The sequence below is a fragment of the Manis javanica genome, chromosome 5 (assembly GCF_040802235.1).
Source record: "Manis javanica isolate MJ-LG chromosome 5, MJ_LKY, whole genome shotgun sequence".
Classification (NCBI taxonomy): domain Eukaryota; kingdom Metazoa; phylum Chordata; class Mammalia; order Pholidota; family Manidae; genus Manis; species Manis javanica.
In genome coordinates, this window is record NC_133160.1 from 81,656,922 (window position 1) to 81,729,010 (window position 72,089).

The 72,089-nt window shown below is 42.2% G+C and overlaps 1 protein-coding gene and 1 long non-coding RNA gene across 5 annotated transcripts; both read left to right on the plus strand.

Annotated features, from left to right (window-relative positions):
• Window positions 1-5,856: 5,856 nt before the first annotated feature.
• On the plus strand, window positions 5,857-25,495 carry PITX2 (paired like homeodomain 2). 4 transcript variants are annotated; one of them, XM_037001191.2, is made up of 5 exons: window positions 5,857-6,177; window positions 9,965-10,019; window positions 10,504-10,641; window positions 21,625-21,830; window positions 24,246-25,495. In XM_037001191.2, exons 2-5 carry the CDS (start codon window positions 9,974-9,976, stop codon window positions 24,807-24,809), a joined length of 954 nt encoding a protein of 317 aa, XP_036857086.1. In that variant the 5' UTR covers window positions 5,857-6,177; window positions 9,965-9,973; the 3' UTR covers window positions 24,810-25,495. The 4 variants fall into 4 exon arrangements, with proteins under 4 accessions (XP_036857086.1, XP_036857087.1, XP_017533113.1 ...); XM_037001192.2 differs by having other exon boundaries at window positions 5,859-6,177; window positions 10,543-10,641; XM_017677624.3 differs by lacking the exon at window positions 10,504-10,641 and having other exon boundaries at window positions 5,865-6,177.
• A 1,511-nt stretch (window positions 25,496-27,006) lies between these two features.
• Window positions 27,007-37,281, plus strand: LOC118968867 (uncharacterized). Its single transcript, XR_005056713.2, has 2 exons — window positions 27,007-27,528; window positions 37,087-37,281. It is a non-coding gene; the product is annotated as an uncharacterized lncRNA (long non-coding RNA).
• Window positions 37,282-72,089: the final 34,808 nt, after the last annotated feature.

Sequence of the window (72,089 nt, forward strand, 5' to 3'; positions counted from 1 at the left end):
TGTCAGTCTGATAAGACTGATACTTGAAAACCCTCACAGATTGTCCAAAAAGACCTTACAAAAACAATATTATACTCCCTAACTTACAGGGGTTTACCCAGTTCAGGGTAATTCTAAATTAAAGCTTTACTTTCTAAAGCAGCTATCAGAAGTTAAAAGAAATTCTGTGTAGCTACTTTAAATGGAAACTCAGATTGACTGAAGTACTTAAAATAAATAAAACAGTTTGTATCTTATTAATTCCCCTATTATAAACGAGGTTAGACCACTGCAAGTTGTAGACTTGGGGGTCTTCTTTTCACTGGAGAGCTCAAGTTATTTCTCCACTCTAATACCAATAACCATGCTGACATATGTTTTCCTAATTATGCATGTACTAAAACAATGTGGTTACAAGCAAACCCAAAAACATAATTTGCATTCTAATGAAATAATCCTGAAATTATTGTGCTTTTTACTGTGACTTTTACTGTTGTCCCACAATACAGGTTTCTGTGGGCCTCTTGCTTGGAATGACTCGGTATAGATGATAGCTACAGTTGACTGAGGAATCCTGAAATTAAGGGTTCTGATTCCTGATGCAATCTATATACCAGTCTATTGTGTTAGTTTCTTCCTCTTTATCTATAGTTTGGTAAAGAATGCAGGTGGAGATGTTGTGGGCACATTTGTTTGTTCAAACAACTTTAAAAAAGGAATAGGCAAGAGAAAGTGGTGACCAAGTTAAAATCACGCAGGCATTTCGGATTCCAAGAGACAACTGAAAAGGGAACATCTGTTAGATCCCCTGGTTTTGAGGGCAGTCTGTGTAAGTCTTCCTATCTCTTACTGTGTGCACATAGTGGAGAAGGTACAGCTCTCCATGCTCAATTCTAAAAAGATTGAGAGATTTCGGAAGGCCCAGATGTGCCAAAGGTCAGAAGGATCGATATACAGACCCTACCACGGGAAAGGGTGTGGGGGGCGGGGATTCGAATAGAAAACCCCTGCAAAAGAGAAGCCAATGAGAGATAAGCAAGTTTCTGAATAATTAAAAAGTTAAGAATAAGCGAACTCCGTTGCCATGGGGGAAGGAGGTGGTTTGGGGGATAAAAGAGCAGTTGATGTGGTAATTAAGAATTTGGTGAGAGCCTGGGCAGGTCACCTAGTTTCTTAGATCAGAGCCCCATCAGAAATTCTTTCAAGTGTCCTTCTGCGTCGCCAAAGATGACAACAGCAAATCAATAAGTGCTTGAAATGAAAGGGGATGTTGGCGAGCCCCCAGGCTACAGATTTCCCGCCGCCAGCCTTTTCTGAACTCCTAGCGTGCCTTTGCACCGCCTCTCTTAAGAAGAGCTACCCTTTATTCCTTTTCTCAGGACGAAGGTAAGTGCTCAGTTAGCATATCTATTAAATGTCGGCTCTAGTTCCAGCTCTCCGACCGCGCGGAGAGAACGCTGCTGCCGCGGAGCAGCCGGCCTGGCGAGGCAGGAGGGGAGGAAGGCCGGCCAGGCCGCCAGCGGGCCACACATTTGGGCACTGGCCCAGCTTCTCCCAGGATTTAGCGCTTCTGGGTTACAGCTGTAAAGTCCCCGCCAGAGCAAAGGGCCTTGAGCGACCTCCGCCACCGGAGCGCTCCTTCCACTTCATTTATTACAAATAAGCACAAAGTCATTAATAACAGAGAACGACCAGTGCTCCAAAATTAAAGCTCGCCATCACTGGAAACTCTGTTCTGAGTTTCAGACAACGGTCTGTTACCCTTCCAGTATCCATCCCGTCCCTAACATGTCTAGATTTAACAGTCTTCCAGAGTCCAACATCCCCCGGACGTTTTAATTAGGTAATTCATTAGTGAGTCAATACAGACATTTATATATTCTTTTAGCTCAAGTGGTTAAGTACTAATTTCGAAATCATTATAAAACACCGGAATAGGCAACGCACAATAATTTTAATTTATATGCAAATCAGTTGGTTCATCTTAAATGCCTTTTTTAAATAAACAATTATTGTATTGTAGCATCGGAAGTATGGATCAAACCGCCTGAAGAGACAGTTCGGAAACAAGACCTGGGCTGGGGAGAAAATTTAGAACAGCAAACAAATCGATAATGTTTGAAGCAGTTAAACATCTCTAGCCATTGGTATTTACATACTCGCTTGTTGTCAGATAAGGAGCTGGGGAAATTGCTTGCCAGGGTTGAGACCATAATCCAAAAAGAAGAAAGTAAATGGTAGCACGCAGCCATCACAGCGGGCTCTAACATAATACTGTACCTTTCCCAAATCCGGGCACCTGGGCGAGAGTGAACTGGCAGAGGTCACCCCACATTTGTCCTCGGTTTTGCCCCACTTTGATCACAAAATTTTATGTCCTCCTTGAGTTTCACGATTCGATTCTTGTTCTAGCACTTGTCACCTGCTTCAAAATATTAGAGGGAAGGGTGTGTAATTCAGAATCTCACTAAAAATTTTCTGAACCCATTTAGCCAGCACCGCTCTCCCTATGCTGATTTTTGTTCGATTGATTGATTTTTGGCTATGTTTAATTCCGTGTCTTCCACACATTAGATCAGATAACCGAAAAGACAGAAGGAATGGCTGGGGAAAATGGTCCAGGGCCCGAATTTACTGGAAGGTTATTATCTTTTGACATAGTTAAGAATTTTGGAAAAGTAAAAAAGATGTATACTTCCGAGGGAAATTTTTAAAGATATTCTAGAACAGTGAGTCTCACCAGGGATTACCAGGAGATCCACACCGGAGTTGTTTATGTAAAAGTGTAACATCCTTGAAATTCACAGATACAGAGGGTCAGTGTCTCCCCACCCCGGCTCCCGGCCCTGGCGTCCTGGCCCTTGAGGAGCTGGTACCTTTGATGCTACAATCTTGTTTACATCTGCAGGGCAGGGAATTGCTTGCTTCGCTTGGAAGCTCCCTCCACCCTCTTCTAATTTGAAGTAATCGAAATCTAAATACAATCGCCACGGCCCACTCTTCCATTTCGGCTTTGACAAGGGAAAAACCTGAAATCCACGTCTTAAATCAGCTCGGTGGTTTGTAGCCCCCCAGCACCCTGCCTCTCCGCGGCATGCCTAATGTATTCCCTGGTGGTTCTGGGCATTAATTAGTTGTTTAATAGGAGTATGACTAAAAATGTAAAAGAAGGATTAGGAGCGTGAAACGTATGTCCAGCTCCTTCCACACACTCGAGGAGGGAATGAGAATCACTCTGTATCTTCTATTTCTCCAGGAGCCATTAGCATTTCCCACCAGCTGCTCACTTCAGCTGCACTGGCGCTGGGCAGGGCGAGCACCCAAAAGCTCTGCACGGAACTTGCGGCGGCCAGGACTGGGGTTAACCAGCCCCTGGCAGGCGAGACTCCAGACAGAAGGGGGGCGAGCGGAACGTGAGCTTCGCGGAGCCCCTTGTCCCAACCCTGGTTTGCAAACCTCTGAATCCTGAAAGGGGGAGGCGGCTGCTCTCGCAGATCTGCGCGTCGCTCCAGCGCAGCCCCTTTCTCTGTCCCTCGTCTCTCCGCTCGTCTCTGAATCTTCCTGTCTCTGATTTTCTCACTCATTTTCCGCTTCTCCGTGAGATTCCCCATCCTTACCACCAGATGAAGGCGAGGCTACGAGCGCCCCTTAATCTCTATAAAATTAAAAGAAAAAATGGGGGGAAGGACATTAAATTACTCAGGGCAGTAAGGGACAGACGGCAAAAATCGTTGAGGCTCAGATATGAAAATGTCTTTCTCGGACTACATTTTCTGGTGTGCTGTGACTTTAGATTTCAGCTGTGGGACTTGCTGGAAGATTTGATTTCCTTTCTTCAGCAAGATTTCAGACACCAGAATTAAAAATTCTCAGAGGCAGACGGAAATAAAATAAAAATAGCACGTGGACATTTTCCCCTCATTTCTCTCCCATTAAATAAAATTGTCTTGCATTTCCACTGGGTAAAGAGGGAAAGTCTGAGTTTTCAAGGATGTTAGAAATGGCTTAAAAGCGTAGATCTCTCGTCAGTTTTCTTCATGGCTGAAGAGGCTAACCCTTTCCATAAAATGAGTCCATCTGTCGACTGTTAGTTGTTTCAAAGTGAAGGGATTTAGCACTCAAAACAAATTGAGCAAGTTTGTTTGCCTGTTTTTACTGCTAACTCAGATGAATTCAAAACACGGAGTAATTCAAGAAAACTCATAACATGTTCCAGACAGCCTTCAACTCTCGGGAAAGCCCAGCACCTACCCAGTGACCTGGGCATTTTAAATGCCAGGCTTTTTTCAGGTATATATGTCACACTATTCTCCCAATGTAAGTCATTATATTTTCCTAAAATTGTGAGAATTGGTATACTGACTTAAGAGCAGAACAACTTTTAGAGGGAACTTTATTCTCTATTGAAATCAAAGGGGAAGGCTCTTCAATGGTGGGCCTGACTGCTCCTATGCAGGAATTAGTATCAGTGGGAAAACCAAAGCAGGAACTGTGACCTCTTTCCCACACTTTCCAAAAATGTACATTAACAAGATGCTCTGGAGATTCAAAGAACTTTGTCCAATATGCTGGTAGAATGCTTCACACCTGGTCTGCCAGGAATCATATTTACAGTCCTTTCACCCAAAGACAGGGCTGAACAAAAATATCCTGCATGCTGCCAACATACACATCCTTGCTCCAGACAAGAAATCGAAAACTCAGGGTTTAGCGGTAAGGCATATTTTCAGGTGAAAATGACCCCTCTAACTTTACATGTTCTTCAATTTTTTAGGAGCAAATGTGAATTTGAAGGTAACTTCGCTTCCCACCCCCACCACCATCCCGTGCAATTTAATACCATGCTCGTCAGGGACCTTAACCTCGTCATTTTAAAAAATGAGATATCCGTGACCCTGGGTGAACTTGTTGAGTGTAGGTACAGCAAAGGAAATTCTAGACTCTATGAGCGCCCGAGCCTTGTCCGGCGCAATCCCCTCCTGAACACTGGTCAGTGCGCTGCCTGCCATGCCCACCTGCGCGCGGACAGCGGGTGCAGCGTGCCTGGTCCAGCCGCCTTGACCTCCCGCGCGGCGTCCCGGCCTGAGGCGCTGAGCCAAGCATCCCGGCCTTCCCCCGCAGGCTAGTCTCCCTCCCAGGCTGTCGGCCTCCTCCCACCCTCTCCACTGCTCACCCTAATTTTCCAGATTTCTCTTCAGTCATCCTCACTCACCTCCCCCCCACCCCCTTGCCTACCTTCACTCCAGCCTTCGGTCCATCTCTCACACCCCCTCCCGCCCACCCACTTGCAATCTCTCGTTTCTGTGACCTCTTGCCTCAACTCTGCAGGCCTGAAAGAAAGTCACACAGGCACGGTCCACTCCGACCCCACACGCCTCGCCCCAAACAAACCCATGCACACTGTCCTTTGTTCCATTTCTTGGACCCGCTGTCCCTGTCCCTTCCTCCCTATCAGTCCTGAATTGCTCCCAGGAGTAGGTTTCTGTCTCCCCCGATGCCCTGGTCCTGTCCCTCCTATTTATTAGAGCCCCCTGTTTGGCGCATGTTCCTTTTTCTTCTCCTCCACCCCATCCTCCCTTCTCGCCCTCCTTCCCACAGTGGGAGTGCGTGCGCCTGCTTCTCTGTCTGCTCCTGTCTGCGCGCCCCCGCCCGGCTCCCTCTCCTTGCTTCGCTCTCCGGGGCGCTTTCTCCGACTCCCAACTCTTCGGCCAGCCGGCCTCCGCCTCCCTCCCCTGCCCCGCTTCTGGCCTCCCCTGCGCGCCCCCCCTCCCCCGCGCTAGCCCAAACGCTGTGCTCGCTCCTGGAGCGCCCGCCGCGCCGCCAGGCTCGGCTGCCCGCCCTGCCGCCCGCCACTGTGCAGTGGAGTTTGGTGGAATCTCTGCTGACGTCACGTCACTCCCCGCTCGTAGTCGGAGCTGAGGGAAGAGAGAGGGATGAAAACGAGGGAGGGGAGAGAGAGGGCGAGACCGAGCGAGAAAGCTAGAGAGGAGCAGAAAGAAACTGCCAGGCACGACTAGATCCCGGAGGCCGCCGCGCACCCGTGGACTCCCTCGGAACGTGGCACCCTCGGGAGCCCCGCAGTCCTGTCGGGCTCGGCTTTCCGGTGCTTGCGGTACAGCCCGCGCCTCGCCTCGCCTCGCTGGGAATCTCCCCGGAAAGCGGTGGGACGCGGAGACAGCAGCTTTCTCCCGGTAGCCGGTAAGTGGAGGCCCACTCTTCCGCAAGGATGTGAGACAATGCGAGTTTGGAAATTTGTTCCACTTTGGAGAATCTTCACCGTAGGTGATTTGTGGTTCTTGGGGCTGCTTTCCCCCGAGGTAACGCAGTTGGCAAACAGACTTTGCAAAGCCCCTTTCCTTTCGACCCCAGTCACAGACATTAACTATCTATGGGGTGCTGAAGTTGAGTGGGAAGTGAGACCATGGCTGGCATTTAAAACGAGGTATCTTCCCTTAAATCTCGGTGCCAACACTGCAGGGACAAATCCTCAGGCTGAGGATTAGCATTCTCAAGATAAAGGGCCGGGTACAAAGTTTCAGCTACTGGAAGATTAGCCCCTTTCCCATTGTTACCAATTAGAAAAAAGATTCCATCTTAACTGGCAGTTAGTGACCTCTCAGGCCCAAGCGAATTACCTGGGAGCCAGGCCTGGATACCAAGCTCACACAATTACCCCGGATTATAAATCCTTTAAATTGATCAGCAGTCAACTCCAATCTTGCACGTCAGGAGATACATTTTAAATGGGTGCAGAGGAGAGGACTATTTTCCAACTGTGAAGTAAGAACAAAATTACTACATATCTGAGAACACATTCCTATTTTTATTACAATTTAATGACTACTTTCCTAAACAATTTAGAAATAAAACAACCATAAGGTAGTGTGATTTTTACTTCTTTTTGTGCAAATATTATGTCTCAGTAAACTCAGTAAGTGAAAAAAACTTACAATGATTAAAATAATAGTAATTCATACATTCTAAAATATTTTTATGAAAAATTTATCTGATTTAGAGGGATTTCCATGCATTGTTTTTAGGCCAGTAATAAGAATTGAAGATGGTTTTAATAATATAATTTTGGAGGAAATTCATCCACAATTCAAATACCACTTATGTCAAGGAAACAAAGCACTCAGGCAAAATAAATCGAGGATACTATTGATGTAACATAAAATAAGCATACAAGGTTTCAAGAATCAAACTTTCCCTAAAAATTAAATAGCTACTTCATTTACGGAATGGTTCACTTTACCTCAGCAAAACTGCACTTAAATTATTCAGGAGCTTTGTTCCTCAAGTTGAGCATGTTTGTCTGAATTCAAGTGTTCCTAAACCATCAATATTAATTGGTTTAAAAGAAGGCTTATACTGGTAAAATACAGAACTGTGTTACGCAGCATTTTAATTTCCTTAAATGACTACCCACTGCAAATTAATTTACTGACCAATCTCACCGATGTAGCTCATTTAAAACATATGTTCTTGTGTTGTTTATTTTTAAACTTTCCATCAAAGATTTTGTTATGAAGTAACAAAGTGCATGGAAAGGAGGAAAATGTGAAAGGATTTGGAATTATTAGAACTACATTTTTCCTGCAATTTCATTTTATGGCAATCATCGGGGATTATTTTTAAGCAAACTGTTTTATTACTTAGGGCTTGCCTGTCTGCCTTGGCCAGTGTGTTCAGTGCACCCCCATTAGCTGTGTGCTGCTTACTAGCATGCTCACAATAGAAAACTCAAGTTAGGCAAAACACCATTGCCTGGCATATACATTCCAATCAGGATGTGAATTTGGGGGGTGAGGACAGCTTCCCATCTTGAAAAATTGCGCATCTTAATTTGTGAGACCAACCAAGAAGCCAGTCCCCTAAATCCCACAGCCAAATTTGTCTTGTAAGACTTGCCTTTACAGGGCAAGTTTAAGAATCAGTATGCTGGAATTGGAGGTCTCTCTCTTTTTTTTTTTTTTTAATTATCTTTCCTAGTTATTTAGACTCAGTTCATCTAGTAGGCCTGGTCATTATATGAAGCAAAAAAAATGCAGATCTCAGGGTCCATTTCGACTGCAAAATAAAGCCCCAAGTCTGAAGGACATGTAGGAGTGAGCTAAAGAACACGCCTTGACCTTCTTTTCAATCTTTAGACTGGAGTTCTTGAAGATTTGTTTTGAACTTCTTTGTTTGGTCTTTGGCACTGAAGCTTGGGAGTAGAGGGTCAATGTGTAATAATCGACTGACTTTACAATGAGCGACCCCATATTTTTCTTTTGTATATTTCATTCTTTAAAAAAACAAAATAAAAACTATTTGTAGTTACCATCTGCAATGCTCCGACTATTGGCTAATAATGCAGCCAGTTCAGGCGTTAAAAAAAAGAAAAGATTATCGAATTGATGATGACATGCAAATTTCCCCTGAAATTATCATAAGTAAACATTTGAAGTCTGGACTAATAAAATCCCATCTGTGTTACTTCATATCGAGTTAGTAGAAAGCTGTGATAATGAATTTTGTAATATCTCACGAACAGACATCTCAATCAGGGACTAATCCTGTGATTTTACTGCAGAATCACTAAATCTGGAGCCGCCAAACTGCTACTTCTGGGCCCCCGGGCCCGCAAGGATCGGCAAAGCACCCGCCCCCGTCCCGGCTAGCTGGTGGGGGAACCGCCTGGCCGTCCCCACCCTTGGATTCCCGAGCCTTGGAGCCGGGCAAGCCCTCCTCTAGGCAGCGACCTTGGCCAGAGGTCCCCGGGGCCCGGCTCCTTCCAGGAGAGACCGAGGAGCAGGGAAATTGGCTACTCAGGCCCGAGCCAGATCCTCAACTACCGTCTCTGTCTCTGTCTCTGTCTCTGCTTCTCTGCCCACCGGGCAACGTCCGCCCGCACCCTAATCCCTGGATCCGAGTGAAATGGGCCCCACTGCCCCAAGCGTACCCAGGGCAACGTGGAGGGGGCAGGCGCCGAAGTCCAAGAGGTCTGCGGGGCCTGGGACGGCTCTTTCTTTTCCTTTGCCTTTAAAGCAAACGAGGCTCTTCTATCCACCCGGACTGAGCCCCTCGTCACCCACCTCTCCCGGTTTGCCTGTGGCAGAGAACAGGGCGCGAGTTAAACCGGGGGCTCTCTGGCTGCAGTTGGAAATTTGAAAAAGCTTTGGCTTGCCAGGGAGTAGGATGAGAACTAGGGAAGCCGTTCTCTCCGAGCTGTTTCTCTGTTCTCCGCAAGTAGAAACCCCCCCGGGGAAGTGTGCTCCTCTCTCCTCCGTCTCATTCAGTCCAGCCCTTTCCTCCCCCAGTGTGATCTTAAATCATACCTTAGGGGTAATTAAATGACGGGTGAGTATCTCCAGGGAAAGGTGTAGCTAAATATGGAAAAGTGGCTCCTGAGAGATGACAAGCCCAGAGCAGCACTCTCCCGGAGCACCCTAACTGAGAACTGGGGTCCTGCTCATTTCGGAATTGCAGAAAATCGAGGGAAACTACTATCTAGGGCAGGAACAAGTTGACTGACGTTCCACAAATGTTTACTAAGCTCCAACTAACAGACAAGAACTGTTTTGAATTGTGGCCTTAGCACACAACTACCCAAAGAGAAAAGTCCTCTCCACCCACCCCCAAATTTTGTGCCTCCTAAGGTAGCCCTCGTGGTCAGACGAACTCTCCCCTGACACAGACACCTTGCCAGTAGTTTCACAGCCTAAGCTCCCCAAACCTGGCTTCCTCGGCCAAGGACCCCGGGCCCATTCGCCCGGGGAGATACCCTTCTTGGCAACCACTCAGATGTCCTGGACCAGGGGCTAGGGTGAGAATGAGCCCCGGCGGCCAAAGGCTGCCAGGTCCGAGAAATAGGCCAGAAACCTAGCACGGAGAAGGCGCGTAACAGCGAGTGCTGAAGTTCTCCGCCCTACAGGCAGCTGCCTTTAAGCCCTGCACGCTCGCGGACTGCCGCTTCTCACATACCTCCTTTTCTGCTTTGCAGATACGGGGAATGGAGACTAACTGCCGCAAACTAGTGTCGGCGTGTGTGCAATTAGGTAAGACTCCTTCTCCTGCCTGCGTCACCCCTACGGGAGCCCGCGCCACACCAAGACTGCGAGAGGGCACTGGCCCTTCAGCCAGGCAGCGGCAAGTGCCGCTTTCCGGAGGGGCCGGCCAAGGCGGGAAGGAAAGCAGAACCCGGCTACTCGGGGTGGGGGCGAGGAATGGGGGTAGTGGGAGTGTGCAAGAGTCGGAGCCTCTCGCCGCTTCGCGAAGCCCAGGGCCTCCTACTCCTTCCATCGGGAGCTGCTGGCAGCCAGAGAGGCGTTGTGAGAGTACGCCGCCCGGTGCCGGGTTGCCAATGGGTCCGGGAAATGGCAGTGCCTTCTGCCCTTTCCTCTAACTGGGTCTTTGCTCTCTGTCCCTCTTTCTCCTTCGTCCTGCCTTCGTCCCCATACCACAACCCCACACCCCCGCTCCTATCCTCGGCCGTCTGGGGCGTCTCTCTCCCGGCACGTGGGGTCGGCGCGCGCTGCCCAGGCGTGCAGCCGGCTGCGGTTGAATGCCTCTTCTCCAAAGACTCCGAAATCAAAAAGGTCGAGTTCACGGACTCTCCCGAGAGCCGGAAAGAGGCGGCCAGCAGCAAGCTCTTCCCTCGGCAGCATCCCAGCGCCAATGGTAAGGCCGGGAGCAACGCGCAGGCTGCCCACTGGACACCCGCCTCCGGGCCTCTGGGCCTCGACTGCGGAGCACGCAGGCGAGGTAACCAGACCAGGCGCGCCTGCTCCTTAACTTAGAGACTTGGCCTCTGGGTGGGACGGGAAGCAGCCGTCCCAGGGACGTTAATTCCTTCCCCCAAATTATACTGCACTCCTGAGACCCAACACCTCTCCTCCCTCCTGCTCTTTCTTGCTCTTTCCCTGTGGCCTGATCACACCCCACCAACCTCAGTTGCTTCTATGTGGCGTGGAAAAGTGGTCCAACAGCGACCTCTGTCGCTCGCCGCGTCCCACTGCGTGCAGCGCCACTGGGCGCACTCCGCCCCCGGCGGCGCTCAGCAGTGCCGTGCCCAAGCTTGTGGGTGCAGGGTTTACCGCGGAAAGCTAGCACGCGAGGCTTGTGTTGGCGAAAATTCGCCTGGCGAGGGAGGCGGAGGAGCTGACTACAGCCCGGCAGAACCTGAGGGCCGCGCCTGTGAACAGAGGCCAGGGGTGGAATGGAGAGTTTGCCCCTGTCAATGCGAACCTACCTGTTGTGCTGGTTGCAGGGCCTTGGGTTTTGGCAATGTCGTTGCTTGATTGGCCGGTTCCAGTATGGACGAGTCAGGGGATATTGCTACTCAAAGTCTGCAGGCTTGTGTGAAAGTTAAAACGTCTCTAAGCGACTACATAGGTCTTTGCCGAACTGAAACTGGTCCTTCAGCTGTGTGTATTGTTGGATGGGGGTGGAGGGGAGTGATGAAGGAACAAGCTTTGACTTGGAATACATGAAAATCTCAAATTTACTGTTCCTGTATTCTCCGGGTTTACCAATCTCCTTAATAAATATGTGCGTAGCCTTAGGAGTTTGTTGACCTTTGATAGTGTAAGGAGATAAAGCCCCCCGCAGCCCTTGGCCCCTAACCCCCTCTTTCCGCATTAAAGTGTAAGGATACAAATGTAGTGTGCTGGAAGGGGACGAATTGGCGGCCCCGCCAAGTATACAAACCGTATTATTAAGAAGAAAACAAAGGCCGTGCATTCGAGTTTCCCAGTGAATCTGAGAAAAGCATCATTTGTTGAAATAAAACGTCTAAAGTGGTTTGAAGCAGAACGGCCTCAACACTGCACAATAACGCTCGAGTCCTCCTGCTGGGCCAGTTAAACGCTCACTTGTCCGGGATTAACCCCATGGGGTTAAATGGGGCCATGCAGAGATAACGTCGGGGTGATTTCTGTCATTAAGATTGTGTTAAATTCTTCTTCTGTTTGATAATCGGTCGTAAAAATAAATTATTAGACCGGAGTATGTTTGGGTTATGGTTAAAAATCAAGAGCAGCGATGACTCCAGAGGAAAATGCTTTGTGTGGGTTCAGCCCTGGCTCCGGCCAGACTAGGGGAGCTCCCCAATCTCGCTTCGCAAGGGGCGGGCTGCCCGCGGCTGAGCCGTGCTGACGTTTCTGGCTGCGCTGTGAGCTGTAAAGATACAAAATATACACTCCTACCCGACCCCTCAGGGTTCCTTGACCCCAGGAATAGTTTCTGAGGACAGGTGACCTCCCCTCAAGCTAGGAAGGCAGGGCCCCTCAGGAGAAATCTGAAGAGGAATGGGGGGCCTTCTGAGTGGACTAGAAGATGCAGGTAGCCAGAGAGTCCTGTACCTGTGCGCTGTCACAGTCCCGGCGGGTGCTCCAGAACCTTTGCTTTTGATAATTTGCAAATAAAGAAACCAGAAATAATAAATCATAGTTTTCTTAACCATTCCTTTCAAGACCTGAATTTTTAGTGCACGTGAAAGGTTCTTCCTCTACACTGCTGGTAGTCTGTTTTCTACCTTTTGGACAGAAGAGGAAAATAGCTGCCCAAACATGTTCAATGCCATTAATTAAGAAGAGGCAGGTGATAGAAGAAATGCTGAACATCTTGGACTTTTCTTTTCTTTTTAGCTTTTAGAGATCTGGCAGACAGAAAAATGTCTCACATGGGTGGGCAAAGCTATAGTACTGCTGAAGTAAGGTTGCCAGAGTCCCCTTTACGGAATATAAGTAAATTTAACTTACGTAATATGCAGGCTCCTGGCCACAGCCTGCTTTTAAAAGGAAAGATTTTTCTCACTAAACGTTTGTATAGTTTTTATCTGCTTTTAAAAGGAAGAAATGTTTGCAATGGCGGTGATTTTTTCAAAAAGGGCCATGATATTCTATTATTGGCACTACCCTCACCTCACCCCCAAAATTACTTTGTCCTTGTAGAAGACAAAATGTGCTCTTAGTAGGCAAGGTTGACCTCCAGGAGTCCCGGGCTCTGCGTCCATGCCCAAGCGAGTCCCTGCCCCCCTTATTCCCATTGGACTGACCCACAGCCTGGCTCAAAACCCGAAAATGGAGGGACCTGAGGTCGGCTGCAGACCCCTAAGGCCTGGGGTTTGAAAGAGGGTGGAGAGAGGAATGGCTAGGCATGGCAAGTGGAGGCAAGAGCTGGCAAGTTAAACAGTACCCCTCAGAAAGAAGGGGCAGAGTGCCGCTGACAACGTGACCGTGGAACAGAGATCGTCCGCTCCCTAGCTTTGAGTGTCCCGGAAAGGAGCCTCCTTGAGGAACTCAAAAAAAGTACTCTTGACTTTCAGGAAGGGGATGACTGAACCTCCCTTGTCAGTAATCTTAAAGTTTCGGAGCTGTGGCTCTGGATTCCGGGCTGAAATCAGATGAGCTTCCTCCCCAACAGTCCCAGCTCCTGTCTTCTTAAACAGACACGGGGCAGACACCTCCGCCGTGCTCCCCCCCGCGGCGCCATTAATTTTAAAATAGCTTTGGCGACGTGGATGTGCTGAAAGTTCTGCCCAGGTCTCCGGTGGGCGCAGACTCGCTTTCCTTGAAGGGGACTTTTTTTTTGTCGTGTGGCGTCCCCAGCCGCGACACGCACCCGCTCCCGCTGCTGGCAGGTGCTGGGTCCCAGCCTTCCGAGGACCCGGGGTAACCGGGCCGCAGACCGCCCCTCCCCCATTCACTCAATCAGCGAATGTTCGCAGAGCACATACTACTGCGTAGATTCCTAATGTATCCCTGAAAGCCAGTAATCGGGTTTCCCTTGGCCTTTGTGAAGCGACCTTAGGGCTACCAACTAAACCAGCGAGAGCAGCCCAGACCGCGAACTGCAAAAAGCGAAATGGTGGTGCTTGGGGCGGCGCATGGGGCCTGGAGTTGTCAGAAAGAAGGGGGATGTTTAGAAGGGCAGAGGGCTCTTAGTGAGGCGCGATAGCAAGGGACAAGGGCATGAGGTGTAAGGAAAAAGAAACTCAAGAAGGGAACCGAGTAGCCAGAGATTTCCGTTTTCTTTTCTATACATCCCCTCCCCGCCCCCGCCCCCCACAAGCCAACTTTTCAGTTTATTGGCAGAGGCTGCCTCTCTGTTTTGTGGGTTGTTTTGTTTTGTTTTGTTGCCATTAGGGGAAAATGTACCAGTTGTGCAAAGGTAGTTAGGTCCTGCGGATGCCGGCCCTCACAGGTAGTCTTTACAGGTCTCGTTCCTAGCTGCTGACACCTTGCACGCTCAGTTTCCTAAGGCTGGTTGGGCTTTTATTCTGCACCGCCCGCTGTTAATATATGCAGCAGTTGTTAGAGAGACTCAGGGGGGAAGGGGAAATGTATAACGAAAGCTTATTCGTGAGCAGGAATATACTAATGGAACAATCTGATGTCTTCTTAATCCTATGTAAAAAGCTTTGTCGTTCTTCCTAATATTGACTGAATGGGTAATTAATGGCTCTTCATCTAGGCGAATACCCTGTAATCCAAAGATAGGCAAAAGACAACAAGCCTAAGGTAGAAGACAAAAGCCCAACTGTGGCTGCCACCCGCGTCCCCAGCCAGGGTCTCCAAATGAAAAAGTTTACTCTCAGGAAAAAAAAGGCAGCAGTGGGAGAATAAAGGTTTCTTGGGCTTGACTTATCTACAGAAAACCTTACCGCCCAGCTCAGTTCTCCACTCCTGGCTCTTTCTCCCACCAGTCCTTCTCTCTCTGTTTCTTTCGTCTCAATTCCTCTAGGAAGAAGCTCCCAGGAGAAACACACAAGGCCCTCACAAAGCTCAGGTAAAGGATCAAGTTCCTTTCTGATTCTGGTGGCAACTCCTTTCTTTTGCAACCCAAGGCAGAGTCTCTGAGGAATGAGGTAGTTGAGAGGGGAGGGAAGACATTAATAGAAGGAGAAAGAGAAGCAAAATTGTGATACGTGTTAAAAGAACCATCAGGAGTGAAGTCAACGTCATTGTCAGGACCTGACAGAAGAGTGCCCAAGATTCTCCCAGCATGTTTTTAAAAGGCTGACATTTTAATTTAAACCTCTAGAAGTAATATATTACTTGGGTTACTACAATGAGGTGGGTTCCTTTTTTTTTTTTTTTTTTGTCAGCTGACAGCTTTTAAAATATTATTTCACTAGGGAAATAAAAGCTTCATCTCAGATTATAGGTGGGTATTTTTGGATTTATGTGATTTATGGTTACCATGGCAACTAATGCTAGATGTTAGCTACCAGCATGTCTGGGAGAGGGAAGACAGAAAGAAGGGAGAGCAAGAGAAATAGAAAGGGGAGACCAACATGAGCTGGAGAAGGAGAAATAGAGAAGGGAGACACTGGAGCATTTTAACCCACTCTTTGAGAAAAGTTACCTTAGTTTTTCCCTTGCCACTTCTCTCTTTGGATCTCATTCTCATTTCTTCCTCCCTCTCTCTTTCCTTCTCTCTCTCCTCTACCAACAACACATATTTATACATTCTTTTACTTTTCCACAACTAGTTGTATTCTGTATTAAATGAGAACTTAACAAGCCTGTAGCCTTAACATGCTAATGTGAAAAGGCACTAGAGCAGGTGGGTTTACTGATTTGAGCAGCCCCCACCCACCATATACCCCGTAATCCATCACTGGCCAACGTAGGGATGCCAACCCTCCTCCCATCCTGAACCCCCCAGCCAATTACCCCAAACCTCAAGTGGCTGAGTGTGTGGGACAGAAATATGGGTACCATTTGCAAGGACCCAGAGAAGATGTGTATTGCTCAATACATCCACAGAGTTTTGATTCAGAAAAGAATCTCTCTTTTTTTAAAAAAAAAAACATATCAGCACATATTCATTCCATTTAGAGAATGGGGGAAAAATCAGCCACAGTAAAGCCTTTAATTTGTGGGTGGGGAGAGGGAGTGGGGGTGACTAGGAGGCCCTTTCCAGCTTTATTTGTAAGGGGAGAAAAGCCAGGCAGAGGAAGGAAGTGGGGAAGGGCCACTCCTTGGGCAGTACATGCAAGGTCTCCATCTGACCTCTGCGCCTTAAACCACAGGCGCGCACACGCTCAAGCCTGTCTCGTGGCTCAGAGCTGAGTCCGGGAAGGCCTCACCCTTGAGCTGGCCTGGACCGGAGCAAGACCCCCACCTCTCTGTGGACTGACAGTGCAGAGAGACATCTAATTGATCCATCTTCTAGGTGACCTTTGAAGACAGATGTTTTTCCAAAAGTTGTGAATCACTTGGTTGGATCTCCAGTTCATACCCGGCCAGTGCAACCCAGTGTTTGGCCGTTTAGCCCGAACAATCTCAATGCACTGGCCAAAGGGGCTTTGCCAAACTAACACTAAAGAGTGTGAAATTAAAGAAAACCTTAAAACTGGTAATAGTTGGTAAATACCAGCTCGAAAGCTGACCCCGTGTTACACATGTCCCCCCTCAAGGGTCTTCTTTGAAAGAATACGCAAAAAAAAAAAAAAAACCTGAGACGGGTCTGACATCTTCAGACTTGAAAACCCAAACCCCACACTGGGCTTCCTTTCCTAGCTACACAGAGGCCGTATAGCACCTCCGGCTTCCCTGAATGGAGCACCCTGATTTTATCTGGATTGAAAATTTCTGTGATGGAGGCTGAAGTCGTGATTTTTAGGAGCAAAGAAAAGTGGGGGTTGGGACAACAGTAGTGCTGAGCCCACAAAATACATAAGATTTCTTTACTTTCAACCCCTCCTTATTTATACTAAGCCTTTGCACCCACAGGGTTTTTTTTGGTAGATTTAAATTTCCATAATTGCCCACCAGTTTTCATGGAAGTGTTTCTTGGTTCCCTACTACACATTTGCTTTTCCCCATCTAGACTTTTCATGTTGGTGTACTCCTTCCACTGGAGTGGCACCCAGCCGCAGAGTGAGTGAAGCAATTAGATTAGGAGAGAGTCGAAAATCTGACTGGAAAAGGCAAATAAATGCCTCACCAGCTTAGTTGTTGGGAGTTAAGTATATATATTATATGTGTGTCTATCTATTAGATAGAGATAGATAGATAGATAGATAGATAGATAGATAGATAGATAGATAGATAGATAGATACGGTTTTGTTTTTACTTTAACCAGAATTCTCCAGATAATTCTTTATTCTCCACTTGACTTTGCAAATAGATCAATACAATTTAAGATTCCTTATCTTCATAGGTTTTTAGGGTGCCTGAAAATTACCAGCACTTCCATATCCTACATTTTGGCAATATGAGGAGCTGTCACTTGCCCTTGGGTTTTTCATCCACTTTGGAGGCTGGTTTAGGTCCTTCATACATGTGTATTCGCTATAATGAAAGTTGGTTAACAGAGTAATCAAGCTTAAATAAAAATTCTATGAATTTAATAGACCAATGGACTTAGCAATCTATACGGCCCTGTGGAGCTTCTCAGACATCTTGGATAAGTTTTGAAAAATGCCCAGAGCCTCCACCAAAAATTGCAGCTACTGGGTTTGAATCATAAAGAAACAAAGAAGAAACCATGCTCAGTATGGCAGAGAATCTTTCATTCTTTGATGTGATGGAATTTCTTCCAAAAATGAAGCTTTAGGGTTGTGGTATTATGGGAATCACAGCTATGCTGAGGTTTAAAAGAAGAAATTAGAGTATGATTAGTAAACACATTGGGCAGAAAAGAGCTGGATTCATATTGACTTAGTTATAGGTCATCTACTGGCAGTGCAATGGGAGGAAATATTTACTTTACACATATACTTTATGATCTTGGGGGAATTAGAGAAAATTCAATAAGAAAATGGCTAGAAACATTTAAACCCTTATTTTAAAGACTTAAGCAAATTAGAGACTTATCAGATTAAAAAGCACTACAAATCTGAGAGCATTGTCTTCGGTGAAACGCTGTGGGGTCTGAGAAGGAGATTCTCTACCAAATCTCAGGGATAAAATGCGTCATTTAAGCACCAGATAATGAGCGGAATGTAAATTAATTTAACCTTCTTTACCAACAGGCTGCTGGTGTAATATGTATAATTCAGTGATGAGATTGCAGGACCTAGTATAGCTGGGTATATGAGGCTTAGCTATACAGACCTGTCACATAAGGATGTGTTCTGCTTTGAGCAGGTGTGTGTATGCATGGAGTGGGGTGAACTAGAATAAAAGGTTGATACCACAAATGCTAATTTAAAGCTTACTATGAAGAAAGCTACCCTTGTAGCTAAATTCTTCTTAAAGTGAAATGAGACTTGTGGGGAGAGACTGAAGAACAATTGCCATTTGGTTCCTTGGACTCCTTTTGAGTGTGTTTAAAATGGGAAGGAGCTGTAAATAGGGTTTGGGTCGGGGGAGTAGCAGGGCAAAGGGGATACACAGAGGTCACAAACATATTTGTAATCTGCTTCATCCACTCTGCCCCAGACTGAGTAAGTTTCCCAATCCTGTGAACAAGGACAAGGAGGGAGTTTTCTGAAGATACCTCCTACTGGTGTTGCAAATCATTGACTGTAATGTCAAACAAATACACATTCAAGGATGATAACGCTAACTCCACAGTAAAGCAATTGCCAACGCAGAAACCCCAGGGAGATTAGTTTGTGCTCTCCAACTGACCTAAGTCAGAGGACAAAGGACTTTGAAAAATTTTGAGTGATATGTTTGGATTTCTTCCTTTAATTTCTTCGGAAATTAAATTTCTTTGAAACGGTGGTGTATAAAGAGTTGGGTGTCTGCGAAGGCAGTTTTTTTCCCCCCTCTTTGTTTTATATGAATGAATAAGACTGCTCTTCCTAGCTGAGTGGTCTCCTAGGCTTCTACCTTTCGCCCACATCCTACCGCCTCTGCCTGCTTGGACTTTAACGATTCAAGACAGCCTTGAACCCTCTAGGAAAAGAAAATGACTTAAAAATTATCCTTGAAATTGGTTGTTTGGCAAAACTCTTAATTGTATGGAAATTCATTAAAGCATATTTTATATATAATTAGCTCAAGGTTGTTGATTCTACAGGCTTTATGGATTTGAATCTGATTGATAATAAAGTAAACATGAGAGTCGAATTTAAAGCGTGGCTCTCTCTCGGGTTAGAAGGAGCTTAATACAGTATACAAGGAATTTGAAAGATCTAGGATATGTGTCTTAATCAACGTTAAGTAGAATGGATAAGCTTTCAGCATTTTGAAAATGCTGGGTTAGGGTTTCTATTCTATTGTGTGTTTTCTGTCTGGGGACTAATAAGCATTACAGAGAACGTGATCTGAGGCGACTTTTTATTCTTGTATAAATCCAGACTGAACCACCAGTTGTTCCTTTAAAGTCGAGGTAATTTTTCTTTTGACGGGTCCATTTGCTTCTCGATTTCTAATTTATTAGCCTGCCTTCTCAGGGCTCTGTCTTCTTTGCAATTAAAGTAAAGCTTCTCCAGATTAGCGCAGCATTCATTTGACAGGCTGTTTGGAAAATTTAAGATGGCAGAGGTGATTTGTTGATGTTTTCAAATTTTTCTGGTTTTAAGTAGCATGTCTTTTCCAGGCAGGGGGAGAAAAACACCTCTTGATTGGAAATGGATGTATCGAGATACAAAAGAAAGGTGGGGGGGGGGCTGTTGTTGATCCTTGTACCTTTCAGCTGCTTTCTCCCGAGCTTTTTATACCCAGCCTCATTTCTCCACCTCCCCGCCCCAACTAAAAACCGGATGGTCTTTGGCCAGGCCCGAGCCGAATTCCCGGGAGCGGGCCGGTGTAGACTCGGCGGGCACAGCGAGGTACTTGCCCGGCCCCGCACAGCTGATAGGTGCAAACAAGACTGTCCCTCCGCCCCGACTCCAGGGCCTCCTGATTGGTGTGGAGCCACGTCACTCCCCCCGGGCGAAGGGTCTGGGAGGAGGCGGAGGCAGAGGCTGGGAGGGTTGGGGTGGGCCGCGGCAGAGTGACGTCTCGACACCAGGAAGCCCGCCTCAGGTTTTAAGATGTTAGGCCATCAGGGAAGCTCTGAGCCGCAGAGCTGGTCGGTCGCTCGCAGGGGTGCCCAGAGCTGAGCTGCAGCGAGGCCCGGCTCGAGCTCGACTGCCGGAGGGGGTGTGCGTGTGCGTGCAGCTGAGGGTGCGCCCAGAGGCCCGCGCTGCTGCCGCCGCCGCGGAGGATCTAATATCAGCTACCTGTCCCTGTCACTCTTGACAGTTCGCTGTCAGGGCTGCCGCGCGGGGGGCGGGCAAAGCGCGATCGGCGTTAGCTTTTCTCATTGGAGGGGTACTTGGGGGAGGGAAGGAAGGAAGAAGGGGTCTTTGCCCACTCCTGTTTCGCTTTGGAGCTTGGAAGCCTGCTCCCCCAAAGACGCTCGGAGCTGTGCCCTCCTGCCCACATCCGTATGTCTCGGTTTGCCCGCTGACTTTCTCTTAAGCCTTGCGAAGGAGACCGGGGCTGCTCGGCTGGAGGACTCGGCGGGGGTGGTGTTCCCTTGCTCTGTCTGCGGTGGCCACCGCCGGGAAACTCCGCGCCTAGAGCGCGCAGCAGAGCAGGCGGCGGCGACCACGGGACTTCGGCGGGGCGGTAGCCCAGGACTCGTAGGGCGGCTCGCTCCTTCGTCCATGAACTGCATGAAAGGCCCGCTGCATTTGGAGCACAGAGCAGCAGGGACCAAACTGTTGGCTGCCTCCTCTTCCTCCTCCTGTCACCATCCCCAACCGCTGGCCATGGCTTCGGTTCTGGCTCCCGGTCAGACCCGCTCCCTGGACTCTTCCAAGCACAGGCTGGAGGTGCACACCATCTCTGACACCTCCAGCCCCGAGGCCGCAGGTAAGGCGCCGCGCGGCCCCGCGGATATCCCCGCCCAGCCGCCCAGCGCCGCTCGGTCCTCCGCACCCCCAAGGAAGTCGGCCCCTCCTGGGGGAGGCGTGGTGGGAGTGGTCGTTTAGTCTGCTCCCCGCAGAACTTCCGGAGCCAGGGTTATGATGACCCCGCGTCCCTTTCGCCTTACCTCGACCGTCCCACGGGCGTGGCGCGAGCAAGCGAGCTATTCTGCCGCCCTTCATATTCCCACCCTGGCCTCCCTTCTGTTTCCTGGGTCACAAAAATTCCAGCATCTCTGTTCGAGGACGTTCAGCAACTGCATCCACCTCCCCCGACCTCTTCCCGTTCTGTCGGCTTTCAGCTGCCGGGAAGCTCCGCTTGTTAGAAAAGTGTGTCTTAAACTACGCCGCAGAAGTGGCGGATTTTCTAAAAGTCGGAGGAACTTGGGTGCCGGCCCAAATCCCAAAGTCTACCTTTCACAGCCTTCCGAAACCACATCGGAGCCTTTTACTGGGGGAGGGGGAAGTGGGGGGTGGCGGGAGATGCGAGGGGTCTGCGAAATGCGCGGGCGTGCGTGGCCGGGGGATTTTATGAGTCTGCGCAGAAACGTATAAATATACTTGAAAGCGCAGGCCATAAAAATGAATGTGCTGTTGCAGTAAGATAAACATGTAAATAAAACGTGCGGTGCTTGGGGAAGGGGAGGAGATGGGGCGCGCACACCCACATTCACGTTTGCACACTCCACAGACGCAGCGCTCCCCGCGGCCGAGACCGGCCACTCACAACTCCTCCTCTGCCAAGCAGCCCAGCCCTTCCCTAGCCTCTGCCGCCTGGTCCAGTTGTATTTCCTGGGTGGCAGGTGGGCAAGCTGACGGGAACCTTCGTGTGTTTCGTTAACAGAGAAAGACAAGAGCCAGCAGGGAAAAAATGAGGACGTGGGCGCCGAAGATCCATCTAAGAAAAAGCGGCAGCGGCGACAGCGGACTCATTTCACCAGTCAGCAGCTGCAGGAACTGGAGGCCACTTTCCAGAGGAATCGCTACCCGGATATGTCCACGCGCGAGGAAATCGCCGTGTGGACCAACCTTACGGAAGCCCGAGTCCGGGTAGGAGCTTGCACCGAGCCTGGGAGGCTAGTGGGGAGGGCGTTGTAGAGACGCAGACCTTGTGGACCAAGAGGGAGCGTGGGAGGCAGCGCTGCCCGGGAGTGTGCCTTCGGCAAGGTAGAAGAAAGGCCTCACCGCGGCCCCAGTTGCGCGGTTACAGAACCGCCTTCCGAGACCCGCACTGGCCTGGCGTAAGCGCCCGGAGCAGCACGCCGCTCCCGGCCCCGCCACCCTGTGCTCTCTCAAACTGGGCCGCAAGGCATTCCCCCCTGCACAAGGGCATTGTGTTCCCCGCTTGCAGTCTCCAGGCCACAACTAATATAATCCCTCCCAGGCCGGGAGCCGAGAACAGGCTCCAACCTGTGTGCCTTTATACAAAGGAAAACCAGTCAGAGACACGCAAAGGTTGATCCTCCCTGGGAAACTTTCCCACCCGGCCAGTGCCGGCCTTTTCTTTACTCGGGCTCGCCCTCCTTACACAGTCTTTGCGGTCTTCAGGCCATTCAGGTCTCTCCCACACCCTATGTCCTGGTTTTGTGATCTGCGGAAGCAGTTCTAATACACAACTACTAGCCTGCTAATTCTCTTAGGAAAAAAAAAGGAAGAAAACTTTTCAGTTTGTTTTATTTATCTTTTCTCAGGGGATTGTTACACCCTTTCTCCTAATTATAATAGCTTTATTAAAGAATGGGCTTACCTTTGTAGAAAATCTGTACGTCATGGACTGGCAAAAATGAACTTAAATTACCCAGTAGCAACATCCTGGTTTCTGCTGGTCGTTGGAAAACTCCAAATTTGTAAGGATTCTGGAGGCAGTAAACACACATAGCAGGATCCAGAGGCCTTGCTGGGGTTTGTTTTTTAACGCTCTGGATAGAAAAATAGAGCCCCCAGTTAGAGCAGAAGGAAGAGAACATTATATAACAGCAGTGAAAAGAAAAAAGACCGAATGCGCCCTCAGAGCTGAGGGAACGAAGGCACTCTGCGTGGCATTTGTGTGGGGTGTGAGGCTATGCTGATGTTTAAGAAAGCCGCGATGAAGTTGGAAATAGTTTAACTGCGCAGAGCTAGCGCTCCCGGCCGAGGCGCGTGGTTTTGCGTAAGGTCAGTCTTTCATTAGCTCTCGCGAGCGTCAGGGGAATGCGCCTCGCACGTATCCTTCTCGCCTGTGCAATGTTTAGACAGCCTACGGTAGAAATGGCAAGTAATTAAAATAAAAAACACAATCTGTGAGTTCTCTGGAATCCTTCGGAAAAGCCCTCCCCCACCTCTCAGGCTTTTCTGTTAAGTTTCTCCTAAATTCCCTGCCGCCGTTGTGCTGGGCTCTCGCTCTCTGGCTGCCTCCTTCCAGGCCTGCTGCTTGTCCAGCCAAGTGGGAGTGAAGCGCGCTTTTTATAGTAGTCGGGAGGAAGGGGGATAAAAAAGGAAATCGAGAATGAAAGGGAAAAGGAAAAAAAAAAAAAAGGATTAGGCGGCTGGGCCCAGCAGAGAAGTGTAATGTGAAACATCACTGGTGTCAGCTCGAAAATCCCGGGCCAGGCCTAGCTCCAATACACAAAAGCCTCCGTCTGGGGCGACGCGCGGACCCGTTGTGGATTGAGAGCAGGGTTGCGTCGGGGCCACCGGACGCGGGTGGGGGCTGGCGGGACTGGGCGGCCGCTTACAGAACCTAGCAACCCGTCGGAGCCTGCGGGAGCAGCGCCGAGCGCGAGGGCCTGGCCTGGGGTGGGCGGAGGGTGAGGAGCAGAGCAAAGGGAGGGGAAGGCTGCAGAGGGACCCGTTTTGGTTCCCGGAGATTTACGTGCCAAGCTTGGGGAGTTTAAGAGCTAACAGGGAGATGGTCTTTTGTTTTTCCTTTGGACATTTTGCTAGTTAAGGAAAGGGGTCGCGGATCCGCGCCTCGTTGAGGGCGCAGGTTCCAAAGAGTGGAGTGCAACAGTGGAGGTCCCAGGGAGGGGGGAGGTGCTGTGTGAGAGAGGGAGAGCGCCGGCGTCTGGGGCACTCTCTGCCCCTGGTCCTCATCACTGACTGTGGCTTTGGAATGGAAGCAAGTTTGCAAGGTGGCCATGGAAGGGTTGGGCTCAAAGCCCGCTGCCCCTGGTTTATTTTGCAGTAAGTGTTTTTGGACCCTGAGGAGAGCCTGGGTTAGTGAACAAGTCGCATACAGGCCACCAGACGTAGGGATGGGGTTTGTGGCGCAGCTCGGGGCCCAGGATCGCAAGCCTGAGCCTGCCGGGCCACCCTCTCTTGGACCGCCCTCAGGGTTGGTAACTTTACGCTTGGCTCGGGCAGCTTGGGGCGCGGGGCCCTGGGTGTGAGGAACATTGTGGCAGTCTTTGGTGTTTTCTGGGATCAAGATTTTACTAACGGCATCTATACCGTCTGTTTGCTCCTTTGCCCTCTACCCCCACCCAGGTTTGGTTCAAGAATCGCCGGGCTAAATGGAGAAAGCGGGAGCGCAACCAGCAGGCAGAGCTGTGCAAGAATGGCTTTGGGCCGCAGTTCAACGGGCTTATGCAGCCCTACGACGACATGTACCCAGGCTATTCGTACAACAATTGGGCCGCCAAGGGCCTCACGTCGGCCTCCCTGTCCACCAAGAGCTTCCCTTTCTTCAACTCTATGAACGTCAACCCCCTGTCGTCACAGAGCATGTTCTCCCCGCCCAACTCCATCTCATCCATGAGTATGTCGTCCAGCATGGTGCCCTCAGCGGTGACCGGTGTCCCAGGCTCCAGTCTCAACAGCTTGAATAACTTGAACAACCTGAGCAGCCCGTCGCTGAATTCCGCGGTGCCGACGCCCGCCTGTCCTTACGCGCCGCCAACTCCGCCGTATGTTTATAGGGACACGTGTAACTCGAGCCTGGCCAGCCTGAGACTGAAAGCAAAGCAGCACTCCAGCTTCGGCTACGCTAGTGTGCAGAACCCTGCGTCCAACCTGAGCGCGTGCCAGTACGCCGTGGACCGGCCCGTGTGAGCCTCGCCCACACTGCCGGGATACTAGGACTGTGCCGAATGGGGCAACTCTGCCCTTGAAAGACTGGGAATTCGCTAGAAGGTCGTGGGCACTAAAGAAAGGGAGAGAAAGAGAGAGAGCAAAAAGGAAACCACTGAATTAAAGAGAGCTCCTTTGATTTCAAAGGAATTTCCTCAAATGTCTGACATCTTTCACTAGAAGTATTTCCAACAGTTTTAAGGACACACAAATGTTTGACTGGATGACATTTTAACATTACTATAAGCTTGTTATTTTTTAAGTTTAGCATTGTTAACATTAAAATGACTGAAAGGATGTATATATATATGGAAATGTCAAATTAATTTTATAAAAAGCAGTTGTTAGTAATATCACAAGTGTTTTTAAAGGTTAGGCTTTAAAATAAAGCATGTTATACAGAAGCGATTAGGATTTTTCGCTTGCAAGCAAAGGAATGTATATACGAAATGCCACACTGTATGTTTCTAACATATTATTATTATAAAAATGTGTGAATATCAGTTTTAGAATAGTTTCTCTGGTGGATGCAATGATGTTTCTGAAACTGCTATGTACAACCTACCCTGTGTATAACATTTCGTACAATATTACTGTTTTACTTTTCAGCAAATATGAAAAAAAATGTGTTTTATTTCATGGGAGTAAAATATACTACATACAAATTGGCCTGGATTCTTTCTACTCTCTATTATCGCCTGGCCAGGGGTTCTCAGTCACTGCTTCCTAAAATCAGTTCTCTCTGCCTGCTTAGTTAAACACACAAGGCAGCAGTAGTTATTTAAATTTGGTAGAAATAAATGATAGGCATTCATTAGACACAAAAAAAGAGGGGAAAAAAGGTATTCCCAGGAAAAAGCCTACATAGTCTGATCTCCCAAATTTTTCTTTGGCTTAAACCCAGAGGATTCTATTATTACTAGCAAATAACATAAGAGGGAAAGAAGAATGAAATTTAAAGAGTATGCTAGCTTGGAACAACTCTCATGGTTACTCCTTTGGGAGGAAAGGGGCAGACCTGAACATCCAGTAAATTGTTCTGGAGAAATATGTGTGTATGTATACATGTATAGTTTATATACATTCTTCTCAAGAGGAATATATCTGCAGTAAGTTTACAAAGAGACACTTCCAGTTCAGTATCTTTCAGGCTTAAGTAGAGAGATTCTTCATGTTATATTGCATTACCATTTCAAAATCCTTTCGAGACATTAAAGGAAACAAAGACCATTTCTAATAACTACAGCCCTTTAGTTTCTCAAAGAGCTCAGGGGTTGAGAGGTTAGAGTGGAGTTTCCTGAGTCTTGTCGAGCAATATGTAGTTGAGGCAAAGGTCACGCTCCCCATGTTTTGTTTTAAATAATATTGACCCATTAATTCTAAACCTGCTTGTTCCTGAAATTATACAGGATTATAGTTTGCAAACTGTGGGACAATGAAGCAAATCAAGATGAATTACAGCCCTGGCACTCCCTCCCATCCTCTGACATCTAAACGGGGAATGAGGTCGGTGTGAGTGTTCAAAAGAACTTCAAGCACCCGCTCCTCCTTTGTGATTTTCAACTTTTTATTTTAATGTGAAATTTGATTTCATAATAAATAGTAGCGAATACGACTTAGTCCCAAAGTGGGGTGGCTCTGAGGTCTTTTGCTATTCTGGTCACACCCCAACCTCCTACCCCCTCCGCAGTGGGCAAGGACAAACACTACCCTGGGGAATCGCTAGCGAAAAGAGCCGCCAGGTCTCTGGATCCTAGAAAACCTGTGTTTTTGTGCCTAGGTTGCTTTTATCTGACTGAAACTTTACCTATAAGCTTTTGGAGCACAGGCAGTCTTTGTTCTGTATGGAGTTGCTGCCTCTTACAGAGATCGCAGATAATGTCCCCGATTTAAGATCAATGCTCAATGCACGTTAACTTGCTTTCTCTCTTTCTTTTTAAATCTCTGCCTCCGACCTGAGGAGGGATCACGCGGCAGTGCGGGGCAGATAAAAGCCCTTTGGACGAGGGTCACCTCCGTCCTTGTTGTTCACTTAAGAGCAGTGGAGAGGAAAACGGTCCCCAAGGGCGGACTTTGGCTTCTGGAGCCTCGGGGCCCATCAGTCCGGGCCTCCCCGAGCCTCCGCCGGAATGGGGGGAGGGTGGCGGGGGAGGGGAGAGAAGGGACTGGGAGAGGGGATTTGGGGATAGGGTCTGGAAGCGCTAACGAGACCTGCTGGGAGGATCTGCGTCTCCTGCAGGTCCCAGAGTGACTTGGGGGTTCAGGGTACAGAAGGCGGATCTCCGCCGAGTTTGCTTGCTGAAACAGAATTCTATTTCGAGAACTCAATCGCTCTGCAGGAAACAAAAATGGAAATCGAGGTTTGGGAAGATCTGTCACTTCCCCGACTTGAGTGGTGCAGGCTGGGGGCGGAGACTCGGGACTACCGAGAGGCCCTTTCTCCCACCTCAGCTCCTTTCCCGGGACTTCCAAAAGGAATTACTCACCTCTCCCCCTCTTCCCCCACACCCATCCCCACTCGCCCGCCGGCCCCTTTCCGCACCTCCTTTTCCCTTCAAGTGAGAAAAGCTAGTTCCTGAGCCAGTGAAGTCCGTCCCCTCGCCCCTCCCGCTCCCACACCGGTCCCCCCGCCAGCCACCGTTACTGCCACCACCTCGGTTCCACTCAATCGATTTTTGCTGCATGTCAACACTTATTACCGGTGAGTGTGAGGGTATTTTTTTCTCCTTCTCTAGGTCTCTTAATGATTTCTGAGCTAGTTGTGTATTAAAGTGCTTAAAGGAACCTTTAAGGTAATCTATAGCGTGAACACCAAACTTCTTCGCTAGGGATCAAACATGGCGAGCGCGAGGTCGGGCCTCGGGAGCGCAGGCCTCTCAGGCCACAGCCCTGCGCCGCGCACCTCCGACCCGCAGGTTGCCGGGCCCGGGGCCGCAGCCCCCCGCTCAAGAGTCTGCCGCTGCCTAGGGGCTTCTCTCCCTCCCTCCCCGCTCCCCCCGCACCACCCCCCACCTGTTACTCGAACCCTTTCTACGACCTGCTCGATTTTTAAACTTAAAATTTCTAAGGCCCCAAACTCTTCATTCCCCTAACTCCGAACTCAAATAGGAGACCTCGGGAAGGTGTATACGGCCCACTTTTGTTTCAGTTACTTCCCAGTTACTAAATCTGAGTTTTACTGCCCACCACTTGGTTAGAAATTTAATTTTAAAAAATTCGCTGGGCAACCTGGACCATGCAAGCGGTTTGACTAGGAGGCAAATCCTCCCCTTAGCCTCCCGGCCCTGCTATTTCTCCCCACCGTATCCTACTCATCCCATCCCTCTTCTTGAGAGGTGTTGAAACCTGGGAGCCCCTTTAAGAGTGTAACAACAACAAAAATTAATAGGAAAAAAATAAAGAGTGTCTTCAAAGTCTCGATATTCCTCGAAAGCCCCATAAATTAACCCTGTGAAGAGCGGCGAGCTCTTTTAAGGCAAGTCTATAAAACCTGGCAAGATCTCCAAGGACGGACGGCCCTCCCCCCGTAAGCCCCGTCACGAAGGTGACCAGACAAAGGTCTGCCCTGCAGTCCACATCCCAATCCACGGGCGCCCTCGCCGCCGTCGCTGGGGCTCTTCAGCCTCAGACTGCTCGCTGTCAGCATGGGCTGTGCTGAGAGTTGCTGGCTCGCCGGTTTGAATTTTTTTAGAGAGGAGAATAAAGAAGAGAGAGAGAGAGGTGGGAGGCGGGGGGGGGTGTAATCAGATCAGAGGCCTTTATGAATATAGAGTCCCTATTGATTGATCTATAAAACCGCTGGCAAACTGCAGTTGATCTAAGCACACGCGGAAGCAAGGAACGCGGCTGACTCAGGAAGGAGAGGTCTGGAGGAAGTCTGTAGCAGATTTTCAGAAGAGAATTTACAAAACGATCCTTCCTCCCCCAACCTCCCTAATCTGACCATTACATTTTAACTGAACTTGAGAAATTTGAAAATGTAATCATTGCAGATGAAATTTTTTTAATGGGGTTAAGTAGATTCTGGAAAAATAACTAATTTACCTTTTCAGGTTGTATCGGACGAAACCAGGGAGGTTTTACTCTAACTTAAAAGCTTATTTATTGTCCTGCCCCTGCCCTCCACGAAGGGACGCCTTCTTCTAAAAAGATAGAAAGCAGAATGTATTGTGTTCCGGATGCTTAACTTCATTCGCTTCTGTGTTGAGTATTTTATGCATTTTATGTAAATGTCGGTTTTAGATTTTGTTGGAAGATGGGAGAAGGCCTGAAAGAAATAAAATATCCTATTGAAGGTGTATTTAATTACACTTAATTACCTTATGAAAACCATTGCTACTCCTGTTATTACAATACATTGTTAATAGTTCAGTAGCAGTTGAGGAAAACAGGAGATACTTGAGGCTTAAGTTACTCAGCCAAAGAATGACTAGAAGGACTATCTAAATTCCTTTTCCAAAATAACATTTTGAAAAACATTTAATGACTATATGGTAAAGGTGTTTGCTTTGAAGGGTTATGTCGGGGATTGCATTATTTTCTTCTCTTAGACGGGTTTAGAGAAGTTCAGACCTCCTGGGCCGTCCCTGGGCAGGGTATGTGTCTGTCTGCAACCCCTGACTTTGATAGATCTTTCCAGTCCTAGTTCTACTATTCTTCCTGCAAAAATGTTTAAGGTGCCTACACCCCGCCCCATCTCTACCCCCACCCCTACCCCCGCCCCCACACACACCTTGCTATCTCTTTCTCCCCCTATCTTCTCCCTCTCCTGTTTTCTTTATCCGCTCCAAAGTCTTTTTTTGTTTTTATTTTCCCTGTTCTGTCAGCTTAGAAAATGGCCCGTTGGTACTGGGACCTGATGTACCAGGACTAAGCCTTACGGTGGTTTCCTCAGAGCCCCGAGACCCCTCCACCAAAGCTTCCTCCATCCAGAAGTAGCAAAGCTTTTTCTGCCTCTGCTAACAGTTTGTAGCAGTGCGGGACCCCCTTGTACCCAGTCCTAGACAGGAACATTTATACCCGTGGCTCTGGGGAGATGAGACGTAGAACCGCCTGTGCTGTCCCTGAGAAGGCAGTGAGGCAGGATATCGAATGTGGCTTGGAACCCAGACTAGTGCCAACCAGTTTCTGGGCTCATTTCCCCCCTGTTCAGCTTGTCAACAGCCCTCTCAACTCTCCTCCTCCCGGCGAATGTCTGGGTGGATTTGCTGCACCACTTGAAGCTTAATGTCATCTATCCCTGTCCTCCGCGATGGACTTGGTAGGGCCTTTCTTTGGCGTCACTTCACGAGGCTGCCTGCGTTGGGCTGATGACGAGTTTGTTTGACATTCACCCGGCTATGTGTGGGCACTGAGTGGGGGTGGGAGGTGCTGATGTGGACAGTGGTAGAGATCCTGCAGGCCGTCCCAGAGCGAAGGGACGCTGCCAGGGCTCATGACTAGAGAGGACAGGTCACTTTGTTAGAAAACAGTATATTAAACAAAAGAAAGTAAAATAAAATCATTCTTTTGCGGGCGCTGGGCCGCGGGCGATGTTCATTCACAAGGCTCTGCTAACCTCAGCACCTCCAGCCCAGGCTTAAAATCCGTGAAATCGTAGGAGCCACTCTTATCTGATGAGGCAGGGTCTTGTTTGTTTCTTTGACAGGGGGGAAAAAAAAATCACGCCTGCAAATTCCGGGCAGCAGTTTCTCAGGCACGAAGCTCCCTCCCCAGCCCGGAGACTTCTTTCCCCTTGCAACGCCGCCAGCCTGTCAACTGCCCAGCGCCAGGGGATGGCAGTCTGAACAGCTGACCAGGGCCTTTGGGACCCATGGGTTCCGCGGGGGCCACGAGGCCCAACTCGTAGAAGAACCCGAGGTGACGCCGCTCCAACTGAACGTGCCCCAAGGGCGGCTTCGCCTTGGGCCTCACTGGCGGCCTGAACTGTGGCTCCGGCACAAACCGTGTCCTACCGCTTTCTATTGACCAGAACAGCTGCGTTATCTTAATGTTCATATTTTGGCCCGCGACATGGCAGAAGGGCGGTGTCAGGACGTGCTGCCTCGCATTACCCTGACGGTATTTTCAGAGACACCCGGAGAAGCCGCCGTCCAGAGGGCAACCTACGCATCTCCGGGACCCCTCTCGGGTGCCCGCACTATTTGCACGTCCCCCAGCACAAAACCGGAATCTAATCCTCAGCTGCTGCCGCCCGCCCGCGTCCCCAGCCCGCAGCCCCAGGCTTGAATAGAAGTTTGATCGCCCGGGGCGGTCCGGGTCCCGCTGGGGCCGAGCGCCCGCCCTAGCGCCTGTGCTCCCGCCGCCCCGGCGCGCGCTGCTTGCGGCCTGGGAGGCTGCGTCGTGGGCGGTCGGGGCGCAGCCCGGGCGCGGCCTCCACGCTGCGCCTCCTGGGACGCCTGCTGGGCCCGGGTCTTGGACCCGCCGGCTTCTCTGCCCTTTCAGAGTCAGCCTAAGGAAACCCCGGCCCGAACAGCACCCTCCCACCCCCACCGTCACCCCTAACCCCTGCCACATCCCTCCTCACCCTCTCTCAGGCCTCTGCGCCTTCACTCCCGAGCGTCCATATGGTTCCCTGCCTGCCTCCCTCGAGCTGCCTCTCAGATGCCCGGGGTTGAACATTAACCAGCCCGAGCTATAGAGTGGGGTAAAACGTTACATATAAAAATGAATCATCTATCCGATCCTGGGAGAGAGGACCTATAGCGAGTTCCGCGTCTAGAGCTACCCTGGCCATGTACGCGGCCCAATGCACCGACCCTTCCGGCAGCCACTTCCCAGGGACCATTCTGATGCCCAAAGCTGAGGTCGGGTGAGGGTGGGAGGAGTGGGGATTATCGAACCAGCCTTTGTACTTGAGTAGCCTGAGGTCGAGGCCTTCTAGCAAAAGGGGAAAGTTAGGCCTCCTTCCCTCTCACACTTGAGGTACACGGAAAGGTCTGAAACAGCTTTTCACCTCTTAGAAAGTTTGGTGGGAGTAACTGAAGTTATAGGAGGAGTGGCTGCCAATAGAGTCAATAACCTCGTGAGTGCCGACCCCGGGGATTAGCCGCCAACCCCGGCGCTCAGGATGGGCCCTGAGAGGTAGGGCTGCGTGCGTGGAGAATGGAACTGGGAGCCCCGCAAGCCAGGCCGGAAGTCGGAGGGAAGGCGTGAAGTGAGTTGCGCTAGGCTCGCCTGGCCTGACACCGGGGCTCAGACCAGGTGCAAGCCCTGGCTGGGGTGGCGCTGAAATCGCAGGCTCAGGTCGCAACCCTCCCCCAACCCCCCGTCCTCAACCCCATCCCTTCCTCCTGGGCTCGGCCTCTTTCGGGCTCTGGTCTACTTGCTTCTTTAAACGTTAAGTGATAGGAAGTAACAGTGAAACTCCTGCATTGACTTCATGTGCTAGAACCAGGCGCCAAATATACAGAACAAATGAAAAGATAACAGAATTGCAGAAAGAATTCAAGATAGTGCACCTCTTGCGTTCTTGTGCCCTCACCTGGAAACAGCAACTCGTGGTGCTCAGCAACTCCGTGAATAGGAAGGTGATCCCATTTGTGTCGACTCTCTCCCTCTGTCTAGCCTCTCCTCCTCATCCACTCAAGAAGAGAAATACCGTAGATGCAATCAAGAGAAAGATGTGATTTACATAGAACTTTCAGGAATTGCCAACCAACTTACAGAACACTTCTTTTATCTTTTAAGAAAATTGATTTATTTCTATGCAAAATAACTACTTTGCTCAAAATTCAGTTCCTGGCCAATAATAACCTCTCAGTAAATATTTTTTTCAACAGATAATCCCCACCTCAACTTCGACTCTACTTCTGACTATTCATTGAAGCAACATAATTTTTACTGAGCGCATTCACCCAAATCTTTGTATTCAGGGGCATGAGAAAGTGTCTGTGATGGTGTGCATGTCTGGTGTGAACTCTGCATTGTTCCATTACTTTCATGTTCACGGCTAAGCTTTTTCAAAGGCCTCTGCTTCTCCTTCAGTCTGTTGGCAGCCTGTATAGTGATTGCAAGAGTTTCTGGCAGAGGATGGAGTAAGGCCTCAGAGACATTCTGGGACCAAGGTTTTTCAGAGACTGAGCATGCATCAAGCATGTGCCGAGTACTATGTATGTGTATTAGTTGGATGTTAATCAGTTCCAAGAGAAATGGATGAGTTTAAATGTGGTTACAGGATGGTCATCATTTCATGTAGTGTCACTGCTGAAACTTCAGTGCACACACTGTTCTATGTAATTCCCATAAAGCAATACAGCCCAAGTTTGTCATCACCCAACTTTGTTACCCTGCCTCCCCAAAATAAAATAAACTCAAATGTTCTACTAGTTAGCACTCAGAGAGAATGAACACATCAAAGCAAATAAAGAGAAAGAGGTATGAATCACACTTGGTTGCCCTCCAGTGACTTAAAGAAACAGGGAAACATAGGTGGGGACAGGGCATTTATTTTTAAAGGTACAGGTGGTTGGAGAAAGGGGTATTATAAAGGGTATTGCAGTGCTCACTCAAACTGTCTTCTCCCCTACCATTACCATGTTATCTGACACCCTCAATCTATTTGTGTCCTGGGTAACAGACAGTTTGACCAGGAGGTCATAGACTAGAGGGCTTGGGTGATTGGAAACAAGTTTGACAAGAAAGGAATCTGCGTAGGGTGGCACTGGGGAGGTGGAAAGAGGATGAGGCCACAGCAGCTGGAGCAGCCAGGCAACCCTAAGTCTCTTCTGGACTCTGCATTCACATGCAATGCCTTGTTAGAGAACAGGGATTAGGGAGAACTATCAACACACTTCATGGATGGGAGAAATTTACATCCCTCTCCATAACCTTTTTCTTTACTGTCCCGTATTTCCTGCCATCATCATTTCCTCCTTTCCTTTTTGCCCTTCTTCCACCTCAGTAGGCTCTCCCTAGAATCTGGCCACTCCTGGATTATCTTCTGCTTATCCCCTTTTTAGAATTAAGTCTTCAGATTGTAGTGTTTACTCTTCCAGATATGAAAAAGTGTTTTATCCAATAAAGAGTCTATCTGTCAACCATTTTGTATTCATAAATATGGATTGTTTGTATGAACAGTAAAGGTTCCAGGGCCAATAAGTTAATGCATTAAAATATCAGAACCTTTTCATAGCAACAGGAACTATGCACATTCTTTATAATGCCCCATTGCCTGCTGGGTATCCCGGAAGGATCAGTGGGCCCACTCCTTTCATCCCAGGCAGCATTGCCCTTGGTGTATGAGTGCCAAAGTGGTACATCTCAGCTTAGTTTACAATTCTCATCTTGGAAGTTCCTCTCCCACCTGAAACTACCAGCCATGGACTTATACACATCGTCAAAATTATGTGTTCCAAAAGAGCACACATACAGTCCTATGTAGAGTTTGTGTGCTCATATGAGTTCCTTTCTGCATCTTTCCTTAGAGTCATGCTTATTTTTCTTGTGTTATATTCTACTGTTATTGTCTTAGTATGTTATGGTGATTTTTCTGCCTTTATGGTTGGAAACCATCTTCATTATCATTCTGCAGCTCTTTCAGATCTTCCTCCACAGAAGAGCTGCCCCATTTCCATCCTCCTTTGATTCCTTTTCCTTCCCAAGTTCTTCCAACATCTCTCTGAGAGGTTATTCTAAAACTCACAATTCTCTGTTTTTTTTAATGATAATTTCTGCATACTCACTGTTCCCATACCAGAAAAATACCTTTTGTCCATATTACTTCTTTGTCAATTATCATATGGGACATTTTAATATAAGTTAAGATTTTTGGGCCATCTTCTTTTAAGTTTTTGTGGGAGCCTGGCATAATACTTCATAAATAGTAGGTGTTCAATAAGGCCTCTGATCAAATGGTATAATTAAAACCTTTGTTCACAAAAATCAAAGTTCAGAGACATTAAAATCTATTGAACTGGCATGAGTTAAATCTCAGATTAATTTTAATTAATTTCTAATCTTTTCTCAACAAATAAGACATGTAAAAGAATTCCATAACAGAAATTTCTCCTTAATCTTTTTTTTCTATCATCATTATGATCATCTTTACTACATGAGAGCATTTTTAGGATGATGATCAGGGTTCGTAGGACACTGGACAAATTTTTATGTTTATTAAAAGATCTTTATTAAAATAAGGGTTTTACAAATATGTAATTTGGAAAATGTGTCTGGTGAGGGACACAGAAAGAAGATGTGTGTGTGGAGGGGGACAGGGGCACAAAGAGGACAGGAGTTTCCAGCCTACAGGGTCAGAACCTAGGATCATTTTACTAATTAAGCGATTATGATCCTCACAATTACTTCACACTTTTAACAATTTCAGTATTCACAATATACAATAAAGTACAGTGCATCAAATATACTACAAAGTAGTATTTTTATATTCATCTTCATAGTTAGAGATAAGGAGACTTGAGAAGTTAAAAATATTAGTAACCCTCAAAACAACAAAGTATTAACCCAATTAAACACTTTGATTATTGCTGAAGACCAAACACACCAGTTGTTTTTGTTTCTGCTAATCATTGCTCAATAAGCCGCAAATATTCTTGATTAATTAATTGGTGGCAAAATAGTTCCTTAGAATATTTACCCAGTCTTCTCCCATTTTCCAGCTGTTATCAAAAACAATAAAATACATCTCACCAAAAGAATGGGAAGAGTTGCATTACCTTTGATAAGACAACTGTGAAACATTTAATAGTTCATATTATATACCAGAAAAAAGGTTTTACCTTATAATGCTAAATGAGTGAACAAGCAAATAAGTAAACGTTGGACTAGAAAGGTAGGGAGTTACAATGAAGTGGCTTTTGCAGCGCCTTGAGGGCTTTCAAAGAACCCTATCTCTGTTGGAGAATCACTAGTTGTGACCTTGATGCTTCTTAGAAGGTACACAAGGGAGGGTTAGATGGCTGAGGAGTCAAAAAATCAAGGGGAGCTTGATTGGAAACTTGTGAAATGTGATAGAGTATACAAATTATCTTTGGCTCAGGAACTATAATCAACATTAAAATAATTTATCTACACACTCCTAAAATAATGAGCCAATATTATTTTCACAGCACTTTAAATATATTTCACGACATGTTTTGAGCTTATTTTATGTTTAATCTTTTTCTAAATATACCTACAGAGTGAGGCAGAAGATCTCGTTTGTTGACTACTTTCTGTGAGCGAGGCACTTTTCATATATTATCTCAATCAGTTCTCACAACAACCCTATAAAGTAGATACTATTATTTCCTTATCTGACAGATGAAAAAACTGATGTTCATAAGTAGCTAGTAACTTGCCTCGGGCTATCTGGTTAATGAGTGGCAGTGTCAGGCCTAGAATAGGACTCAAATCAGGTACAATCTGACAAGAGGTTTGTTCTCCCAAACACTAAATAAACTGCCACTATGAAAGAATTTAGTCTTCTGTATCACTTTCTGTTGATGTGATTAGAAAATGCCATTCATAAAAGGCATATATCTTAAGGGACTCTATTAAAAGTGCTGTGAAAATAATACTGCCTAGTTTGTGAGATGAATAGTGTTTGAAAAAATGATAATGATAGTGACTGAGCCAATCAAGGGTGAATTTGTTCTACTCTTTCACATGTGTTTCAAGGCAAATTTCTTAGACTAGAGCAATAGACATAATCTCTTAAGATATTTTAGATATGACAGTAAAAGGAGCAAAGTCTTGCTGATATTAAAGAAAGGACACACACACACACACACACACACACACATACACACACACAGTTCAGTGGGCATATGACCAAGTGATTTTTCCTTGGTCTTTTACACTATGACCTGCTGCATCCTTTCTTACTTCTTCTCACCCCCATTGTGCATTTTTTTTAGGCTAACTCTAAATGTCAGCTTAGACATCTCTACTCTGAAAAAGGCCTCCCTGACATCTTAGCACTAGATGACTTCAGGGTGCCCCTCCTTTGTGCTTCCTGCTGTACCAAAGCATATAACACATTTCCATGAACTTAACACTTTTGAAGACTATAGGCCACTTATTTTGTAAAATGTCTCTCAATTTGTTTCTTTCTCTGTGTGTGATATTTCCATGTGATTAAATTTAGATTTCATATCCTCTATGATATTCAGGAATACCAAATATCACTGAAGTGACCCTGTGTTTTCAGGGACACAATGTCCACTTACACAACATTTGTAATTGATGTTACATTGATTACTTGATTAAGGTAGTATCTCCTAGCTTTTCTATTATATGATTACATTTTTTCCCATTGTAGTTAGGATTTCATGAACAGCGTTATGATGAGGAATTGAAGACTCCTGTCAACAGCTATGTGTGTGAGCTTGGAAGCAGATCCTGCAGCTCTTCAAATGATTGCAGGCCTGGCTGACAACTTCTCTGCAACCTAAGTGGCTCCCAGGATCCTGATCCTCAAACCTGTATGAGATAATAAATATTTATTGTCTTAAGATGTTAGCTTTTGGAGTACTCTGTTACATTGTAATACCTAACTAGCAGACTATATATATACTGACTGTTTTCCAAATGTTTTTGCCACTTTTCATCTGTTACAGTATTTCCCCTTCTTCTTTGCACTTAGATGTTTATTCTCTTTTCCCCTCTTTTTTGCTGCTTTTGGGGGAAATTGGTATTAAAGAAATGTATTCAACTTACTGTATTTTACCAGAAGTAAATCTTCTGCACAGAAGAAAGTAAAGGGTAGGACTTAGTGGTGCTGTGTTAAGAAAAATATTCAAGGTTGAAGAAATATGAAATAAACATGAAGAGATAGGAAAATGCACTCCTAGAAGATAATAACTAAAAAAGATATTTTTATTTCATAGCTAATAAATACAAATTCTGACTTTTAATAGTTTAATTTTAAGAATACTTATTTTGTCTGCACAGAACCTCTGTTTTTTTGAGCGCAGAATTGTCTTCCTCCTTTTGGAGGAATTGCTCTTTTCTTTACTCAAACTGTTGTTCTAGTGGAGGCTGCCAACTATAGAACTGGCCTCTCTGTTCAAAGAGGAGGCTCAGGACTGAGGCTGGCCCTTCAGATGCTCCAAGGGAAGCAATTTAGAGAAGTAGTAGTAGACGAACAGATGAGATGTCAAAAGCCAGGTTCTCCAGGGCAGAAGGTCACAGTCTACAGTAAGATAGAAAGCTGGCTCAGAGAGGAGCACAGATGAGGGATGGATGGAGAGTCCAGCCATATTCCTGTTCCTGTGGTGCTTAAAGTCCATTAAACCCATGCCCTTCCTGAGATTTTGCTGCTCAGATAAGTATATTTCTTATTTTGCCCAAGATAGTTCAAATTGGATTTTTGTTACTTATACCCAAAATAATTCTTAAAAGAGTTCTTACTTCAGTAGGGTGGTCCCTTCCCTACCTGTGTAAATAGTCTTCTCTGAGGAGAGCAGAAGAAAATGCCTTTGGAGCCATGATTTGATATAGCCTTTTGGGATCCTCAGTGTAAGCATAAAAATCCTATTTTTCAGTTTCCCTCTGGTAACACTGCCTGAGAAGTATTAAGGGGGTGAAGAGGAGAGTTGTGTACATAAACATATACACACACACAAACACACACATGCACACCTGTTAAGCTATTTTGCCAACACAATATTTATAGAAGGTCTATTATATTATAGAAGGTCTATTATATTTCAGAAACTTTCACAAGCATCTGTTCTGCATTAGTCCAAGAAACTGGGTTTTCAGACTGTTCATAATTATAGATCAGATAATACCTTTAAGGTTAAAGGTGTTAAATATTAGTCTTTATGAAATGGAAAACTCATGAGCAACCACTCATTCTATGTGCCTTTCCCCACCTTCTCCAGGTTGAGTCACCATTTGGGTGTCTCTTTTGCTTTTATAATAAAAGGCCATCTCAAGAAACTTGAAACAAGATTTCAAATGCAAATGCTACTTTAGTATTACTATTTGAGTGACTTGGTTTACTTGTGGTTGCAGTAAAACTCAATCAAAACTATAAATCAAAAAACTCAAATCAAACTATAACTAGTGTGACTTGCACTGAAATTCTAGCTTTATTCATACAAGTTTGTGTCCTCCAAAGAAGCAGACTCAATCAAGTCAGGTCAGATCTATATAAACAGACTTCAGTTTGGGAGAGCTATGATGTTAAAGGCATTAATTCCACCTTTGATTATTACTTTGAAAACTTGGACAAGTAGTGTTTGTCCAGTAATTCTCATGTGTTGTTTTCCTCCTTTCTTCCTGGAGGAAAATGGTTACAACTTAGACCTCTCTTCTAAACACTCCACACTGGTAAAGGTACCAACTTTTCACTTTTTCAGTGGGTGGTCTGGCATAGAACTCCCCAGTGGCTGAGAATCTGGAACCTGGCTGGGCCTCCCATACATTGCAGTATTCAAACATTTTTATATGTATTTTAAGATATAAACTGTTATAATTTAAAATAAGTGATTAGATTTTTCCCATTAGATTGTAAGGAATTCCCAGCATATTCTGTAGTGTTAAGACTAGGTCTGTCAAAAAATTAAATTTCTTCCTGTTCGTTTAAAAAAAAAAAAGGAGCACCTTGCTCTTCCAGTTTTAATAATGTCTTCTGTATCCTTATAATGTGTTCATTTATTTAATAAAAAGTTGTTGAACACTATTGCAAGACTCTGTGCTAGAAACAATAAAGACAGGAAGATGATAATTATTTAAGTTACATGTTTTATACCCAACACCTCACTTAATTATGTCAACAAATCTATGATATAGGCACTGCTGTTCCCATTTTACAGATGAGGAAATTGAGGTGCCAAGGAATTAACTAATTTTCCAAGATCATCTAACTAGAAATGGGTAAAGCTGAATTTAAATCTGGGATTGTTTGAACCAAAGGTTTTCACTTAACCACACTATTGTTTTTGTGATCATCACCCTAAACCAATGTAAAATATTCAACTCACTCCATGATGGTTCCAACTCAGGGACAACAACCTCTAAGTAACTACACATGGGATAATACAACCTGTGTTCTCAAGAAGCTTAAAATACCCAAGAAGAGATTAATCATGTAAGCATACAACTGAAACCCTAAGTTAGAATTCAGTGAAGTACCTTAGGAGTGGTACAAGGTAACTTGGACTTTCAGAAAAGAGTGAGAATACTTCTGGCTGGAAGAATTAAGACATCATGTTTTAGATTTCTTTTGATTTTGGCTTTGAAAGATGGGCAAGGTTTTAATAGTAGTGGAGGGAGAACATTTCAAGCAGAGGAAAAAACACAATAAAGACTTAATGGTACATGTGGGATGAATTTGGTGATCCAAGAATAACCTCGAAGAAAGCTAAATTTTGGCTTGAATGCATCAGACCCTGAAAGCTGACTAAGAAGTTGAACGTTCACCACATTAAGCACTGAGCAGATGGGAGTGAGGTTTTCCAGCGGTGTAATGAATGGATAGATGCTGTGCTTTACTAAGTTAATGTGGCAAGGATGTGTAACCAAACTGCAACCAAAAGTAAAACAAAAGGTTCAAACAGGCATGGCAGGGAGAAAAGAGAAGATAGAGCTGAGAAAGACAGCCAAAGGACTACATTGGATGAAAGGGTTTAGGCAAAGGACAAATTCAGATAAACTTCAAGTTTTTGAGTTCATGTGACTGAATGATGAGGCCATTCACAGAAATAGGGGAATACTATTCATTTGAAAAGTGATTTCTTGAGTTGGGTGAGCAAGAAAAGGAACCATAGCAAGGTAAAGAATGCAACATCTAGTCTTGGAATCTCAACATTGAGAAGTCCAAATTACCCTGGTAGAGAGTTCACCAACTAACAAGTTCAACCAAGACTGATTGTACTGAGAGGTCAAGTTGATGGCAACCTGTAATGATTTGTAAGGCAGCCAAAAGCCTCCTAAAAACTTCATTGCTTTCTCAACTGTATTAGAAAATCCACCTCATTAGATGCATAAATATCTAAGTGTGTTAGATATTAGATTAGGATTAACACATTGAAAACAAAAGGTCCCTCCATGTTATTAGGCTGTCCAACTTCATATTTAACAGATTTTGATTGGATAGAGAAAGATGGAAAAAGATTCCCATCCTGGAACACTGGGAGCAGACTTTGGTAGAGTGCTGGTACAGATAAGAGGAACTAGGAACCAAAAATCTTGGGGAAGGGGAATTCATGACCCACAATAATTTATTAACCAATTCACCAATAAAAATAATCATTAAGAATTACTGGGCATAGGGCACTTTGCTAAATCTGATGAGAAAAAAGAATGACAAAGACATGGTTTCTATTCTTAAGGGGTTTTGTGCTCAAAAGATAATAAATTTATCCTACGTTGTAATTTTGTCAAAGGCTGGTATTTTGTGTACAGCTCTAGCAAAAAAGTTATGTGTTTCAGGTTTCCAAATTAGGAAATTTAAAACATTTTAATCTTCAGTACTCACATCTTGAGCCCTTTACCTGTTTAATATATAAGAGTTCCTGATGAAGTTGGAACTGCCCAATGTTTAGCATACTATATTATCATGAGCATGGGAAAACTGGACCCCTTTTTATATTTGACAGAAAGTGAATTTAATGTATGTGTCATTTCTATAATTGTACAGGACCCAGAGTCACAATATTTTAATAATATTTTAATCAATAAATTGCATTTTTTAAAACTTTATCATTTTATTGTAGTTATTTACATACATTAAAAAACACTCCAGTTGTATTATTGGTAGTACTCCACATGAACAATGATTGCCAGGGATTGAGCACCATTGATATTTGAAGAACTTCTCTAAAAATGATTAATAATGAAATAAGAAGGGATTTAAAAAAGTGTATTCATACCCGAAAGGGCCTTGAGATGGAGTTCTACCTTTTATTTATTTATTTATTTATTATTTATTAATTAGTATACAATTACATGAGCAACATTATGGTTACTAGACTCCCCCCATCATCAAGTCCCCACCACATACACCATTACAGTCACTGTCTATCACCATAGTAAGGTGCTATAGAGTCACTACTTGTCTTCTCTGTGCTATAGTGCCTTCCCCGTGTCCCCTCTACATTATGTGTGCTAATCATAATGTCCTTTAATCCCCTTATCCCTCCCTTCTCCCCCACCCTCCCCAGGCCCTTTCCCTTTGATAACTGTTAGTCTATTCTTGGGTTCTGTGAGTCTGCTGCTGTTTTGTTCCTTCAGTTTTTTGCTTTGTTCTTATGCTCCACAGATGAGTGAAATCATTTGGAACTTGTCTTCCTCCGCTTGGCTTATTTCACTAAGCATAATACCCTCTAGGTCCATCCATGTTGTTGCAAATGGTAGGATTTGTTTTCTTCTTATGGCTGAATAATATTCCATTGTGTATAATATGTACCACCTCTTCTTTATCCACTCATCTACTGATGAACAGTTAGGTTGCTGCCATTTCTTGGCTATTGAAATAGTGCTGTGATAAACATAGGGGTGCATATGTCTTTTTCAAAATGGGATCCTGCATTCTTAGGGTAAATTCCTAGGAGTGGAATTCCTGGGTCAAATGGTATTTCTATTTTTAGTTTTTGAGGAACCTCCATACTGCTTTCCACAATGGTTGAACTAGTTTACAGTCCCACCAGCAGTGTAGAAGGGTTCCCCTTTCTCCACAAACTCGCCAGCATTTGTTGTTTCTTATCTTTTGGATGTTGGCCATCCTAACTGGTGTGAGATGATATCTCATTGTGGTTTTAATTTGCATTTCCCTGATAATTAGCGATGTGGAGCATCTTTTCATGTGCCTCGTGGTTATCTGAATTTCTTAGGAGAATTGTCTGTTCATATCCTCCACCCATTTTTTAATCAGGTTATTTTTTTTTTGGGTGTTGAGCATGTGAGTTCTTTATATATTTTGGATGTTAACCGTTTGTTGGATATGTCATTTACAAATATATTCTCCCATACTGTAGGATGTCTTTTTGTTTTACTGATAGTGTCCTTTGCTGTACATAAATTTTTGGTTTGATGTAGTCCCATTTGTTCAATAAATTGCATTTTTAAGTCTATAACATACCTACTTACCAGTAATTCAAAGCTGGGGAGTGTTGTTAAAATGACAGAATTAACAGCCAAAAGGTTCTGAAAAGACTGAAATACAGAATCGAAACTACAATTGGAATTTAATGATAGATTATAGGTAATTTTAGGTTAATAAATCAGTAGATACCAAAAGGCATGAAGTTGGATTAAGAAACTCCTAAACATTAAATCATCAGGGCTTTTAGTGGATGTAGTAGTCAGCCTTCATGCTGACCCAAATGATTCTAGGCTTCTATAATTTACATCTTCTTGCCACAATGAATAAGATTTCCCTATGTAGCTAATAGGATATTATGAATATGATCATATGTGGCATCCAAGGCTGGGGCATAAAAGAAACAGTAATTTCTGCTTTGCTTTATTGTGGACCACTTTCTCTGGGGGAAAGTAGATGCCATGTCATAAGGACATTCAGACAGCCTGATGAAGAGGTCCATGTGGTAAGGATCAGAGGCTGCCTGCCAACAGCCAGCATGAACGTCCCATCTCTAAAGCAGAACCTACAGGCCCAGTCAAGCTTTCAGATGGCTACAACCTCAGCCTCTGAATGAAAGACTCTGAATCAGGACCACTTAGTTAAGCAGCTCCCAAATTCCCGACTCATGAAAATTCAGATAATATATGTTTATTATTGTGTTGAGCCACTACATTTTGCAGCAATTTGCTAAACATTAATAGATGATATATGTGGAAGTGGGTGGCTGCCGTAACAAATCCTAAAAATGTGGGCAAGGCAATGGCAGAAACTTAAAGGATGTTGAAGACAGTGCTAGTGGAAGGTAAAAATGTCTTCACCAGACTGTTGTTATAAGCCTGATCGCTCTTGAGGAGGCTGCTGGTGTGGAAAACATTATTGGAAACTGGAGGCAAGAAGGACAGTTTTAATATAGTGACAGAAAGTTTAGCAACACTGTTGCCTACAGTGATGTGGGAATCAGAAAATATCTAACAGAATTGGATAATCTAGTTAAGGAATTTTCAGTCACAGTGTTGAAGGTGCTGCTTGATTTCTTCTTGCTATTTGCAGTCAAATGTGAAGGGGAGAAGATAAACTAATGGAAGGATTGCTAAACCAAAGGGAGCCAAGGCTTGTTAGACTTGAAAATTGCCAGTCTCTCAAGATGGGAAACCGCTAAAACAAGGAAACAGCTTCTTGGCAAAAATCAAATCCATGCACTGCCAGAAAATCATGGTATAAAAATGAAGCTGAGGGTATGGTCATAAAATCCTTTGCTGAGATCTTGGAAAGATTTAAGATTATGATTTAAGAGAGCTAGCTATTCAGGGCCTCTTGGAAGCCTAAGTGTACTGTCCCTTAGTAACCTGGGCAGAAACCTAAGTAGATAAGTGTTTATCTCAAACAGATTTACAGGTGTGGCTTTTGTATAATGGAGTAAACCCCAGGAAGATTCATAGGAGACCAACAAAAGTTTTAAAAGTATGTTAGAAACATCAGCAGCTTGGACCAAAAAGAACAGAGATAGAACAAAAGGAAAAGAAGCCCATGTACCTAAAAACATGTACAGGCAGGCACCAGACTGAGAAAATTATACAGCTGCAGACCTAGGCTACTTTTCATAGGAAAATGAGCTGACTCAGTAGGCAGAACCAGGAGCCAAATATTAGAGCCAAGAGTCATGGGAAATCATTCCCAAACAGCAGTAGGAATAAGTTCTAGTGAAAGAACTTCCACTGTTTGCCTACCTGGACAACAGAAATACTACAGACCAGTGATTTCTATATTCGTCTTGTTTTCTACCCTTTGAAAGCAAACATCTATAGTGATTATCCTATTCTTATTCCTCCACTGTATGTTAGGGAGGGAGGTATGGTGGAGGACAGAAACAGGTATCTTCTCTCTTTAGTTCACATGTCTCCTGATCAAGGAATTGTTCTTAAGGAGCTAGATTCAAGGAACCACGCTCAGAAAGCCTCAGTTGAGAGAATAATATTCTAGACTTTGAGATGATGCTTTATTGGGATGAGACTTTGGGGCCTTGAAAAGGTATGAGTATAATTTATTTGTGGGAGAGAGGTTAGTCATTGGGACATAGAGGATGGATTCTAGTGTCAGCCTTCAACAGGGCCCCCTAATAATCCTTGCTTGTATTCACACCTCTGTGTAGTCCCCTGCCACACTGGATAAGGCTGACCTGGGTAACCAATAGGATATTATTGAAATGACAATGGGTGGCTTCCACGACTAGGACATAAAGATACTGTGGCTTTTCCCTTACTCTCTCCTGCCTTGCTCTCTCTGGGATCACTCACTCTGGGGAAAGTCAGATACCCTGTATTGTCAGGAGCACACTCAAGCTGGTCTAAAGACAGGCCCATGTGGTTAGGAACTGAACTGGCATGAACTTGATTGCCGTATAATGACCCATCTTAGAAGCAGAAGCTCTAGCCTCAGCCAACCTTTCTGAGGATTGTAGTCTTAACTGACATTTTTAACTGACACCTGAACTAGGTGCTCCTGAACTAGGATTACCTGCTAAACTTCTCTTAAATTCCTGAGCCACAGAAATTGTGTAAGATAATAAATGTTTGTTGTTTTTTCAGCCACTAAATTTTGGGGTAATTTTTATGCAGCAACAGATAATGAATACAGTGAACTACAATCTCAATATGATACCACAGCATGAAATGACTGCTTAAAAATGTTATATGATTTTTGACTGCATTAATGGAATAAAGGTTCCATATCAACTATGATAATAGTCCACTTGTAGACTTATATCAACTTAAGATACTGGATATAGTTTGATTCATATACTTTGAAAGACATTGACAAAGATATTGAAAGCACTAAAGGACTACCAGGATAGAGAAGACAATTAAATATAACATGAACAGAACATGAGAACAACTGGTGATACCTTAAGTAGACTTAAGGATGACGTGGAATCTCTCCATGTGTTTAAGAAGTAGCACAAGAAACTTATAATAGGTATATCGTGCATATTCTGTGTTTCTTAAAAGTGTATAGAAGAACAAAAGGCTAAAAATTACAGAATATTAGATTTTAAACAACATATGGAATAATTTTTTGATGCTTCCAATTCTATAGCAAAGAGTGATTTCCTCATTGGAAGACTTGAAACACAGGCTAGATTATCACCTATAAAAAATGCAGTATAGGAACATCCTGGACTAGGATATTAGATAAACTTTGCAATACAGTTTCAAATCTTTCTATAATCTGATCTAGAATACACTTATTCAGTTACCTGCAACAAATTGGAGATTTATAAGAATTCCTTTACACAAACCTCCAAAGTCTTATAGAAGTTTCATCATAGGTCACACAGTAGACATTTTGCAGATCTATGAAATATAAGTAGTGTTTTCCCAATTACATGGAAATCTAGAAATAAAGCAGAAAGACAACTACAGAAGGAATATAATCTCTCATTCTCCTCATTTCATCTGAAGATAAAAAGAGACTTCTAGCAGGACTATATCAAACTAAAAATCTTCCGCACAGCAGCAAAATGAAAAGATAACCTACTGAATGGGAGAATATATTTGCAAATGACATATCTGATAAAAGATTAATATCCAAAATACAAGAAGAACTCATATAACTCAACACCAAAAAACCCCCAAATAATCCAATTAAAAAATGGGCAAAGGACCTATATAGACATTTTCCAAAGAAAACATACAGATGGCCAACAGACACAGGAAATGATGTTCAACATCACTAATGATCAGGGAAATACAAGTCAAAACTACAATGAGGTGTCACTTCATACCAGTCAGAATGGCTACTATGAAGAAGATAAGAAATAACGAGTGTTGGTGAGGATGTGAAGAAAAAGGAGACCTCATACACTGCTGGAGGGATTGCAAATTGGTGCAACCACTATGGAAAGTGGTATGGAGTTTTTCTCAAAAATAACTAAAAATAGAAATACCATATGATCCAGCAATTCCACTTCTGGGAATTTACCCAGAGAAAACAAAATCACTAATCTGAAAAGGCATATGCACCCCTATGTTTATTGCTGCACTATTTACAATAGCCAATATATGGAGACAACCTAAATGTCCATCAATAGATGAATGGAAAAAAATATGTGGTTCACAAAAAAGAATGAAATCTTGCTATTTGTGACCTAGAAGGTATTATACTAAGTGAAATAAGTCAGGCAGAGAAAGATGAATACCATATGATTTCACTTATACGTGGAATCGAGAAAAAAAAAACTGAATAGGTTTATAAATACAGAGAATAGACTGGTGGCTGCCCTAGGAAGGTGGGAGATGGCTAAAATAGGTGAAGGAGGAAAAGTTAGAGAAAATTTGGTATCTTGATCAGAGTGATGGTTACATAAGTGCATACACATGTCTAAATTCATCAAGCTGTATACTAAGATTTGTGCATTTAAGTACCTCAATTAAAAAAACACTTCTATGGGATGGACGTATTTTCTGAAGTTAAGATTCAGGTTCAGTTTTGGCCCATTTTAAAGCAGAACATTGTGAATTAGAGTGATTTATAAGATTTAAAATAAACTTGCATTTCACAAAGTACAAAAAGGTAAGCATAAATCATTTTGTTCAGTAAAAGTCATTTCATTATTGTTTGAGGTTCATTTGGAGGGTCCATTGTATGCCATACATGTAAGGGTTAAGTTTTCAATCAGCTAAGCAAAGTCATATAATTCTTACTGACAGAATTAGGAAAAGAATTGAGGATTCTTCACTTAGTTCTTAATGGAATACTCACAGTTCTGGGTTTTTTAAGAATTATATAGTTTTCTCTTGAATAATAAAAATTAAACTACCCAGAAGATGAGGTGATGTCCTCATCCTTAAAAATATCTTAGGAATTTGTTGCTAGGATAATATTTACATTATAAAAACAATATATTTTCAACACTTTATTACATAATTTTGTCTAGTGGGTTAATATTTCTTTTAACAGAAATGTGGAAAACAAAACCATAGTCTTTTAACAGTTGTATCCAAAGTTATTAAAGAATTTTTTTCTCAGTTTTACCATCTATAATTTGAGATAAATATTTACGGACAACATATATGAATGTCAGGCAAATACTGATTTGTTATCTGTTGTGCTTTGAAGATGAAGATCCTGATAATTATGAAATATTTTTAAAGATAGCTTCATTTCCCTAATTTATTAAGTCAGTAATCACATTTTCACTGGAATAATGTATATTAAAATACCAACCTTAAGTCTGAAGTAAATATTTTTTTCTTGACATTACACAGACTCAGTGTTCTGAGCTCTCCCCAAAGAATGTAAAAGCCATTCTTAAGTTGCTGTCTTAGAAAAATCTTACGTTCAAGGTCTTTTCTTATCACTGCTTCTCCAGGCTAAGCCTCCCAAGTTATTTTTCTATCATCATTATTTTTATTTTATATTAGATGAAGTAGAAAAATATATTAGGCAAAGTATTCATAATTACATCAACATTCAAACATGGATACATGCCTTTCAAAATCTTAGTTAATATACCAAGATTTTTAAAGTATAGTTCAAAGTTCCTAATTCTTTGCTTTGTAACTGAGGGGGAATGTCTGTTTTGTTCACTTCTTACAAAATATGTTCCTAGCCTATGAGCCTTCCCCAGTCCCCGGGATCCACTGGGATTAACATTTATAAGCTGCAAATACACAAAAAAGCCAAGGGCCAAGGCTTTCCAAAGAGGTATAAATGTGTTTTCCTTGCAGTGTAAAATGAGGTAATCTTAATTATCATGAAGGGTAATGGAGGGCACTCATTTTTAATATATACTGCAATTCAATTTCTTTAGAAACTGAATTGGTCTGGATTTAGAATCTTAAAAATTTATAAAACATGTATTTCTGATAATGATAGGAGACCCACTTTTCATATTGAATGGTTATATATGCATGACAATGTTATATATTTAAAATACCAAAAAATTAATGTATATAGTTTCGTCTTAGAAAGGCTGAGGGCTTTTTAATTCTAAAGCCACTGTTAATCTATGTTTGAAGATTTTTGTTTTAAGGGCATTATAGCATAAACTAAGTAAAACATTGCCAGAATGTCTTTGAATATTGAGTATAATTTTTTATTGCTATGTACTTATTTTCTATAATGGGGCTAGCCTCCTATGATTTTAAAAGGAAATAAATTTTAAAATGTAGAATGAATGGATTTCTATTTTCTCAACTGTTCCTGTAAATTATGTGCCAATATCAAAATATCCCATTTTTGTTGGTATACAGAATATTTATGAAAATTCAATTATTTTTTCTTTAAATCATAGCTTAAAGTGAGTTCACAGTGTTTGACTTCAAAGAAAATTAATCCATCCTCAACTTGTGTAATCCTTAACCCTAATATATTTCAATTATGGTTCGTTCTTGTGGCTCTGATATTTACACTTTAATTCATAGCATGATAGTATTTGAAACGATATTATCAATGCAACAAAAGGATATGCATTTTCATATTTTAGAATGTAACTTCATAGACTCTTTGATACATAAGTATAAGTTCATAAAAGCCTATGGTTAACTCAGTGCATTATAACACTGTAGAAATACTACTATTTTAGGTGACATAATGGGAAAGAAGAGAGATTCAGTGTGAAATAATACACTGTCCATTACTAGGGATTCATCAGTCACCTATCTTCTCCCTTCACTCTTTAGTAAAAAAAAAATGTCAAAACCATCAATTCAATAGCACAAGTATTCAGACTGCATTTTTTTGAGAAGTGTTTCAGGGAAAAGAGTTTGGGGAATGCAGTATGGAGAACATCTGGCCCAACCACATACAAATAAATAGTAGTAAATACTTGACTTGAAACTGCCAGAATTGATAATTTATATTCTAAACATGTCTCATATATTGGAAGAGTCTAAATCTTTTCTTTAAACTGTGAACTCTTGTGACGGTTTCCCAATGATAAAAATAAGGGGAATAAAAGGAGAAATGCTATTCCTTTCAGTGAAGGATTGGAGGCAGCTTTTGAAACACACAGATTTTTAAAATTATATACTTAAATTATTGTGAAAATTTTTACTTTAAAAGGAACACTAAATTGTGAGCTAAATTGGATCTTACTTATCTTTGTATCCTCAGATCCTAACAGTTTCCAGCACCAGGTAAAAATTCACAAACTATGCATTGAATGAATTACTTCACAAATAAAATAAAACTATCACTTGAGAATTTTAGTGTCTTTGGTATTAAATTTGGCATTAATCCAATGATACCTCAAAATATATTTTGTTTTCAAGGGCCAAATCTATATCATTAATCATGAACATTTAAAAGGTAATCAAAACTTAATACAATTGGGCACAATTACATAAACACTACTTATTAATTCCATGTTAATTTTTGCTTAAAAATATTTTTCTGGCCAAAATGCCAAGTATTAAATGTATTAAAGAGAATACAAATTTAAATGAATTGATGAGTTTTAGTCACAAAAAACTAAAAGTTAGAAATGTGGAGCAGAAATGTGAATAGGTCTGACCATCTGTCACTTATGTTGCGAACTATAATTATCTTTGTTTATTTAATTGAATCTGGAGTTTGCTTGTATTTATGCCAGACAATTGGAAACTAACTCTTATGATTCTGATTGTTGTTGAATTTTTTAATGGATTAGATGCTGTGCCAATATTAGTAGGCAGTAATTTCTTGTTTCAAAGGACATATGTGTGAAAATTAAAACAATGGAAATGCTGATGCTATTGGACCTAGCTGTTTGCAAGTTTTCTTTTCTCCTCAGACACTTTAAGAAAACTTCTAAACAACTTTTGAAATGACAGTATATATTCACTCTCTCCTGAGTTCTGCGTATTTTTATTCTCAAATTATGTTAAATGTACAGATCCACTTTAGGACTTCTAAATATATAGAGATAATACTAATTTACTAAAAAGAATTGCTCCCTCTAGTGAATTCACAGTATTATTTCACTTTTTGGCACTGCTGTACTGTGTAATTTAATAAATAATATAAATGATGATAATTATTAAGTTGATGACAGTGGTCTGGCCTACTTTTGTGATATCACATTTTAATGTTTTCTATGCTTGAATACAGGGAAGTTCCATAGTGATTGATTAGAGCTGCTTGCTGGAAATCTTATAACACTATATTTAAAAATCCTGCATTGAAAAAATAATTTACTTCTAAAACTTTTCAGATTACTTTTGAAATAAATACATTTGGCATTGTGTCATTTTGAGGGCTAGTGCCATGCTGACATTAGCAGAGTGAAGGGGGGAATTAAAGCAATTGTCCTAATAATTAAAAGAGTGTGATGGCAGAAGTTTAACTATAAGTTTAATTCTACACGCAATGCCTGTCTTTGCTCTGGTTGCCATATACCTCAGAAGAATTAGACATTTTTAACCCTATTCCTCTCTACCAGTAAGAAATGCTGTGCACCCAAGGATACAGATGTAAAAAATATTTGAAGTTCTTTGGAGTTTTCTTTCAGTTTCTATTGCAATACCTGAATATAAAGTAAAACAGTGGGGCTGTTGTGACAGGAAGAATTATTTAATTCTCAGTGTGTTAATTCAGACTTAGCGTTAAAATTACCCATTTTAAATCACACTAAGAAGTTAAAATTGAAAAGTTGTCCAGGTGATTACATATATACAACTGGTTAATTTAAATGTGACAATAATAATCGAACAAAACAAAACGAAATCAGTCAGGCAGCTCACTGTTCCTTCAAAGCAGGAATCCATTTTCTGGGAAATCTGAATTACCTGGAGAATTATTTATCCAGTACTGAACCACTTTTCAGGCAAAGTCTTTTTTCAATGTAATTTCAGTTACTATAGCAGATGGCATGGGTTACTAATCCCATCAAGTTATTGTTTTTCTGTATCAATAATAGAGCAACTCTATTAAGTTTTATGGACTTTTCACATTACGAGCAATATTAATTCATCATTGCAGCACTCCTATGAGGAGGTAGGACTTTTAATAAAGCATAGTAAAATATATTCTAGATTAATTTATTTGAAAGTATCTATGAAAGACAAGCAGAGCAACTCTAAAAAATTAAATGATTATATTAATTATACGGAAGAAGGTGATATTGTTTTATGACTCACTCTCCCTTGAAGTAATTTCAGAGGAACTCATGGGAGTAAGGGGTGTGTCAAGGTTTTAAAATTTTTGTTTTCACTCTCCTTTCGCACATGAAAGAACAATTAGCAGTATTTCCGTGGAGACGTGACTAAGCCCGGGCAAGGTACAACCTGCTCCCACCGGTCGGCCGGCCGGCCCATCCCGAGGTTCCCCGGACCCCCGAGGGCAGCAGCCCCGCCCCAGGCGCCGGCCCGCGCCCGAGGTCCCGGGGGGCCGGTCCCCTAGCGGACAAGGCCGGGATGCGGGTCCCGCGAGCCCAGTTAGCCTCGTCGGGCTGTCGGACACCTCTGCGGCTTTCCCGAGGCTTCCTTCTTCCCGTCCCAGCCCAAGAGCGCCATTTATTTTGAGAAGCCTGAAGCTTCGTCTTCGTGCTCTAGGTCTCTGCGCGCATCTTTTGCTCCTTGTTCCGAGGTGGAGCGGCGCTCGAAACTGGAAGGGAAAGGGGCCAGAAGCCAGAGGCCCGCCGTCCTGGGGCAGAGGCCGGCCCCGAGGCGGGTGAGCAGTGGGGGCAGCCGTAGCCTTCCGGTCCCATGCGGCCGCGTCGGCCCTCCCCTCCCCGGCCCTGCGCTCCCCTCCCCGGCCCTGCGCTCCCCTCCCCTGCGCTGCGCTCGTGGCGCCAACGCCCTGGGCCAGGCCGGCGGAGGAGGGAGAGAAGGCAGTCGTCTGAGGCTCTGGAGAACAGGGAACAGTGTTCCCACACCAGGCGTGCAAGGTTTGTGGTCTTTCTCATTCCACAGTTGCAAACTGTGGAGCCCGATTAAAAGTCGAGGGAGGCTGTGATAGGTGTAGCTGCGTTCTTGGCCTCTCTAGTGAAGGGACGCGTGTCTTACTTGGAGTCCCCACTTTGTGTTAACAGCGCTCAGCGACTTTCCCAACTCCTTGCCGCAAATCTTTGTGGAAACTTCAAAGATGCTTGCTCCTGGATGTTCATAAAGCTTTCTGGTTGTTTCCGTGGACGGTGTGTAGTGTTGAGCGTTTGCACCACAGCAGCAGAGCTATCAGAGGCAAATCTCATCCCAGCACCGATCGTTGTGTTTTATCCAAAGGACCAATCTTTGTGTTTTGTCCAAGGTAACATCAATGTCTTTGAAGCAATAATTAATGAGGAAGCCCATCATTTCCCAGCCTTTCTCCTGCACTGTGGTAGGGAGGTGCCCCTTTTGAAAAGCTCAAATAAGAATCATGAGTTCATTGTTTCTCAGGTGAGGAGATACTTCTGTTTTTTTCGGAGTATTTCTGCTTTTGATCACTCTTGATTTAAGGAGGTAGAAAAGCCTGAGTGCCTGACTTCGTTGGTCAAACCTATCTGTCTTCTAGTTTTTTGTCAGTCATTTCATTCCTTACCATAAATACTGCCTGCCACTCCTCCACCATGTTTCAGATGGTAACTGTTTAGTTAATAGCCTATCTTGTCTACAAATAATTTGAGATGGTTTTAAAAACTACATATATAGAAAATAATACAAATAAATTATACTCAAGTTGGGGTGAAATAATGCATAATTGCTAAAGCTGACTAGCAAATTTGACTCCAAGCTGCTACCTCAGGTTCCTTGGATGAAATTGTACTTTGCTCCGAGCAAATTGTAAAAATTTGAAATCCAAGGCATTTTGGCTTCTGCAAGGCCACTTGGAAAAATCCTTAACCTGCCACTAGAGGCTGCTCTTAATTCTTAAAATGTGAGTCTCAATCTAGAGAAAAGAGCTTTTTGTTCTACAGCCAGCAAGGAACTGGAAATTATTTTGAAAAAATGTATTGTTTGGCTTTTCATATTCTGATGACTTTTCCCCACTAAGAGTTGTTTCCTTTCTTTTAAAAAATTTTATAAGTTTTGGTTCAGATCAGTTCTGTTGGCTGTTCTGTTGTTGATATCCAAATAAAAGATGAAGGCTGTCTTCTTTTTTGGCTTATGCTTTTCTATTTCAGCACAGTATGTAGGCCTGGAATGTTCTGGTTGCTGTTACTGAATTTCCTTTTTGCAGTTATAAAGAAAACTCACTTTTTATTAAGGCACAATTCGTGACTAAAATGCACTGTGTCTGTCACTTCACTTTTCTTATTAACTGTTACAATGAATTAAATGGTTGTTCTCTTTAACCCACTTTCTTTTTAATAAAATAAGGGATATTCAGAAAGGACTTTTCAAATAGGCAAGATATAATTAGATCTCAAGCAAATACCAAATGAGTGCGAGGTGAGATTTATGAAAAGTTCTAACAGTTGAGAGGCCTAATCCCTCATGAAAGGTGTATTATATTCAAAATATTTTAATTTCTGACAAGTGATACACACCCCTTAAGAGTCAGATGGCAAAGTATTAATCTGCAACATGAGACTTAAAGTAAATATTCCGCCTTCTACATAATATACAAGACCTGCCCTTTTTGACTTCCCAGTCTCATTGTAACTTGGGGATGAATTCTAGCATTTATTGAGCACCTGCTATGTGCCACTTACTGTGCTAGGTGTTTTTTGTACAGTTACCTCATTTTATCCTTACAATAGTCTTATGGAGCAATTGTAGCACCTTTTTAAAATGAGGAAATAGACTTAGAAGTTAAAAGTAAGTTGTTCAGGATCTAACAGTTATCAAAAGATTAAGCTGAGATCAAATCTCATCTGGTTGATGCCAAAGCTGCCATATCCTCTTTCTAATTCATTGCAATGGGAGAAGTTTATTCACAAGGACAGGGGTACTTTTAAGGAATAATTCATGCATTTGACAATTACTGAATTGTATTTTCATCACCTAAATTCCATACTTATACAGGTTGCCTTAGTTTTGATCAAATATCCTTTCTGTTCCTGTATCCCATCCAGGACACTACATTACATTTAATCAAATATCCTTAGGCTCCTCTTGGTTGTAACAGTTTCTGACTTCTGTTTTTTTATGACTTTCATGGTTTTTGAGTTCTGGTCAGGTATTTTGTGGAATGTCTCCCATCTGCAATTTGTCTGCCGTTTTTCTCATGATTACTTAGGGTTGTGGTCTTAGGAAAGATGACAACCGCAGAGATGAAGTGCCGTCACAGCACGCCACATCAAGGGCACATCCTGTTGGTATGGTTTATCACTGATGTTGACCAGGAACCCCTCACATAGTGTTTGTGAAGTTCTCCACTTTAAAGCTGCCTTTTTTTTCTCCCTTTCCATCCTGTACTCTCTGAAAGGAAGTCATTGTGCATAGCCCATCACTTAAGGAGTGGGGAAGTTGTGCTCTACCTCCTTGAGGGTGGAGTTATCTACAACAATTATGTGGACTTCTGCACAGCAGATTGTACTCATCCTCATTTATTACTTTATTTAACCATTTATTTAGATCAGAATGGATTTGTGGAGACTTATTTTACCCTTTGGGTTATATAGTTCAGTACTACTTCATTTGACAGATTAGGCCAGCTTTGGCCTTTGGGGGAGCTCCATGATTGTGAGGTGTTTAGTTCTGTTTGAGAGCATTTCCTTTCTTTCTGGCACCAGGCTCGTCTTGTCTATTTCCTTCCCTAGTCCTCAAATCGGCCATTTTTCCAAGGAGTTGTGGTTTCTTTTATTGGATAATAGTATCAGAAACCAAGATATGGGTGCTAAATATGCTCAGTACTACTGAGGTGTTACTGCAGCTAGTCTTTGTCAGCTGACAAATATGTATACTGGCTTCTCTATATATACATATCTATAAATATTTCTGTATGTAACTAATAGTATTTATATTAAGCTAAACATGAGTCATATTGATGCCTCAGACTCTATTCCATTGGCACATGGGTCATTCTAGCCCCTTTCTCTTGCTTGTTCATACTTTCCCATTACAATACCTGACTGCCACCATCTGCCATCCACTTAATTGTTTAATGCTATGATTTATGTATAGCATTTTCGTAATTGTTAACCAGAACTCCTATGGGAAACAATTTTATCAGCTAAAGTACCATGCTTATATGCAGTTTCTTCTGCCCTCAATCTTATGGACTCCACTTGTTTTCACAGTTACAGAGGTTAGCACCTTTCCCTCTACCCCATTCAGTGAGGTTGTAAATAAATTTGTAGTACGTTAGATTTTTTGGTCACATTCTGTATTTGATCTGGGATCCTCTGACCTCTAAAAAATTTGCACACATTAATGTTTAGATTATTTTTGCTGTAAAATTTTATGGATTTTATAATGCAAGACATTGAACTTCAGATACAGATTTTGAAGGCATCTTCATATATAGGACAGTTAAGGCCCTGCAGACATGGAGCCCAAAGAAGAGCATGTGAAATAAAAACTAGAAGGAAGGAGTGTTGAATCTTCAGAAACATCAACATTTAAGGGGTAGGAGGAAGTTAAGAAACAAGAAAAGAATGAGAAAGAGTGGTCAGAGATGTATGAGGGAGAGCTCAAAGGAAGCCAGGGGAGGAAAATGTCAAGAAGGAGGGTGTTAAGGGTTGAATTGTGTCCTTGAAAAATTTATATATTAAGTCCTAACCCCCAGTATTGCAGAATATGACTTTAAGTGGAGATAGGGTCTTCACAGAAGCAATCAAGTTAAAGTGAGATCACTGGGATGGGCTCTAATACAATATGACTGGCTTCTTTATCGAAAGGAGAAATTTGGTAACAGAGGTACACACACAGGGCGAGAGCCATGTGAACATGAAGGTAGCCATTTAAACCATGGAGAGAGGCTTGGAACCAATCCCTCCTCCATAGCCTGCAGAAGTAAACACTCCTGCAAACACCTTGTTGTCAGACTTCGAGCTGTGAACTGTGAGACAACACGTTTCTGTTGTTTAAGCTACATTGTTTGTAATACTTTGATACAGCTTTACCAAACTAATACAGAAGGAGTGTCCAGTTATCTTGTTTGTTAATTATTGTTCAGGTAAGATTGAAATTGAAAAATTGACTTAGCTATTAATAGGCCAATGATACTTTGGCAAGAACCATTTCAGATGCAGAAATACTATTGTGGTAGATTGAGGAATGAATAGTAGGTGACCAAATGGAAACTAATCATAAGCTTTGCTTTGAATAAACTTGGTGATGAAGAGAAGGAAGGCATTTTGTTGAGGTTCTTATCACTTCAAACTTCTTACTTAGTTTTACTTGATTCTCTTCCTTCTATCTACTTCTATCTACTTTGCATTTAGAAATCAAAGTAGTATTTCTAGTTCTTTATTCTTGGTATATTATTTCTCAATTCAAAAAATTTTAGTGATTCTGTTATGTCCTTGCTAAATTAACATTTGTTAAGTGGAGCACGGGGTGTCTGAAGATGAGTCACAGTTCAACAACAGACCACAGAGAAACTGAAATAGAGTTTATTACTCACAGGTTCTAGGGGAAGTACATAGCACACCTCAAGGGGCCACATGGGGAGGTGAAGGCAGAAGTACAGACACAGAGAGTGATAGAACCTGGGGAACATGCTCTCATTAAGGTCTGTGAGTGTAGTGCTTTGGGGTTCCCTGGGATAAGGTGGAATGGGTCATTTCAAACCCAAAAAGACGGTTTTGGAAAGTTCCACAGGTGTCTTATCCAAGGGACACAGAAGGGAATGGCTCTGGGAGGCAGGGAGACTATTGATCATGAGGCCTGTTGGGGAGTCATATCAGGAACTTATATTTGCTGGTGACTTTGAGGCTGTTATTTAGGGCATGTGTTTGCAGGAGGGGCTAGTGTTACCTTCAGATCCCTGTAGTCACTTGGCCAAACGAAATGATGCTGAGGCAGCAGTACCATGGAGTAGCTTAGCTGAACTCCTGAATTTTCTTAATTACCTATAGGGTAAAGGGCTCAGGTTAACTTTCAAGACTTTAGTATTCTGGAACCTACCATGGTAAATCAGGTTTGCCTTCACCATTGTGATCCTGCATCATGATCGTAGTCCCTCATGCTCTTCTTATATAGCAATTTGGTTAAAAGTGCCAGCCTTTCCCCCTCTTTGTTTTTTCCTTCTAGCTATATGTTACTCATCCTTAAAGACAAAGTTTAAGCCCTAATTCTGTTAGGAAGTGGCCAATTCTTCAAATTACTGTTTAAGGCCAACTTCTGATATTCAAATATCTGTTGAAAGCTAACAATTGACTTTTATTTACCATTATGCATTTAAAGATGTATCTTCAGAGGCAAATAGTAGAAAATAGGGAATATTTCTAAATAACGTTGTTGAACAATCCTGCCTTTATCTAAAAACCCTAAGTAGTACATCAGTTAACTAATGTGGCTGAGCAATTACAGCTTTGTGCAGCCCTGGGAAGGACTCTGTATTGGTGTCAAGTTTCAGTGCATCAATAATTACATGCCTCCTTCCTCCCAGCTGAATTCTCAGTCAATTAAGAGATAAATAACAGAGTTATTACAGATTAAGACTAGATTGGAGGATATAGGTTAGGAGTGCAGAAATAATCATGAGCCCAACAAATCAGTTAGACTCACCATTCTGGGCACCTTCATGCCCACTCCCCCTACCTCATGGGGAGCCCTGATTGCTCAGTGTGCTTTATTGCTGAAAACAGATCAGAACATACGCTTTCTGAACAGGTGGACTCCTTGAAGAGGAAAGAATGGAAGATTGACCAATGTGTGCCCAGTTCCTAATATTTGGGAGGAAGAAAAGGAGCAATTCCTGCCAGAGAAGTTTCCTAGGGACTCATAGCATTTGCATCAATATTCTGGAAAATTCAAGAATCTTCTACCATCTCTGAAATAACCCAAAGATCACCCTAATGCTTGAGTTTACTTGAATAGCTATACCCCTGACTTATTTTATTTTATTTTATTTTATTTTTTTATTAAAGCATTATTGATATACACTCTTATGAAGGTTTCACATGAAAAAACAATATGGTTACTTCATTTACCCATATTATCAAGTCCCCACTCATACCCCAGTGCAGTCACTGTCCATCAGTGTAGTAAGATGCCACAGATTCACTATGTGCCTTCTCTGTGCTACACTGTTTCCTTGTGATCCCCCGCACCATGTGTACTAAACATAATACCCCTCAATCCCCTTCTCCCTCCCTCCCACTTCCCACACACCCTCCCACATCCCTCCCATTTGGTAACCACTAGTCCCTTCTTAGAGTCTCTGAGTCTGCTGCTGTTCTGTTCCTTCAGTTTTGCTTCGTTGTTACACTCCACAAATGAGGGAAATCATTTGGCACTTGTCTTTCTCTGCCTGGCTCTTTTCACTGAGCATAATGTCCTCCAGCTCCATCCTTGTTGCAAATCGTAGGGTTTGTTTCTTTCTTATGGCTGAATAGTATTCCCTTGTGTATATATACCACCTCTTCTTTATCCATTCATCTACTGATGGACACTTAGGTTGCTTCCATATCTTGGCTATTGTAAAAAGTGCTGTGATAAACATAGGGGTACATATATCTTTTTGAATCTGAGAACTTGCATTCTTTGGATAAATTCCAAGGAGTGAGATTCTCGGATCAAATGGTATTTCTATTTTTACTTTTTTGAGGAACCTCCATACTGCTTTCCACAATGGTTGAACTAACTTATATTCCCACCAGCAGAGTAGGAGGGCTCCCCTTTCTCTGCATCCTCACCAGCATTTGTTGTTCTTAGTCTTTTCAATGCTGGCTATCCTTACTGGTGTGAGGTGATAGCTCATTGTGGTTTTAATTTGCATTTCCCTGATGATTAGTGATGTGGAGCATCTTTTCATGTGTCTGTTGGCCATTTGAATTTCTTTGGAGAACTGTCTCTTCATATCCTCTGCCCATTTTTTAATCGGATTATTTGCTTTTTGGGTGTTGAGGCATGTATGTTCTTTATATATTTTGGATGTTAACCCCTTGTCAGATATGTCATTTACAAATATATTCTCCCATACTGTAGGATGCCTTTTTGTTCTGTTGATGATGTCCTTTGTGGTACAGAAACTTTTTAGTCTGATGTAGTCCCATGAGTTCATTTTTGCTTTTGTTTCCCTTGCTCGATGAGATGCATTCAGGAAGAAGTTGCTCATGCTTATATTCAGGAGATTTTTGCCTATGTTGTCTTCTAAGAGTTTTATGGTTTCATGACTTACATTCAGGTCTTTGATCCATTTCAAGTTTACTTTTGTGTATGGGGTTAAACAATAATCCAGTTTCATTCTCTTGCATGCTATACCCCTGACTTAATGTTCATAATTTCCTATTGTTGACAGTGTCTGGTTTGAAGATGGGCAGTTAACAAAATAAGACACTACTAAACCATAGCTATGAGGTATCACATATGAAGTCAAAGTGTCTACATTGGGTCTTTCAGGATTAGTTGTATTAATTATATTTTTGTATTATATGTGGTTTTAGGAGGAAGCCTCTGTCTCACCTCTCATGCTGCCATCTTTAATCCCCACACTGGATCTTATATATTTAAATCTTATTCCTTATTGCCAGATGCAGACCCTGCCTCCCTGATACCAACTTGAAATATGAAAATAAAAACATCCATGTGAGAAAACCTAAGCACAGCAGGCAGAACCAGAACTGAAAGTAGCTTCTGGGGCACAGTTACATGAAGCATGAATTTGGTGAGTGAGGTGAGAATACCAGATCCCAGTTTACCCAGGTCCCCCTGATGTCAGCTTTGTAAATCAAGGTCATCTGCTCCAAAGGTTGTAGGTCTTATGTTGTTCTGTTCTACTTTCATTTTATGACTGCACATTTGATTTGAACATTTAAGCTAAGCTTTGATACTTTATGTGTAGTTATTGCCTAATCCTAGCTGGATCCAGAGTGTAGCCTATTACTCTCTATATTTTTTTTTGAGGTTGCATTGTATATTTTATTATTAAAATAGTTCATTTTTCATGCATGTGGCATTCCTGGCTTATTATTATTACAAATTTACAAAGCAAAACACAGAGCTCTATGATTTAAGCCAAGTTATATGTCCATTTTAGAAAGTTTACAAAATAATATATAAAGAAAAAAAACCTCTTCACTTGAAACCCTCATACACTGGTAGGAATTCATATCCTGGTAGGAATGTAAAATGATTCAGCCCTTGTGGGAAACAGCCTGGAAACTCCTCAAAAAGTTAAATGTAGAGTTACCATATAATCCAGCAATTCCACTCCTAGGTACATACTCAAGAAAAATGTAAACATATGTTCATGCAAAAACTTGTACACTGATGTTCTTAGCAACATAATTCTTAATAGCTGAAACAAATCCAAATATCCACCAACTAATGAATTAATAAACAAATGTAGTATATCCATACCATGAGAACTATTTGGCCATGAAAAGAAATGAAGTATTGACACATTACAACATGGATGAACCTTGAAAACATTATGCTAAGGGACACAACTCATAAAGTCACATACTTTATGACTTCATTTATATGAAATGTCCAGAGTAGGCAAATATGTAGAGAAATAATGTAGTTTAGGGGCTGAGGGGAGGGGAAAGAATGGGGGGTGATTGCTAATAATAATTGCTAGCAATTGCTAATACCAGGTTTCTCTGGAGACTGATAAAGATGTTCTAAAGTTAGATAGTAGTGATGGTTGTACAACTCTGTGGACACACTAAAAATCATTGAATTGTACTTTTAAAAACTGTGGTAGAATATACATAGCATACAATTTATCATTATAACAATTTTTAAGTATATGGTTCAGTGGCATTAGTTACATTTTTGAGCAACCATTAGCACTATCAATATCCAGAACTTCTCATCTTGGATATCTGAAACCCATACCCCCTTACACTATAACTCTCCATTCCTGTTATCCCCAGCTCTTGGCAACCATTATTCTACTTTCTGTCTCTATAAATTGACTTCTCTAGGTACCATATGTATGTGGACTTATACTGTATTTGTGATTTGTGACTGGCTCATTTCACTGAGCAAAATGTTTTCAAGGTTCATCCATGTTAGAGCCATGTGTCAATATTTCTTTCCTTTTTAAGACAAGATACTATTCCATTGCATATATATACCACAATTTTGTTTACCTATTCATCTGTTGAATAATTACTAAGAAACCAAATAGTCACGTGGTATCATCCCTCAAATTACTTATGAATTGCGCATGGAAACATACCTTTGCAATGGAGAGATCTGGCAATCACTACTTTAAACAAGTGATCACATTCAACATCACATGATGTATATACCCTAATACGATGCAATATTAAGTACAAAACATTAAGTATTCTTACTAAATGTGTGGTCTGAATGTAATCAAGCTTTTCTAGACCTGCTATTACTCTAAATTTTATAGAAAAAGAAAACCCACATCCCTTTAGTTACCCCAAATTATGCATTTGTTAGTTTACCAGGCATTTTGTCTAAAATTCGTAGCTTCCTTCTTCATAAACCTCAAGTTTAAACTTTTCCAGATAATTGATTATCCTTATCATTATATTGTGGATAAATCTTTTAATAATAGCGTACATTTATTTGGGCTTTTATTGATCTTTTCATGTGTTTATTGGATATTTGTATGTGTTTGGAGAAAGGTCTATTCAGATCTTTTGCCTATTTTTAAATTGGGTTATTTGTTTATTAATGAGTTATAAGTGTTCTTTATGTATTTTGCATACCTGCCCTTAATCAGGTATATGATTTGCAAATGTGCTTTCCATGGGTTGTCTTTTCACTTTCTTGATAGTATAATTTGCAACACCTAAATTTTTAATTTTGATGTTGTCTAATTTGTTTATTTTTCCTTTTGTTGCTTGTGCTTTTGGTGCCATATCTAAAAAATCATTGCCTAATCTAAGGTCGAAAAGATTTACTACTATATTTTCTTCTAGCAGTTTTGTATTTTTAGCTCTTAGGTCTATGATGCATTTTGAGTAAATTTATATGTATGGTGTAAGAAAGGGGGTCCAATTTCATTTTATTTTTTGTATGTGAATATCCAGTTATTCCAGCACTATTTACTGAAAATACTATTTTTCCCCATTAAATTGTCTCAGCACCCTTATCAAAAATCAGTTGGCCAAAAATATAAGGATTTCTTTCTGGACTGTCAATGCTGTTCTACTGACCTGTATGTCTAATCCAGACAACATCACATTGTGTTGATTACCCTAACTATGTAATTAGTTGTAACATTGCAAATGTGAATACTACAACTTCATTCTTACTTTTGAACATTCTTTTGGCTATTCTCTGTCCTTTGAATTTCCACATGAATTTTATGGTCAGGTTGTCAGTTTCTGAAAAAAAGTAAGCTAGGATTTCATAGGGATCATGTTGAATCTGGAGATCAGTTTGGCAAGTAGTGCCATTTTACCAATATTAAGTCTTCCAGTCTAAGAAGCTGAAATGTCTTTTCATTTAGTTAGATTTCTAATCTTTTTAAACAATATTTTGTACTTTTAGGTTTATAGGTCTTAGACATTTTTTGTTAAATTTATCCCTAAGTTATTTTATCCTTTTAGATGGCCTTGGAATGGAATAGATTTTAATTTCATTTTCAGATTTTGCATTGCTAGTATATAAAAGTACAATTAATTTTTGTATATTAACTTTCTATCCTGCTATCTTCCTGAACTCATTTAGTAGTAATTGTATGTGTGTATGCCTTAGAATTTTCTATATACAAGATGATGTCAGATGATAATGGAGATTATTGTACTTTTCCCCTTTCTAATCTGGATGCTTTTTATTTCTCTTTCGAATGTAACTGTGCTTACTAGTACCTCCACTACAATGTTAAGTACAGTGGCAAGAGAGAACATCCTTGCCCTGTTACTGATCTTAGTGGGAAAGCATTCAGTCTTTTACCTGTAAGTGTGATGTTAGCTGTTGGTATTTCATAGATGCCCTTTACCATCCCTTCCATTTCTAGCTTGTTGAATGTTTTGTCATGACAGGGTGCTGGATTTTGTCAGATGCTGCTTCTGTATCTATGTGGATGATCATGTAGTTTTTGTCCTTATTCTGTCAATATGATATATTACATTGATTGATTTTCATACATCAGAACAACTTTGCATTCTTGGGTAGATTCCACTTTGGACTTGGTCTTGGTATTTCATCTTTTTTCTGTGTTGCTGGATTTGGTTTGCTAGTATTTTGTTGAGGATCTTTGTGTATATATTCAAACAGGATAGTGGTCTGTTGTTTTGGTTTTTTTTTCATTGTGAGGTCTTTGCCTGATTTTGGTATCAGAGTAGTAGTGACCTCATACAGTAAATTGAGAAGTAGTAGTCCATCCTCTTCTGTTTTTTTGTAAAAGTTTGTGAAGGATTGGTGCTAATCTTTCTATGTTTGGTGGAATTCACTCAGGAAGCCATCTGGCCCTAGGCTTTTCTTTGTGGGAAATTTTTTATTGCCACATCAATCTCTTTACTTGTTATAGGTCTATTCAGATTGTCTGTTTCTTCTTGAGTCAGTTTGATAGTGTTTTTTCTAGGAATTTGTTTATTTCATCTACATTATCTAATTTGTTGAAATACAATTGGGCACTGTGTTCCTTTAATCCTTTTTATCTCTGTAAGGTTGGTATTGATGTTCCCTCTTTCCTTCCTGATTTTGGTAATTTAAGTCTTCTCACTGTTTTTCTTGCTCAGTCTAACTAAAGGTTTCTCAATTTTGTTATTCTTTTCCAAGAACCAATTTTTGGTTTCATTGATTTATTCTATTATTTTCTGTTCTCTGTTCTGTCAAAAGTTCATATATAACAAATAAAACCAATGAATCACCAAAGCAGCAATTAGTAAAAGTTTATTGTGCATGCACCAAAAAGACAGTTTGCATAGCAGGAGCACTCAAACCAAAATATGGAATGAGGATAAAGGATTTACTATTATAAAGCTGCTTATATAGTGAGGTAGTGACTCTTTATTCTTCCCAGTGTTTGATTATAATATTCATATTTTTTAAATGATAGGGAATTGGTCAGTGGTTATCTCATATCCACCTTGGAAAATGCTTCACATTTTGCTTGTGATTTCCAGAGGTGTAAGTGAGAAATGACCCAGGTCAGGTTAGTCTTGCAAAATAAGCTAAATTAAGCTTTGTTTGTATGACTAAACTGGTTTTGTCTGCTCAGGGAATTTTCAAGGCTGATTTCCATTTGTTTTGATTTTTACAATTGCCCTCTTTTGGTCATTCCCTCAGCAGACCAACAAGTATAGCATTATTTTTGTTACCACCATTGATGTAGTCAGGCCAAAGAATCCCATATTCAGTTAGTTGAGCTGTTAGGCTGAAGATCCATGCAGTCATCATTTGTGGTTATTGTTGATTTCATCCAGTTGTCTGATCCTCATGGATATCTTTTAAGTGTGTGCATTGCTCCTGATAGGCATTTAAAACTCTTTGAGAGTATACAACACATTAGAAAGGTTAACATCATGATTATAAGAACAACAGCCAAGGATTGAAAAATTCCCCAGAGCAGAAGTTGGCCAGGAGTCAATATTTAACCAGTTAAATAACTCGAATGGGTTATAATTTTTTTAAGTTGACATTTTATGGCAACAAAAGTTAATAGTTCAAGCAAATTATAAATCAAGTTTCTGATTGGAGAGCAGCTAGTTGAGAAAATTTCCAGGTGTTGGCTTTTAGGCATTTCCAGATGGAGTGAGGGCAAGGAGTAGCAATCTGACAGATTTTCTTGCTTTGCAGTTTGAATGTCTCTGAGTGGCCATATAGCAACAGGCACAAAGACTGTCCACACATGAGCTGTTCTGGTGATTCCTCTGAAATTTATATCAAGTTGTCCAGCTTTAGCTTGCTTGGCTTTGGGAAAAGGGAAGTTTTAGTTTCATAGAGATTCCAGGTCAAAAGAATGGCAGACAGTTTGGAGAGTTCTAGACAAATACTGGAGGAAACTAGAAGAATTCAGGATCCAGGCCAGTTTTATAGGTAGATAAACAACCTCAAAGACAATTAACAGCATTAGAATGGGATATCCACAAAGGCATATTACTGAAACAAAATTTTGGTCTCTATAATCATCCTCACTTCAATCAAAGTTAACCAGAATAAAACTGATTTGTTTGCAAATTAAGTCTAGTTTCAATGCACTTGGCCTTATTGTTTATGTAAGTGCAGCAAGAATAGTAATTTACTATATAGGCTCTTTTAAATCTGCTTTCCTGGAACTCTTCATAAAGAATCTCAAATTGGACTTTCAGAAACCTGTTAGGCTAGGAAGCCAAGCCAAGGACTTGTCCAATTTTGTCCTGTTACAAGAACAAATTCTTATTGAACTTATACAAACACATATATTGTTATGAAAAATAAGAATATTTAAGAAGAGTTTCTGAATACTGGAAAGATCAGGTAGGGAGGAAAAAAAATTTCAATCTTTATTGCAAAGATATTACTTTATCAGACTCTATAATTTATAGATAGCTTAAAAGAGAGGAGAAAAGGGATCCTTTAAATCTGGAAAATAAAACATTACAGAACTAGTAATGTTTTAAATGATGTCACGAAAATTATAATCATCTTCATCAGTTAATTCAGTCTTATGTAATTCATTCTCATTTTGCTTGATCTTGGGTTAGCACCTTCATGAATCAGTTTTCCACTAAAGGTTTAGAAATTCTTACCCAGTTAAGCGTTATGATATTAAAGTTATCAGAAACCTGCACTATAAAGTACTTGTTAGGGTCTTTTCAGTGAATATCTTTGAAGACGAAGCCCTTTTGCAGGAACACTTTTGCAAAAGCATCAGAATAAACAATAACTGTTTTTAAATGACAAAAGACTTGGTTAAAGATCTGGTGAGAGTTCATATACATACAAACAAAATGTTGGACTGACAAATTTAGTTATTTTATGATATACAATATTATGAAAAATAGTTGAAATTATGACTGAACATTATACCAGGACATATCAGATTTTTAGGAATTTTATATAATTTTTAGAACACTTATATTAATAATCTATGCCCATGTAAATATAATCTAAGAAGGTAAAACTTTATGCTTTGACAATGTTTCCCATGCAATTTAGCATATCAAATAAGCCTAAATAAATTAATATTTCTGCTTTTACTTAATTCAGAATTTGTTTTGGGGACGTTTATTAAAAATGTTAAAAGTTTTAAAACACTTGGTCAAATAGGATGATAGGTAATTTTTAAACAATACTTAGTTCCATTTAACCAAAGTGACAAAAGATTTCAAGGGCAAATACAGAAAGTTACATAGTTGTAAAAAAAACCTTAGCTCTTTTCGTAAAGAGGACTCAGTTTTCAAACTAATGACAGACTTGAGAAGGACAAGGGGAAGCATAGGAAATATTTTCATAAGAAACAGAATCTTTTTTACCTACACAGATTACATTAAAAGTAAAGAAACTTTGTTTATAATTCCCAGCTGCATATTAAAATCAGGCTGGTGATCTAAAAAATGTAATTTTAGCTGAGTGAAAACCAAATTCTAATTTTGCACCAGTATACTTTTTTTTTTCAAGATGCTCTGGAAATCTTTGCCAAATGAATGACAGAAATTTACTCCTAGTAAATTGCCCCTAAAGTCCCAAAGATGTCTTAAGTGTGAGGGACCCTGTTTTTCAACAGCTGTTGTAAAACACAGGGAATCACATGTTTGTCCTCCTTTTTAATAGGGTAGGATGACTCACCAAGAAGTTTCAACAAACAAAATATAGGTGTGTATGATAAAGTTGGAGAATTCAAAATGTTAAGAGGAGAATGGAGCTCAGATCCATGAGAGACTTACCCTCAGATTCCAGGGTTGGTCGGAAAGCAATAAGCTCAATGGGCTCTGTGGATACCTGCACTGGCCCTGGAGTCATTGGGGGTCTTCTTTGGATCCCACTTCAGATGCCATGAAATTTCAAAAGTTCATAAATAGCATAAGTAAAATCAATGAGTCACTGAAGTAGTAATTAGTAAAAGTTTGTTATGCACATGCCAAGAAGACAGTTTTACATACTTGGAGCACTCAGACCAAAACATGGAATGAGACTCAAGGGTTTACTATTATAAAGCTGCTTATATAGTGAGAAAGCAGTAACTGTTCATTCCTCTCAGTGATTGATCATAATATTCAAATTTTCCTAAGTGGTAGAGAATTGGTCAGTGGTTACCTCATAACAACCTTGAGAAACAGTAATAATTCGTAGTATTGGAGGAGTAGACTGCCTAAAGGGAAGGCAGAAATAATGGCCCTGCTTCACGCTTTGTGGCCTTGCTGATCATTTCTTCCAGTTAATTCTTTAAAGTTGGCGGTTTACTGTGGCTTAATTTTAGAAACAACATACTAATTTTTTTCCCCCTATGGAAATTGTGACAAAACCAAGAAAGCCCCTCAGTAAACTATTCTTGGCATAGATCTATGTATTGGTCAGCAGCCTCTTAAAAACCAGATACTATCTGAGAAGGACCTGATAAGCTGGTTATTATGTTATTATGTTGTTATGATAAAGTGTGCACAGCTCTTCTTCACAAGGGATGTAGGTAAAATTGTAATATTTCCAGAATATCTCACCTGGCTTTAGCATATCAATAGGCATTCAGAGGTGGAAAGAAGTAAGGCTTTAGTGCATTTGCATCATTCCTCAGGGGTGGAGAGAAGTTCATCTCCATATCAATGGGTAATTACGTGGGCAAGGAAGGCTTATCTGTACCCGAGAGGTGAGGGGAGGGCCAGTTTTGCTTCTGCTGGAGCAGGAAATAGAGACGGCCCGGGACTGCAGCTTGCAAACAATAAACAGATTTTAAACTTTATTTCTCCCTTGGACTGATTTAGGTTTTTAGAGGTATTTTGCCCCGGAATTTCCTCTCCCCGGACTTACAAGGGGTAAAGAGAACTAAACAATTCCTTCTCAGTTTTGTTGCCTAAAATGAAATAGAATGACATAGAATGACATAGAACAACTTGTAGGCAAGTTGGAATTTGTTTGATTTACCATTCCCCCTCAAATTTATATTTTTATTTTAAAAATTTATTTATTACATAAAACAGAAGGATTAACTATTGATTCCTTATTTGTCCGCTCAAAACAATGCATAGACCTCAAGTGCTGGTTTTGATTGCAGTGAATTTGAAGGTAGGCTGTTAATCCCCATGAAGATAGTGCGGTTTTCCTGATGATTTATGGTGTTAATGTGTTTTTTTCTTCTGAAGTATTTTTTTAATTCATTTTATTATCATTAATCTACAATTACATGAAGAAAATTATATTTACTAGACTCCCCCCTTCACCAAGTCCCCCCACAAACCCCATTGCAGTCACTGTCCATCATAGTAGTAAGATGTTGTAGAATCACGACTTATCTTCTCTGTGTTGCACATCCCTCCCTATGCCCCCCACATTATACATGCTAATTGTAAGGCCCCCTTTCTTTTTCCCTGCCCTTATCCCTCCCTTCCCACCCCTCTTGCCCGGTCCCTTTCCCTTTTGTAACCATTAGTCCATTCTTGGGTTCTGTGATTCTGCTGCTGTTTTGTTCCTTCAGTTTTTCTTTGTTCTTATACTCCTCATATGAGTGAAATCATTTGGTACTTGTCTTTCTCCACCTGGCTTATTTCACTGAGCGTAATACCGTCTAGCTAAATCCATGTTGTTACAAATGGTAGGATCTTCCATTGTGAGTATGGACTACTTCTTCTTTATCCAGTCATCTACTGATGGACATTTAGGTTGCTTCAATTTCTTGGCTATTGTAAATAGTGCAGCGATAAACATAGGGGTGCATCTATCTTTTTCAAACTGGAGTGCTGCATTCTTAGGGTAAATTCCTAGAAGTGGAATTCCTGGGTCAAATGGTATTTCTATTTTGAGCTTTTTGAGGAACCTCCATACTGCTTTCCACAATGGTTGAACTAATTTGCATTCCTACCAGCAGTGTAGGAGGGTTCCCCTTTTTCCGCAACCTCGCCAACATTTGTTGTTGTTTGTCTTTTGGATGGTGACGATCCTTACTGGTGTGAGGTGATACCTCATTGTGGTTTTAATTTGCAATTCTCTGATGACAAGCGATGTGGAGCATCTTTTCATGTGTCTGTTGGCCATCTGAATTTCTTCTTTGGAGAACTGTTCAGCTCCTCTGCCCATTTTTTAATTGTATTATTTGCTTTCTGTTTGTTGAGGTGTGTGAGCTCTTTATATATTTTGGATGGCAACCCTTTATCGGATCTGTCATTTATGAATATATTCTCCCATAATGTAGGGTACCTTTTTGTTGTACTGATGGTGTCCTCTGCTGTACAGAAGCTTTTTAGCTTGATATAGTCCCACTTGTTCATTTTTGCTTTTGTTTCCCTTGCCTGGGGAGATATGTTCATGAAGAACTCACTCATGTTTGTGTCCAAGAGATTTTTGCCTATGTTTTTTCTAATAGTTTTATGGTTTCATGACTTACATTCAGGTCTTTGATCCATTTCAAATTTACTTTTGTGTATGGGGTTAGACAGTGATCCAGTTTCATTCTCTTACATGTAGCTGTCCAGTTTTGCCAGCACCATCTGTTGAAGAGACTATCATTTCCCCATTGTATGTCCATGGCTCCTTTATCATATATTAATTGACCATAAATGTTTGGGTTAATATCTTGGGTCTTTAATCTGTTCCACTGGTCTGTGGCTCTGTTCTTCTGCCAGGACCAAACTGTCTTGATTACTGTGTCTTTGTAGTAGAGCTTGAAGTTGGGGAGTGAGATCCCCCCCCACTTTATTCTTCCTTCTTAGGATTGTGTTAGCTATTCAGGGTCTTTGGTGTTTCCATATGAATTTTTGAACTATTTGTTCCAGTTCATTAAAGAATGTTGCTGGTAATTTGATAGGGATTGCATCAAATCTGTATATTGCTTTGGGCATGATGGTCATTTTGACGATATTAATTATTCCTAGCCAAGAGCATGGAATGAGTTTCCATTTGTTAGTGTCCTTTTTAATTTCTCTTAAGAGTGTCTTATAGTTTTCAGGGTATAGGTCTTTCACGTCCTTGGTAAGGTTTATTCCTAAGTATTTTATTCTTTTTGATGCAATTGTGAATGGAATTGTTTTCCTGATTTCTCTTTCTGTTAGTTCATTGTTAGTGTATAGGAAAGCAACAGATTTCTGTGTGTTAATTTTGTATCCTCAAATTTTACTTTATTCTGATATCAGCTCTAGTAGTTTTGGAGTGGAGTCTTTAGGGTTTTTTATGTACAATATCATGTCATCTGCAAATAGTGACAGTTTGACTTCTTCTTTACCAATCTGTATTTCTTTGTTTTGTCTAATTGCTGTGGCTAGGACCTCCAGTACTATGTTGAATAACAGTGGGGAGAGTGGGCATCCCTGTCTTGTTCCCAATCCCAGAGGAAAAGCTTTCAGCTTTTCACTGTTCAGTATGATGTTGGCTGTGGGTTTATCATATATGGCCTTTATTATGTTGAGGTACCTGCCCTCTGTACCCATTTTGTTGAGAATTTTTATAATGAATGGATGTTGAATTTTGTTGAATGATTTTTCAACATCTATGGAGATGATCATGTGGTTTTTGTCCTTCTTTTTGTTGCTGTGGTGGATGATGTTGATGGATTTTCGAATGTTGTACCATCCTTGCATCCCTGGGATGAATCCCACTTGGTCATGGTGTATGATCCTTTTGATGTATTTTTGAATTCGGTTTGCTAATATTTTGTTGAGTATTTTTGCATCTACATTCATCAGGGATATTGGTCTGTAATTTTCTTTTTTGGTGGGGTCTTTGTCTGGTTTTGGTATTAGGTGATGTTGGCTTCATAGAATGAGTTTGGGAGTATTTCCTCCTCTTCTATTTTTTGGTAAACTTTAAGGAGAATGGGTATTATATCTTCTCTGTATGTCTGATAAAACTCCAAAGTAAATACATCTGGCCCAGAGGTTTTGTTCTTGGGTAGTGTTTTGATTACCACTTCAATTTCTTTGCTGGTAATTGGTTTGTTTAGATTTTGTGTTTCTTCCTTGGTCAGTCTTGGAAGGTTGTATTTTTCTAGGAAGTTGTCCATTTCTTCTAGGTTTTCCAGCTTTTTAGCATATAGGTTTTCATAGTAGTCTCTAATAATTCTTTGTATTTCTGTGGAGTCTGTCGTGATTTTTCCATTCTCATTTCTGATTATGTTGATTTGTGTTGATTCTCTTTTTCTCTTAATAAGTCTGGCTTGAGGCT

Coding starts and splice junctions, on each gene's coding strand:
- PITX2 (XM_017677623.3), top strand. CDS start 20,520: ATGAACTGCATGAAAGGCCCGCTGCATTTGGAGCACAGAGCAGCAGGG. Junction 20,728..21,624: donor CTCCAGCCCCGAGGCCGCAG/GTAAGGCGCCGC, acceptor TTTCGTTAACAG/AGAAAGACAAGAGCCAGCAG. Junction 21,831..24,245: donor TTACGGAAGCCCGAGTCCGG/GTAGGAGCTTGC, acceptor ACCCCCACCCAG/GTTTGGTTCAAGAATCGCCG.